At 41.7% G+C, this 72,089-nt stretch overlaps 1 protein-coding gene across 1 annotated transcript; it reads right to left on the bottom strand.

Annotated features, from left to right (window-relative positions):
- Window positions 1-43,461: 43,461 nt before the first annotated feature.
- slc7a11 (solute carrier family 7 member 11) lies at window positions 43,462-69,441 on the bottom strand. Its single transcript, XM_074647817.1, has 12 exons — window positions 69,016-69,441; window positions 66,224-66,350; window positions 57,318-57,433; window positions 55,008-55,133; window positions 52,277-52,376; window positions 52,109-52,153; window positions 51,778-51,901; window positions 46,989-47,092; window positions 45,233-45,329; window positions 44,873-45,022; window positions 44,329-44,506; window positions 43,462-43,726 (listed from the first exon to the last, which is right to left on the bottom strand). Exons 1-12 carry the CDS (start codon window positions 69,302-69,304, stop codon window positions 43,671-43,673), a joined length of 1,512 nt encoding a protein of 503 aa, XP_074503918.1. The 5' UTR covers window positions 69,305-69,441; the 3' UTR covers window positions 43,462-43,670.
- Window positions 69,442-72,089: the final 2,648 nt, after the last annotated feature.

Here is a 72,089-nt window from a genome sequence, read left to right as displayed (position 1 = left end):
CATCACACTACTTCTGCTGATGGCTGTATGTTGGATGTATTCCAACAAATTAGACTCTCTTTCCTCCTACCTCTCTTTCCTTCTCACCACTCTCCCGACACACACACACACACACACACACACACACACACACACACACAGCTACTGTAACTCTAAAAAACTGGCGACAGATGTACCCATGGAGGTTTTTCGAAGCCTTTTATCATGCCAAAGTTCCACTGGGACTCATTCAGATGGACTGCTCTGACAAAAACATGTTGATAATGGCCACGCCACATATAGCTGGAACTGGGGACCAGAGGGAACGGGGGGGCTATTCGGATGACTGGATGGGTGGATTAATAGATGGCTTGATGGAAAAAAATGTACGAGCGGTGTACGGGTGGTGAGGGAGGACGGAGGGGGGCGCTGCTGAGATCCCAAGAGGTGCGGTCAAGAGCAGATGGCATTTTGTCTTTGGATGTGTGATCACGTTGTGACAGCAGGGAAGCACACTTACACAAACACAGTTTTGGTAGGAAAAATAAACAAGTAATACTCAACACAACTATGGCCAAGACACCTTGAACAAGGAATGTTGGAGATGTGGGAATCTCCTCACTTATTGTGAAAAAAGGGTGGAGTATTTAGTGTCTTCACTTTTTCATGTAAAGCCCTTATGGATCTTTTCGTAAAATTATGTTTTTTTAACATGCCTTTATGGGTGGAAAAAAAATTGATTCACCTATCGTGATTTATTTCATTTTTTTAATGATTAATTTAATGCCTGAATTGATATAATCGATTCATTTGAGTTCGAGTTCTGCAGGGATACGACCTGAACCCTCACAATTTAAAGCCAAAGTATGGTAAACACTACACATCCAGTAAAGTATGGAAACATTTTGGATTTCACACATTGTGAGGAAATGCAGAGCTAGACGTCATGGCTAAAAAGCTGCATTCTAACTCTGTCACGGACAGGAAACGTTATCGTATTGCGGTAACGTGCGGTCAAGCCGGCCGTCGCTCTCATCTCTGTGGTCAAATGGGCTGACGCTACAACTGTAGAGCACCCATATACTGACATTTATGTTAAATGCATTCAAACGGCCCCGATGGAGCTGACCATGGATGTATAAAGAGAACGGAGCTGACGGGAGAGCTAGAGACGGACTTTGAGAAGTTACCGGAAACATACACATGTGACTACGTCGGGTTTTCAAAATAAGGTTTCAACAAATACAAAATACATATATGGAAATAAGATTATTTTGAATTATATTCACCAGAAGTATAAAACCTGTGTCCCTTATAAATTAAAAAGAAAATACCACTAATTTGTGAAGGAAATATCTTTCTTCTATGATTTTTTGGGTTGCTGAAAAAAATTAATTCTTGACAATGATTGATATAATTTATTTGACTTCAGGACATCTCTGACTACATACATGCTGGAAGTCGAGACATTTTGTATTGTAACAGTATCGATCCAGAGAGATAAGCATATCGTCTCTATCTGACAGTACAGAGATGAAAAGGTTATTGCTGTAGGACTCTTAATTTGTTTAAAAAAGTACTGTGAATTTGTTGTTATACAGACCGAGCTAAGCCGTAGGGCGTTTGATCTGTAGCCGACTACCGCTGGCTCCTGGCATAGTCAGTATAGGCAAATACTAGGGGTGCCAGTGTGATGTAGGGGAACACAACGGAGAGGGGAGAGAGGTCAAAGAAAGAAACAACCACACAGTAATACATATTCCATGTTATCAATAGATTATGTTCTCTTGCTTTTCATCGGGCCGTTCTGATGTAGTGCAGATGTAAGCCTCTTTGACACATCGTTACCGGTAAAACAGGAGTTTCAGTTTCTCCTCCAATTAATTGTCAGATCTTGCCTATAGAGCTGTCACTGTCTCCACCTTTCACCTGACTAATGACATGACAGCACATGCTTATGCACTGTTCTCCTTTCTACTGAAATATCAGCAACAGTAATGTGTGTTGCTTTTTGCTCTACAATCATCAACAAGCTGTATGGGGTTGTGGCCATACCAACTGGATTAACATATAAATGCTTCAAGGTTGTAGCAATCTCATTTTCTGCCTCCGCCAACTTATTATATTTTGATTCTCGCTGCCCATCTCCCTTGTAGCTGTGAAGGAAACATCTCTGCATGAAATCACGTTGTCTGTCTCCTCATATAGCCTACCTGTGGGAATAGGAAAAAGAAATATACTGGCAAAACAGGCCTTAAAATGCGAGGTACATTACTTACTGTTAGTGTGTCCTCGCTGCTCCTCTGCGCTGCCTCACACACTTTCATGTTATATTCCTGATAAATAAATCAGACACAACCACATTGTCATACTCTCACACACACACACACAGAGAAACATACAAGACACACTGTCAACATCCTGATTCCATTGGCCCCTGGACTGATTTCACTCTCATGCATAATGCAGTAGCTAAATGCTTAAGTTGAATTATTAGGATGTTTTATTCAGGAAAGGGCCGGGGCTGCCTCCTCTCTCTCCGTTAAGGACGACTGGTTCGGGGGGTGGGGGCGAGGCCACCTAAGCGCTCGGGCACTGTGGAACATGATTTGGATTAATTAGTAATGGTGAGTGTAAGGTGCTGGAGATGTACCATTAATGCAGACAGGCTGAGGGCGACGGTGCTTACAGCTGCTTCCTCTTATCTGCGAGAGTGGAAAGGATGCCGGGGTTCAGAGTTTAATCCTCAGATCAGTGGACCGACGTGCAGCAGCTCAGCCTCGTGTCCCTTCAAAGATGCCGTACAAACTGAACAGTAATGACCTTTAATCAAAATGACATTCTATTCCATTTCATTCATTAATGGACTACTTTTGAATGATCATCCTTATCATCCGTCCTTTCTTTGTCAGGGGGAGCTTGACTATCCTGTGGGCTTTACTGCTTCATATGTTTTCCAGACTGCCGAGAAATATTAGAATTATTAATGTCGACCGCTCGGTTGGTCGGCCGGTCCACTACTTTGGTTCAGAGTGAAATGACTTGACGACTAATGGATGGATTGCCATGACGTTTGTTAGAGATATCTTGAAATGGCACACATATGCCTGGTTGAAAGCATTTTATCACTTAACATAACAGCATGGTAGGGCAACTTGAGTGCAAAGAGCAAAAAGCCAGCTCTCCAAGAGTGTTAGTATTGTATTGCTGTACACAGGAAGGGCAGCACGGTGGTGCAGTGGTTAGCACTGATGCATGTTCTCCGTGTGTTAGCGTGGGTTTTCTCCGGGTTCTCCGGATTCTTCCCAGTCCAAAGACATGCAGGTTAGGTTAAATGTTGACTCTAAATTGCCCTCTCTAACACTTGACTTGTATTTCTGAATGAGTAAACTGTTGAAGAGGTATACTTCAGTGTTATCATTATAGGCAGTGTGTGACAATACACTGTTGAAAGAGTCAGTGATGTCATTACCTCACTGCAAATGCAGCTAATGGCTTGTAAGATAGTTATATTCATATGCATAATCATTTCTGTATAGGCCCCAAAGGACATATTACTCAGCAGATAATGATCATTATCTATCATTATTATCACCAAAACACAATCATGGTGTGATGGTCCAGTTTAGTGTGTGTGTGTGTGTGTACTCTATGGCCCAATTCCAAACCCCCGCCCTCCCCTCCCCCCGCCACCCCCTCCCTACACCCTCTCCCTACCCACTTCTACTCGGTTTGCAAGTTCGCGTGGAGGGTCCGTCATATTAAGTGACATCCCACACGCTCCAATTTAAGTTCTGTGCGACTACCGGTACAAACCTTTACTCATAAACTGCTCAAACTAAGAATAGATAAGATAAGATATTCCTGTATTAGTCCCACAGTGGGGAAATTTGCATTGTACAGCAGCAAAGGGGATAGTGCAAAAAACAAGAAGCATCAGTAAAAACAAAAATCTAAATACAACACAGTGCAAAAAGCAAAGACAGACATAAAATATGAACAATTTAAATAAAAGGAAATATAAAAATAGGAACAATATAAACAAGGGGAATATTAAAAATAGGAACAATATATACAGTATTGACAATAAACAGACTATTAACACAGTTGCACAGGTGGAAATATGATATTGCAGTGATTGGAATGAATTTTCACCTGAGAGTACTGCACAGTATGAATTGAAGTTGCACCTGAGTAGTATTGATAGACAGTTGGTGTACAGTATAGTGCAGTTCTTGTCAGTTTTTTGGTGTGTATGTGGTCTGCTGGGAGCAGTGTGCTTGTTGTGGAGTCTGACAGCTGCAGGAAGGAAGGACCTGCGATAGCTCTCCTTCACACACTTCGGGTGGAGCAGCCTGTCGCTGAAGGAGCTCTCCAACTAAGATAGACATTTAATTTATTCTACCTTATTGTCCTACAGACGTTAACACGTTAAAGTAAACACATTGTAATTAAGATGAAATATACCCTTGTCTAGTCTAGAAAACGGTTGACATGTTCATTTGATTGTAAAGTGTTGTATATTTATACCTACATACTGTACACTGTACAGCAGTTGTAACACCATCATTTGTTATTAACTGTGCAATACTGACTTAACAGAAAACTAATTTAATAATTAAATAATTAAATAATCTGCTTTATTCTGGCATTAACACTGCATTCATTTATCCAGAACATTTAAACGAACATTTGTATTTATTTATAATTTTTTTTTGCATTTTTACACACTTAATGATAGATCCTATTTTTCATCACTATTATTTGCAGTGTTGTTATACGTATTTTCTCATGATTTCTCTATGTTTTCATATATTTTTAGATTGGGAGCAAAATGTAACTCAACTTCCCTCCAGGGATCAATAAATTATTTCTGATTCTGATATTTATTTATAGTTTCCTGGCCGGAGAGAGTGAAGCTCGTCCCGAAGCTTGCCTCCACCTTAAAGAAGGGTGCTTCATCCACTCCGTCAAGGAGAGGGAGGGTGTTGGGACCGGATTGGAATTGGTCCTATATGTCTCTGTCACTCACTGACTGAAAGCCCTTCGGGGGTCGGTATGTTCGGCTGCACTCCCATTGCACAATATGTTACAGTTTACAAATGAACATGGAGTCTGACCACACCTGAACACACACACACAATCTGTTGCACCTATGATAACCTGGGAACGATGTGTGTGTGTGTGTGTGTGTGTGTGGGTGTGTGTGTGTGTGTGTGTGTGTGTGGGTGTGTGTGTGTTGCAGTCGTAGGTCCAACAGATGGTCAGATCAGTGTTGCATATGTTCTGTCCGCACTCTTCCAGTAGGGACGATTAAAACATGACTCCATTTACAACTTAATTTACACCCCAGTCACTCTGCTTACGTGGGGGGGGGGGCATCCCATTTCCTCTTTAGCATATGCAGCAGATGCCTAGTCTGAGCATTTTCTAATCACACCAATAATAATCTCTTCCAGGGGGTATTGTTGCAAGACGTTGCATATTAAAGTCATATTACACATGAACTGAGGGGAACTGTTGAGTTCGTTAGGACTCGTTCAGCTGCTAAGACAATCTGGCCTGTGTGACTGCCAGCCACAACTCCACTGGTGGGTCCAGGAAAGTAACACCACAAGACAACACAACAAACCTTAAAAACAAGACAACCATGGATACTGTATAATATTAATATGAATCATAACAATTAATTCAGCACTTTTCCAAGTAAAGTTACACAGTGCTTTGTAAAGGTAAATCAAGATTAAATTATATTTTAATCAAGATTAAAATATGAGACAAAAACAATAGTCAATTAAACATCCAAAATTCAATAAATACACAACAATGAAACTATATAAAACAAGAGTTAGAGGCTCACGCCACATTAGCAACTCTATGATGCTCCACAGGCTGGTCTCTTACACCGTTTGCAGCTATACCTACGAAAAGTAATGCGCTGTTATTCGTGTATATCGCACAAAATATCATGTTTATTTTCGGTTTATATCATGTTTATTTTTGTTTATAGCTTATTTTGTAAATTGTACATTTTTATTCTTATTTTATTCTTACGTTTTATCTATTCTTTTGTTATTATACTGTTTGACTTGCACCAACAAAACCAAAGAAAATTCCTAGTGTATACCTCTTACACCTGGCAATAAACACCATTCTGATTCTGATTCTGATTCTGATTCTGAAATAAATTGGTGTGTGATTCATGTAATCATGAACCAGGAAATATAAAAAGAGGGGAACACAGCCTAAGGAGGAGGTCTGGGTGGTTGTACATATTTTAGGGATATGAAGCATTTGAAGATACTCCAAGAAATGACATCAAAATAAGCAACAGAAATACCAATTTAGGCACTGACGGATCATTTCTATTGCAGAGTTCAAAGGGTTGAATATCAAAGCACACGTTAATACCGACTGTGAATAGAAGCTCAGTGTTCGCCGATGTGCAGAAGAGGGAGAGAAAGCTGTGTGTGCACCGTGGATTCTTATTCTATGGTGGTGTCGGGATCGCACAAGGACTGAAGAAACACACATGCAGAGCTGATCATATTAGTTATGTTTCCAACTAATAGCCACGGTCAACATGTTTCGTTTCACTGATTCGTTGAACAAGTTGGTGACGTGTGATACGGAGAGTTTGGACTTGTCCTGACAGATTTGATGGAGCTCATTTACCACTACCGATCCTGTCTTCCTGATGGGATCATTAAGGATTATGAATAATTAATCGATTTAATGCTGCTGTGCCACCTGCATAAAAATGCCCATTGTTAATTTGTATGCATTGTTCCTGTACCTGTGTGATGACTACTGGTGTTTCATAGTTATTTTAAATAAACAGATCTTTCAGCAAAGTGAAAGAGACTACTACTGTTACTACTACTACTCAACATAAATTTAATATATTTAGTGATTTATGAGAAGTATGTGTGGGAGGTCTGTGTGTGCCTCTACCAACTAAAACTGAAAACTAGGATCACCGAACACAGGAGTGCCATTCGTAATCATGATACAGCGAGTCCAGTAGCGATGCACTTTACTAAAGCCCAACACAACATATCCACCCTCAGATATACTGTATTGGCATTGAGGCTGTAAAATGTCCTCGCAGAGGTGGTGACATCGACTCTCTGCTTCTGAGGAGAGAACTAAACTGGAAAAACAAAGTTTGGAAACTTGTGTTTGGTGGATTATTTCTCTGTTGTTACAATGCTAATTGGCATTATATTTTACATCGTTGGAAATCCTGTTTATTTACCTTCGCAATGATGTCCAAATTGTAAGGATCATGCATTTGTGGGATGAGCAGCACAGCTGATTATGTGGGTAGCGCCCAAGAAATATTTGCCAAAATGCTCCGTCAATGGTAAACAGTGTATTCTCCTGTTGGTGTTGACTCTTGTTTTGAGTTGTTTGGTGGATTGGATGATTGAACTCTCTATCAGTAACAAGGAACAAACAAGACATATTGGTTATTTTACACTTTATTCATTTAATACACCGTCAGGAGTCTCAGTAGCGGTGGAAGATCCATACGCAGCCACAACAGCCTGGCACCTCCTCCTCATGCTGGTCACCAACCTGGTCACACGTTGCTGTGGGATGGCGTTCCATTCCTCAACCAGGATTCGTTGCAGGTCAGCCAGCGTGGTTGTGTCGGTCACTCTAACACGTACAGCACGCCCAAGCTGATCCTACAAGTGTTGAACTGGGTTGAGGTCTGGACTCTTGGCAGGCCGTTCCATTCTCTCTACTCCCACATTGTGGAGGTAGTCTGTGATAACCCTGGCTCTGTGGGGGCGAGGATCTTGGAGGATGAAGTTAGGTCCCAGATTGTGGAGATATGGGATCGCCACTGGCTGCAGAATCTCATCCCGATATCTCACTGCATTGAGATGGCCTTCAATGATGACAAGCCTTGTTTTGCCAGTGAGGGAGATGCCCCCCCACACCATGACACTGCCCGTCTCCATACTTTAACCCTGCCATCCAACTTTCGTAGACAGAACCTGGACTCATCACTGAACATGACATTCCCCCACATGTTCAGGTTCCATTGTCTGTGTTGTTGACACCAGCGCCAACGGGCCAGACGGTGAAGGGCAGTCATTGCAGGCTTCCTGGTAGCCTTATGAGAATACACTGTTTACCATTGGCAGAGCATTTTGGCAAATTTTTCTTGGGCGCTACCCACATAATCAGCTGTGCTGCTCATCCCACAAATGCATGATCCTTACAAGTTGGACATCATTGCGAAGGTAAATAAGCAGGCTTTCCAACGATGTAAAATACAATGCCAATTAGCATTGTAACAACAGAGAAATAATCCACCAAACACAAGTTTCCGAACTTTGTTTTTCCAGTATATTTGGGATATATATGCTGGGTACTCTCACACCAAGCGATCTGAATGAAGATTTCTGTATTTCTGTGATGAGTATTTGTTATGGAATATGTATGGACTTGTTTATATCATCATATATTTTGATGTCATTCTTATGAGCTGAGAGGTACTTACCTATATTATGAAATGATACATGTTGGCAATATACATGAAACATTACCTGTGATTATATGTGGGATATTTGGGTCACTGGCAGTATCATGTCACTATCACGTGACCAGAGCGCTTATCTTTTAAGATGGTGTCTCTGTGCCGATTTATTAAGTCTGAAGAAGAGCTTGTGCTTGAAACGTCGCTAACTAAGATGTGCCAATAAATTGCACTTAAAGGGAGTGACAGTGTGCGGAACTCCTTCTACGTTTTTCATTGCTGTCTCCTACTGGTCCAGCACTGGCCTACTACGGTTTTGGATGTGTGCGACCACTTTACATTGTTTGTCCACCAACTACTGCCATACAAACTGTGGCTTTTTTCTCAGAACTTGTATGTGGGAAAGAAAGCCTGAAGTTCAGATGTTGTCCTCTGTGAGGAGGCAGATGTGAACCTATACAGCTACTGTACCTTTTTTTTCATTAAGGGCTAAGTCAATAAACTATATAATAAGCCAGAATTAAAGGCCACATATTATGCCCATTTTCAGGTTCATACTTGTATTTTGTGTTTCTACTTGAACATGTTTACATGCTGTAATGTTAAAAAAAAACTTATTTTCCTCATACTGTCAGCCTGAATATGCCTGTATTTACCCTCTGTTTGAAACTCTCCGTTTTAGTGCATTTCAACGGAATTGCAATGGAATGCGTTGCTAGGCAACAGTTTGGGTCCATATTTACTTCCTGTCAGCTGATGTCATTCACATACACTGCAACCGGAAATAAACTGGGACACATTTAGAATGTTTACATTTAAAACTGTGAAATCATCTAAATATTGTACATTTGTGACATCACAAAATTACAGAAATCCTGACAACTTTTTTCACACGCACAGTTTCTGAATATGAGCTGTGAGTATATCTCCATGGATTGAGCATTTCGATGTTTTCACAGTATTTATATAGTATTTAAACCTGCTTTTTAATATAAAAGACGTGAAAATCTCCCTTTTTACAATATGGGACCTTTAAGTAATCCATGCATATAAATTATCAAAGCCTAGAGCAAGAATAATTAATTTGATGACACCTCTGGGCTTCATAAATATAGGAACAGACTACACCAAAGACAAGAAAAACTGAATCTAAGTCCTGCCCTTTTCTGAAGTTTTGCCAGATTTTTCCACTGTGATTCAGATAGTTGAAAGCAGCGAGTGACAGATGAAACGGAAACATTACTGCATATTCAACACGCCTCTGATCTCTATTTGTGTGGTGTTGATTATCTTATGTATGTTCCCTCTGTGTGTGTGTGTGTGTGTGTGTGTGTGCGTGTGTGCACGTGTGTGTGTGTGTGTGTGTGTGTGTGTGTGTGTGTGTGTGTGTGTGTGTGTGTTGCATTTGTATATGAATCATTTATTATAATTTCACTTTACGCTTTGTTTCTGTCACCTCCACCACCAGTCTCAAAAATTCCCTTAGTGTACAGTTTTTCACACAGATTTTGTTTCTGGACCGGCTGAGGATGTTACAAATATGGATGTGATAAATTCAACCAATCTACATGTTCATTTAGCAGACGCTTTTTTCCAAAGCGACGTACATCTGAGAGTTTGTACAACACAAGCAGGGATCTAGATAGGAGGGAATAATGCGGGCAAGTGCCAACAACAGCTCGGACACAGGTGCCAACAGGCAGTGCACAGGTTGGATAGAAGCAGATTTTTTTTTGTCATCATCATCGTCATTAGCCACATCAACAACTTCTTCAATATCATCGTCATCAACATCATCAGTAGCATCAGTGTCATTAGGTGCAGAGCTGTTTGTGAAAGAGCTGGGTCTTTAGCTTTTTCTTAAGGTGGAAAGGGATTCTGCGGATCAAATGGAGAGTTCGGTAACTCATTCCACCACCAGGGAACTACAGAGGAAAGAGTCTAGCTAGAGACTTAGGGCCCTGTTGTGACGGGAGTACACTGCGCTTTTCATTGGCAGAGTGTAGTGAGCGAGAGGGAGTGTAGACCTGGATGAGGGAGTTCAGGTAGGAGGGAGGGAGTGTAGACCTGGACAAGGGGGTTCAGGTAGGAGGGAGGGAGTGTAGACCTGGATGAGGGAGTTCAGGTAGGCGGGAGCCGTTTTTGTTGCTGTTTTGTAGGCGAGCAACAGGGTTTGGATGGGTGGAGGGATCATGCTCTGACAGGTAGGGACACGGACGAGCAATTGAGGCCACGCAAACCTTAAATGTTAGCTGGTTTTCAATCCTGACACCCAGATTGCGAGCAGACTTTGTGGGCATGAGTTTGGTTGGTCCAGGCTGGATATTGATCCGTGGTTGTATAGAGGGACTGGCTGGGATGATAAGGAGCTCATAGGTTGAGCTAAAGGTGGCGTTCTTTCATCCATTTAGAGTTTTTAAATTTCACATTTGTGCTTCACTTTTTCGAAGAATGGGAACAGCAAATTCATCATTGTGTTGTTTATTTGAACCAACACTTGCGCTTTTTGTCAGATGTCTAATGTCTTTGATAGGATTGCCTCTCCCCTTTGATTTGAGTTATCCTGCGACTGTCCGATGTGTTTGTGACTTTAACGAGACCATGCAGCAAACTTCCTCATTTTGCTTTCTTATTGACACTGAAAAAGAAACAATTTGAAAAGTAATATGGTCTATGAAGATGGTGCCCCAGATTCAAGCGAGGTTGAAGATCAGGCCTGTAGTCTCTGAGCAGCAACATGAGAGTGGACAAATATGCTGCTTTATGCAAATGTATGTATATATTTATAATTGGAAATCAATTACCAACATAAACAATGACAGATATTGTCCAGAAACCCTCACAGCTACTGCATTTAGCATAAAAAATATGCTGAAATCATAACATGGCAAACTGCAGCCCAACAGGCAACAACAGCTGTCAGTGTATCAGTGTGCTGACTTGACTATGACTTGCCCCAAACTGCATGTGATTATCATAAAGTGGACATGTCTGTAAAGGGGAGACTCGTGGGTACCCATAGAACCCATTTTCATTCACATACCTTGAGGTCAGAGATCATTATTTTCATACATACTTTCACGTTAAATTGTTTGTATACTGTAAGACCTTATAAATATTGTAACCCCTTGTGAAGGAAACTGTCAACCCATCCACACACACACTCACACAGCGATGGTGGCGGAGCCGCCATGCGCGGCGCTGGCCTGGCCATCAGGGGGAACTTGGGGTTCAGCGTCTTGCTCAAGGGCACTTTGGGGATCGAACCATCAACCTTCAACCAGACTTACATCCATTATCTGTAACCGCTTATCCTCGCCAGGTCGCCAGACTATCACAGGGCTGACACATAGAGACAAACAACCATTCACATTCACACCTACGGGCAAATCAGAGTCAACAATGAACCTGCATGTCTTTTGACTGTGGGAGGAAACCGGAGAACCTGGAGAAAACCCACACTAACACGGGGAGAACATGCAAACTCCACACAGAAGGGCCGCGAGCCGGATTCAAATCCGGAAACCTCTTGCTTTGAGCCGACAGTGCTAACCACCACTGGTACATTCCACCAGACTTTTTAGTACCAAACTGTTTTTTCATATGTGACTCCTCCACACTCCCTGGAGCTCTGAACCCAGCAGTCACCCTCCCATCCCTCCATATTAGTCCTTCAACTGGTTTGTTGTGTCCCTCTGTCTGGAACAGAAGCCTCAGGGTGATGGGCGGACAGCTGCCTGGGTGGGTCGGTTGCTGTTTGGGCCACTTTGGGATGATTCCTGCTCTGTCCTAGTTTCCAAATCACTTCAAAAACATGTTGATCGAGAAAAGTTTTCTGTTTTTTCTCTCCGTCCCTTAACTCCCCAATTCTCTTCTTCTTCTTCACTCAGCCCCTCACTATCTCCCTCCCTCACGACCCTCGATAAACAGTGTCTCTTTCAAGTGGGGTAAAATGGCGTGCCATACCAGGGTTTGACAGATTCTAGTCGTCACCGCCACTGTGATTCTAGCCTGGGCTTTTCTTTTAAGTCACTCAGAGATAAACACATTTTTGGCTGCAGGAGGGAGAGAAGGAGGGGGAGGTAAAGGGAGAGAAAAGAGGCAAGAGGAAACAGAGAGAGTGCGGCGTAGGAGGGAGAAAAGGACTGGGGGAAGGAATGATAGAGGAAATGTGAGTTGAGTTGTGAAGTTTGTGCGGAGGGTTCTTCTGATCTGCTGTCTTTACTGATTGGAAGGACAGACGCTTCCTGTCAACTGTCCCACGCACACAGAAAAGTGGAGAAAAGCACCCCTTGTCCATGTGTGTGTGTGTGTGTGTGTGTGTGTGTGTGTGTGTGTGTGTGTGTGTGTGTGTGTGTGTGTGTGTGTGTGTGTGTGTGTGTGTGTGTGTGTGTGTGTGTGTGTGTGTGTATCATCCAGCAGGATTTGAATATTTGAATAACTTAAGTACGGAAGTTAGGCGTCATGGAGAGCGGTCTCCTGGCCGAAAGCAGTGTGAAAAATGTGAAATGCATTTCTATGTACACGAATCAATACATGAAATGTTGTGACTATTTCTACAAACTCCTGTGCTACTGGGCTGGACTGGAAGAATCTCCAAAGCAGTCAAAGTGAGACGAGCGCAGGGATTCAGCCCGTCTGGCTTGGGGGTCCAGTAAAAAAAGGATTTTCCAGCTCCAACAGGCGAGAACACACGTAAACACACAAATGCTAAAGCTGTGCTGCACTTCCACATAGATGATGCAGATACAACTGTAGACATGAGGAAGCAATAGTAGAAAACTGAAACAATAAAAAAGAGAAATGTATCTTTGAGTTTGTCTAGTACTCCTAGATTAGCCTCCTCTACTTTCCTTATAAAACTGCTTCACAGTACACTCGACCATTGACTTGATATAAGAGCTAGTTACTTGTGCCATCTGATCAGCCAATCAGAGGGCAGTAGAACAGTGGTTCTCAAACCTTTTACATCATGTAAAATATTTGGCTCTCCAAGTACCACCATTATGACTGATGTTAAAATACAGTAGCATAGTCATTGCTAAGAACAAGGAAAAGTGTAGGCCGCATCACCACATACCACTGTGTGGTATGTGGTGATGCGGCCTAGGCTCTTCCTCCATCCCACTCTAGCTGAATCCAAATTTGAGGTAACTTGAGTCATATTTCCTTACTGTTTTGCGCCATTTGCAGCTAACAGGTGCTGTGGAGACTTAATTGGTGCTGCTGAAGTAGCCACTAGCACTTGTGCTTGGTTCACTGTTGTCCACTTCAGTTTCTACAGGGCTGCTGGAAATATTCTGCACCTGATCGACACCTTTCCTCCTAATAGTTCCCGTTTGGAGCCACGATTGCAGTGTTTTTGAACCCTTCATCATTTCAGCTACCTCCGCTTAATATCTTGTCATCACAGTTCAGCTTGTAGCTAATCGTGGATGTTTGCACGCACTACTACCCAACTATGTAGCTGCTACGTGGCGGGGTAGTAGCGCTTGTATACGTTTTTTTGTTTCAAAATAAAATTACAGCAAAGCCAAAACTTATTTTAAATCCTATTTCAATGAATAAGGTATTTTCATTTGTAGTAGTATTTTGATAGTATTATATGTTTTTAAATTCATTTTATTTCATTTGTTACAAATATTTCAGAGATTCCTCTGCGTACCACTAGAGGGAGCACGCGTACCACCAATCGTAGTAGGGCATGGTACGAATCAATCGTACCTAATATGAAAACGCCCTGAGATGGGGACACTTCCTGGACCAGAATACATTTCAACACTATACTGACACCATGGCAACAGCATCACTGCTATTAAAAAAAAAAAAAAAAATCAAATTCAGCAGGGACATAATGAATGTCACCAAACTGGAGTTACAGCAGTGTAAAGAGCGACCCTCATCTGCATTTGTCAGTAGTGAGATAAGAGTAATCCCGCTCAGTGTAATCAGTTCCTTCCCGTGCCGCTCGCTGACTGAGGCCAGTCGGAACCATGATGCGCTTGAAGTTCAAGCCTGTGGGAGACGGAGGCGGCTGTTGTTTGGTTCTTGGTGTTGTTGATGGGCGAGAGACGGAGGGGAAAGGGCACAGAGACCCCAGGAGAGGGAGCGAATAAGAAAAGGCTGGAAGATGAAAAACATCATGTGCTGGAAACAGAGAGAGAGAGGGAGGTAATGGAGACCTTTGAACAGCAGCACTCTGGGCCCTTGAAAGGATTCTGGTGTCTCCAAAGTACTCCGTGACACTCGGCTCATGCATGCACACACACAGACACTGTCACACACACCAGCAAATAAACACACACAATAATACGGAAGTCTGACTACTAACAGGAATAATGGAGGTGCAATCAGTAGATGGCAGAGGAACTCAGGCCTCGGAGTGGAATGATTTAAACTGAAGAAACGTTGGTATTTGATTTATATTAAGGTGATCAACAATAAGAAAAAACAAGAAGAAGACTATCAAAGTAATTACAATATTGTCCGTTTAAAATTCACACTCAAACAATAATAATAGTGGCAATATTGTCAGTGTCTAATTCAAAAACATCCCATCTCTATTGCATTGCACAGAAGGTGTGTGAGGAGATGGAGTGATGCTGTTGTGGTTTCTGGCTGTATTGTATCAGTGCAGATGTGTTTTCTGCATATCTCTCTCTCCCCCTCTCTCTCTCTCCCCCTATCTCTTTCTCTCTCTCTCTCTCTCTCTCTCTCTCTCTCTCTCTCTCTCTCTCTCCCAGTCTTCCCACAGGGCTCTCTGGGCTCTCCTGGTATTTCTCTCTGATTTCCATCTTTGCATCATCTGACATTGCAAGCCCTTCTCAGACACTGGGATCAGCCCAGTCCTCCACTTCACAGGCAGCACTGTCGGTGTGTGTGTGTGTGTGTGTGTGTGTGTGTGTGTGTGTGCGTTTGTGTGCGTGCGCATGCGTGAACTACTAAGATACACGCACAAACATATACTGAGCCACCCTCAGGGCCTCACTGTAACTTCCTACACTGTGAACAATAGCCAAACTGCAAAGTTAGCATAGCAACACACACTATTTTTGACACCTCGACCACCCTGAGGAGAGGGCAGAGGGGGTGGTTGAAGTGGCCTTTACATGTGGGTGCAGTAATGACTGTGTGTATGATCAGTACAGACACCAAGCTATCAGAGGAGAGGGAGATATTAAAGGTGCAATGTGTAAGATCCGGCCACGTGCTACAAATAAATAGGGGGTATAGGCCTTCAGTTAGCGGAGCCGTAGCCGTAACTGCTGTAGCATTCAACCAGCGCAAACCCCAGCGCCGTCGGGTCTCAGCAAACTTTCTGTTGGCAGCCGTTCCACAGGTTAGACCCAGCGCTCCACCAGCCTGCTGTGACTCTTGCCGGGTTGCTGGGGTTTGTGCCGGCTGAATTTGGGTTGCTACAGCCGCTAACTGAAGGTCCTACTCCCAGAGCCGACGAAGTAGTCTCCTGGCAGCAGCGAGAACGAAAGGAAAATACAAGTCGTTTGGATTTAAAGTTGTGGCGGGTAGAAATGGCGCAATGGCAAGGAAAACCACCAGTCAGAGCTGATCTGATCTGCCGTCCAGCTTCCGTCTATGAGAGCCGGCTGTCAATCACTCGCAAACTCCGACCAAACGGTCAAACTAGTCAGCGCTGATCAAATATGAATCCATATTCTGTTACTGTAATGCCAGTCTTCTGTCACAGGCTACATTTTTGAAAGCCTGAAAACAGAGCCATGAGGAGGTGCATCAGTCTAGTTTTCTCTCAGAACACTTGAATTACAATATGCTGCACGTTTATTATGGATTTCTTTGAGCAATGATGCCAAAAACGTGTTGCCTACTGAAGCTTTAATCCAATAAACAAACTCAACAAAATCAAAATGTACACGGACCGAGTACCTTCAAGCGTTCTTCGTCTTCTCATGCTGGACTGAGGGCAGACTTGACGCTACAGTGACACTATCACCTCTCGAGGTACAAGTGGTGTTACAAGACAAGATGGGCTGGGGCTAGCTGGTTAGCATGTTCATTTCAGTAGATAAATTATCTCTGCAACACAATACATAGACGTCTTTGACATAACTTCAACACTCATTCTGTGGATAAGTTTATCTTTTAAATGTTTTAAACTAAAATGTTGGCCAGATCTTACAAGATGCAAACCTTTAGGAGCAAGAGGATAGTGTGGAAAAGGAAAAGGGAGCCGTTTAAACTCATATATTCACTCAGCAGTAATGTCTGTCATACCTGTTTGTATCAGTATGTGTGTGTGTTTACTCGCTTTTGTGCAGCCTCCTCTCTTTTGCCACAGTCCTTGAGAATGAAAACAGAAAAGGTGCTCTAGGTGCTGCAGTATCTCAGAACCTGAAGTGTTTTCTTCAAGTGCTTGTTGAAGTGCCAGGTCTGAAACGCTCGTGGTCGAAAGCTTTACAACTTATTACAGTCTTCTTTTTATTGCATATGCTTTGAAAGATGGATTTCTGTTTTTTTCACTTCACAAGTCAGACTGCTTGCAGTTGTCTCGCAGGTAAAATACTCAGTTGAAGTATAGTATGAATTAGGATTGCTAAACATTCATTTCTAAAATAAAAAAAATAAATAAAAAAAATACTGATGAAACTTAGGGCAAGGTAAGTGCAGCAGTGGTGTGGACATACTTTCAAAGCATGCACCCCGTGGTGATTTAATCATGGGTGCAGCCCAGTATCAGCTGCTCTACTCGTGGGGCAACCAGCCTGCAAACAGCGGTTCAAAAAGAGGCTCAATGGTTACAAGTTCCCCGAAAGCCTGAGAAATCTGGAATATCTTGAAGCACCAAAACTGGTGAAGAGTAATATTTGATAAACTATCCATGACTGATGCAGCAGCACATCGGACAGCCTGTTAGGGTTACAACAAGTCCTCTAAAGTCCTCCCCGATGGTTGTATATACAGTATATAGTATGGTAGTGTTGACAGGCCTGAATACTGACTGCTCTGACTGTTGTGAGATCACTTAATCCTTAACTAGTTGGAGAAGGATGTTTGACAGAATGTTTGCTATGTCCTCAAGTTCAGAGGACACGTCTGTAGTTCTCATGACCTGATGTCAGGGTATACCAACTTATGTTTATTGACCTAATTAATTATGTTTGTACATGTTTGTACCCTGAGAGGTGTGTATAAAAGGAGGTATCTGGTGATTGTGACAAATAGACTTTTCTGCAGAGTTGTCTCAGCTTTATTCTGTGTTAATAAAGTCTATCACATCCACAAAGCTTGAGTCCATCAGTGTTTTTGCTTCTTATCTGTCTCCATATCTCCTTTGCAAGCATTTTTTGGTGATGACCTCATTCAATGCTTTTGTTTTCCTGGTGAGGAAATCCGCTGTATTGTGAAGAAGCATTGTCCAAGCTTGTCCAAGTTCAGCACGGGTGTATATTTACCCCTGTGGCATACAGGTGCCACATTACTGCGGGTTTATTTTACAGTGTTACATTTCCTTACCTGACTTTTCATTTTCTCTGCTTCAGTGACCACATTTCCCACCAAACACATGATGAGACTTAAATCTGTAGTCGTCCCAGAGAGAGAGAGAGAGAGAGAGATGCTCCCCCAATCCCAATTGTCCTCCAGGCTACAGTGTCAATCCCTCTAATGAGGGCTGTGTGTGTGTGTGTGTGTGTGTGTGTGTGTGTGTGTGTGTGTGTGTGTGTGTGTGTGTGTGTGTGTGTGTGTGTGTGTGTGTGTGTGTGTGTGTGTGTTGTAAGGAAAGGTCATGTCTCCCTCGAGACCTGTGCAGTAATCAGGCTGTTTCCAACAGCAGTGTGGAACCAAAAAATGCACATCGTCCACCTGGAGGGAAATTTAGAAGATGGACCGGGACATCCGGGCTTCACCCCTGACTGGCAGAATCCTCAGAAATGGTCCTAAATCGATACTAGAATACTTCCTTGTTTTATGAATGAAGAGGTACAGTTGAAGCAGCGGCGCTGTGTGTGTGTGTGTGTGTGTTTGACCAATCAGCGACGGTCATCCCTGCAAACTCCTCCCAAAAGTTACTGTACTTTCAGAAAATTCTACCAGGGCCTTTTAGGGGGGGGTAAAATGCCCCGGAAAATGTCCCCAGAACTTAATTTAGACCCTGGTTCCTGCGGTCGAAACACAATGACTTCCTCAAAAGGATCCTAGTTCTGGGGGAAAGTTCCTGCGGTCGAATCAAGGCTTATGTAACTTCTCGTCCATATTTACTGAGGCCTGGATCAGGTTAAAACAAGCTTCCTGTTTGTCAACACCATTCACATCTGCATTCAGATGGGACGACAATAGTTGAAAGTCACCTCAACTTGAAGATATGAAATACAAGAAATATTAAAATATCACAACTCAGAGTGGTGTGTATCCAGTTTCTATGAGTATGAGGATAGCTTTGTTATCAATACCTTACAAAAGTAGTTTTCATGATGCGATATGGAAGGACACAGGTATTTGTTTAGTAAGTTTGCTTTGTGGACTTAGACATTTTAAATAAATAATGGTCTAAATCCAAGCAGCAAAGGCTGATGTCCTGACTTTTAGTCCCTACTGGCTAAGCTCCAAACACACTGAATCATACACATCCCATAATGTAACTCAACAGGCTGTTCTCATTCACTGTTCATACTTATACCAAAAAGTAATGCACTGTAATTCATATATAACCCATGTAATCGTTAGCCCTCAAGCATTCTTTCTGTGGACTGAATTCCTTAATTTGTTAACACAAGGCTTTTATTCTGAAATATTTACAGGACAGTGCTGTAGAACATGCAGTGATTTGCAATGGGTGAGGACCAAACAAAGTCAACAACAGAAGGTCTTGATTGCTTATGTACTCCCGAGCCATTGCTTCAAGTCTGGGATTCATCCTGACTGATGATCCCGAGAGAAGTGAATGCAACATCATTTCAATCACTGCTGAGGGAGCAGCCGACTGAGCACACTGCAGGTTCACAACCTTGACATGGGATGGAAAGTTGACAGCAAAGAAGACAAGCAATTCCCCAAAATGATTTTGACCTGATTCTGATGAGAGCTAAAACCTTGCTGCCCTTTCTCTCTTTGCCAAAAACCTTTTTTGTAGTCATGGCAACCAGCAGCCTGTCCCCAGTTTTCACTCTAGACTATTTTGATGATTTTACTTTCTATTTCGACTCTGTGGCGCTGCTGGTTAAATGTATATATTTAACCGCATTTTACCTGTTGAGAGCAATAACTTCATCATAAAACATCCAGAGAACATCAATCTGGTGTAAATGTGCACCCATTATGGCACATGGACAGAAATCATTTACTGATTTACTGACCTATCCACAAGAATTGTGTTGAGTTGCAGGGGGGGACTGGGTTTACTTCTACATGTAAATGTTTTGTCATTTCCTTCCATCTGGGTAAATCACAGAGGAACCTGTACTTAAAGCATGATCTTACCTGGCCCAGCCAGTAATGCAAACTGAAGTAAGGCCTTTTGTTTTTGGTTGCTGCCACTTATTCACAGTTTTCCCTGCCACTAGGCCCACCGCCTAAACTGTATAAAAGTAGAAACAATGTGGAGAGCATCTGGACAAGCCGACGCACGGCACAGGGGAGGAGGGGTGAGAATGAGGGCGCTGTAATTTATCTATACAATATTCACCTCCTGCAAAAAAGTACATAATGAAAGTGAAACATCTACCAGTCATTCGTTAGAATGCCAGGTTGGAACTGGTTGGCTGCTAAAGTGTGGTGATAAGCACTGCTAAAACAATGTTCATCACACTTATTGAGTGCCAAAAAGCTAGGTAGTTAGCGAATAAGTACATGAAGTAAAAGAAAACTTAAGTGCTATGCCTATGTTATAAATGTTAATTTTATATACATGAATGAATCCATAAGTGTTTTTGCGGTAGCTCATCTACCGTACGCATCGCTGTCAACGTCATCAGTTTATTGGCCCCGAGCATTGGAAAATAAAACAATAACACAACAATAGTAGTCAGTAACTTACTCATTGCTTTATTTCTTGAGCATACCTAATGTACCTGATGCAACCCAGCAGCCCTTACTGTTGGATCAGGGCTGAGCATCAGCTGGTTCAGGTGTGTTACAGCAGAGAGAAGTGGAGCAGGTAAGGGGTTTGGAGGTCTGGAGCTGGGAACCCAGGGTCTAGGCTATAGGCTATTATTACCTCCGCCACGGCCAAAGGCCTAGGAAGGAGGTTATGTTTTCACCGGCGTTGGTTTGTTTATTTGTTTGTTTGTTTGTCTGTTAGCAGGATTACTCCAATATATATATATATTTGTTGAAATTCTCATTACATCCCGGCAGCACTCAATAAAGCAAATACCTTAAAACTTAAGTGTCTGTACTGTTATAAGCCTGTCCAATCATTTCATTCGGCCCGACCTGCCTGCCTGCACACACTCTGTCCGTGCACTCATTGCGCATCATTGGAGTCTTCCACAAGCTGCTACCTTGACAGCTGTGAGTACTAACAATAGCCATGTCCATTGTTTACCTTCATAATGATCATTTTGGGGGGGTGTCTTTGGAGAGAGGCCTGAAGAGACGGGCTGTCAGTGTTGCCGACTTGGCGACTTTCTCGCTAGATTAAGAGACTTTTGGAGCTAATGCTGCTAGCTACTTTCATTGGAAAAGATTTGTCAACGCTGGGCTGGGTTTTTCTCTTTGTTTAATTTTTTTTAAATTTTGTTTACTCTTGCTAGTTTCTCAACATTACCAACCCTAGCTTTAAAGGGAAACTACGGCCATTTTCAGAATTCATACATGTTATTCCTATGGTCTAAGACAGTCCACAAAATATTCTTAAACATGAACAACTGTCTGCCAGAGAGAGAAGAAGGCACTTCAGGATATTGAAAGTTTTGTAAAAACAAGAAAAGACCTTGGTGCTGTTTTTTTTATCAATATGAACACCTTGTAAATAGATGTGTTGGTATTTTTCTTGCTATAATATAAAATTTGTACATTCATTTATTGTGTTACTAAGATGGATGTTTGATGGTCCTGTATGTGTGTGTGTGTGTGTGTGTGTGTGTCTGTGTGTGTGTGTGTAAAGGTGCGTGATGCTCTTAGATGTTGCCGGTGTCAGCAGCAGAGGAGGATAGAAGTTGACTATGTGACAGGCTGTCAGAAACAAGTCATATCTAAACTCATCAGGTCACATATCTCCTCCTCTGAAGGTGTGATGAACTTTAGATTTGTGTCAAACTGCTTCAACCCCCAAACTTTCACCTGCGCGTTCAAAATGACATTAAATATAGCAGTACTACCACCCCCAATGAAATATCTTCAATGCACTGAGCACATTGTTATTTTAATCAGAACCCCCCCAAAAAAATGGCAGTAAATATTTTGTTTTGAGAGTTGTGAATTTACATGTAATTCCTCATGTTGCATTTCTGTCCCACATAACAAATAACACCGAAAGGTCAAACTTGAAGCAAGCAAATCTAACTCCGGTCTCTGGAGGAGATGCAGACATTCTCATCCTCACTTACGGCGTGTTCAGACCGCCTGTGTGAGCAGCGCGTTGCGACTGCGTTACCTGTTGTTTTTTTTTCATTTCGGAGTCCATGTTAACAGGTTAGAGCAGCCGCACTGCACGCATGAGACGTTCCCAACAACAACAAAGCAATCTATTGACAGTATATTGACATCATATCAGCAACATTACTACAGTTACTACACAAAAGAAGAGAAAAAAAAGGCACTGACGTTGGGGAATCGGTTCGTGGCTCTGCTTCAACTGTGTGAGAACCTGTGGTCGGCCGACCAATATTTCTGACATCCGACGGCCGGTCAGGAGGAGTTAATCGGTCCTCGGTCCCCCCATGTTCACTGCACGGCAAACGACGCCCGAGAAGCTGTAATTCGGTCCAACTCTAAAATGAGTCGTGCGGCTCAAAATTCGGGCCAGAAACGGACTAAAATCGTACAGTGTATGCCCAGCCCAATGTCAATAAACCAGAACTAGAATGGCACTCGGAGAGCGTAGACCTCCGCCAATGTGTACGATTGCCCCCCCCCCTTCCCCTCTCCGTGCAGCTTGCGCCATCATCCACGTGTATTTTTGTTCATGTTGAGATCAGCTGTACGTAGCGGAGCATCGTAAAACACTTCATTCAAACTGGACAGAATCAAAATAAAACTCACCTAAACCGTTGTTGTTAATCTTTCCAACAATCACCAAGTGTGCTTTGGTCGAACTCAACTGTAATTTCACAGAGTTTAATGTGAAAAAAGTCCCCCCCGCTCTCTCTCTGTCTCTCTCTCTGAAGGAAAGAGGCAGGGTCATGCAGCATCAGTTACACTGCGCATGTGTTATACCCAGAGGTCTAAATGTTCTGGCTGATTGGAATCCTTAAAAATGATCTGGATCACCACCAAAATCGTATGGATTGTTCATTGTGCCACACCCCACCCCTCCAAAACATTTCTTTCAAATCAATCGCAGACTTTTTGAGTAATCCTGATAACGGAAAAACAAACAAACCAACAAACCGGTGAAAACATAACTTCCTTCCTAGGCCTTCGGCCTTGGCGGAGGTAATTATCTGTTAAGCATAGATTTAGGATGAACAGGTAAGAAACTACTCCATTCAAAAGTATTGGGTTGTATGAATTATTATATGTATTTTCTATCAGACAGTTGGCTTGGGAGACTGTGAAGATTAGATAAAGAAGAAAAGAAGGAGTCTATATTTAGTGTTATGAAGTATTTCCCTGTGTCATCACTTCTTCTTCAACTAAAAACCCACCAAAGCCGCGTCTGAATTTCTTCCATTCAGACTGACAGAAGTTTGCAATGCATGTCCTGAGCAGCCCTCCCGCAGGCGATCAACCTCCTACATCACACACCATGCAAAACTGAAACGTTCATCACCCGTACCGTGGATATTCTTCGACGAGAGATGAAGAAGGAAAACACAGAGAGACAGGCTGAAATGGACTGAGGCAACAGAACGCTCTGATCTTGATGCCGAGTCCAAATCAGAAAGCGCAAAAGATTTTCCACATCACCTTTGAAATACTTTAGAAGCTCAAACTTTATGAAGCCGCACGGAGGTACGCCGACGTCTCCCAGGCAAGCGTTTCACCGCTGTCAGGTGAAAACCCCATATCTCCAAAACCTTGTTTTAGCTGCAGGCCAACTGCGTTTCTGATGATATCTGATTCCTTTTGAAAGGGTTTCATGATCAGCCTCGCGGAATGGAAAATGCTCTCAACCCCTGGAGGAACATTTAATCCGTTGAGTTAGTTTGAGAGCATGAAATATACAAGGAGATACAAGGCTTTTTACCTGACAGTGATGATTTGACCTCTTTTACAGCACCATTTTTTGGACCTGCCAGTGAAAGGTCTGTGAGTATTCAGGCTTTATTTTAATGAGCAAACTCCTGCAGACCCACAGTGTTGTATTATTTACTCTGTGACACTGAGCTAATGCAGCCGACAAATAACTTAATCTCCCTCCTAATAAAAGATACAGTAGGCAGTGCAAGGTGAAAAAGGTGTGTGTGTGTGTGTGCGTGTGTGTGTGTGTGTGTGTGTGTGTGTGTGTGTGTGCCCTTCCTCCAACTTAGCTGATATTTGGCTATTGATTTATGACCGGAGCATCTATCCTGTTTAAAAGCAGAATGCCGCCTGGACAACGGGCCAATAGAAACAGCCTCCAAATGATTAAGTATCGGCTCCATTATTGTGTGTGTGTGTGTGTGTGTGTGTGTGTGTGTGTGTGTGTGTGTGTGTGTGTGTGTGTGTGTGTGTGTGTGTGTGTGTGTGTGTGTGTGTGTGTGTGCTGGGCATGCATACAGTGTATCCATGTTGGATCTGTTTGGTGTTAGCTAGGCGGCCCCTCGCCTGTGTGTGTGTGTTTCTTCTATCACTATTTCCTTCCCCTCCGCTGCTCCCATGATGCAGCTGATAATAAAGATGGAGGTTACCAGGGTTAGTGCCCCCCCCGTTGTGATCTATTGGGCCCACTGCGTCAAATGAGATAGTACTGTCCCCGTGCTCTGTGTGTGTGTGTGTGTGTGTGTGTGTGTGTGTGTGTGTGTGTGTGTGTGTGTGTGTGTGTGTGTGTGTGTGTGTGTGTGTGTGGTTATCCCTCGCTGCACATGGCAGTGATTTGTTTGCATGTATTCCATGTCAGGTTTGATGTATGTTATTATAGCAGGAGGCCCCTGCAGCCGACAAGGCCATTATGAACACACACACACACATACATATACAACAGATAAGCAAGATTCACAGCGGCACGCACACACTTCATCCCTCCTGGCAATTCAAAAGTGGACACAGCTGACAACTAATATAAACTAATGTATTTGCAGTTCCTGGAGCTGCTCTGACCTGTGAGATCCCCCACTATCTCTCTCTCTCTCTCTCTCTCTCTCTCCTATAATCCCACTGTATCTCAGTGTCTCTCTTTTATTTCTATTGAACTCCACTACTCTTTGTATGCCTGGTGTGTCTGAGGTAAGGGAGTGGTATCTCTTTGTTTATTCCTTTTCCTCCTCCAACTTTGTCTTCAAATCTGCATTCATTGATTTTTTTGTTGTTTTTTGTTGGTCCCTTGGGTTTCCTGTAAGCAAACATTTATAATGTTATTTACACATCGAGCAGACACACACAAATAGAAATAGAATATGGAGTAGACATTCCCATACAAAACCACGTAGCAGGATGGTCAGAGAAGTGGACGTTTTTATGTGTACCGTTGCCATTGCAACCATTGTACTGGGCTAACTCCGTAAGAACTAACCGACTTATGGCAAGTCGGTTAGGACTCACTGAGATGAGGTTTTGCAGTAACGACTAAAACGAGCAGTGGAGTAGTGACGTTACGAAGCGTTGGTCGGGTGCAGTAATTTCCTGGAGTCTCTCCTGGTTGCCTAACAATCTCACAGCAACAAAAAGGCTCAAGGCAGGGTAGCTGTTTCTCCCTGGCTTCGTCCGAAATCGCACACTATGCACTACATACTTAATATGAGTACTATCGTTCAACATAAATAAACAGAATAAACAGTAGTATGTATCTTTTTGGACGCACTGAGCAGTAATTTATGTCGTCACTTCCTGAGAGCCTCCTCACCGGTTAGAGAGACGTGTAACCATGGTAACCTGTGCCAACCTCATGTGACGAAAACTACGGTTTGTGAGAACCAAAGTCTGAATTCATTTAAAATATATATTAAGCCTATAGCAAAGGGAAATCTTACTTACTTACAGTTAAATTGAAGCATGATTGATGTTTCAGAGCTGCCCGCCAACGTCTGTTACGAGCATTGTCCTCACTACCGCATTGCATTTTGGGATATTTATGCCACCGTAGTGTCCAGCGTTGCATACTGTATTATTTCACCGGATATAGTATGTAATTTGCGTACTATTGGTTTCATACTAAGGTTACGGACGTACTAAAATATCCCACATACTATTTTAGCATACTAAATAGCATTTGTATGGAATTTTGGATGCAACCCCTGTGTTTTCAGTCTTTGTGCTAAGCTAAGCTAACAGGCTGCTGGCGGTAGCTTCATATTTAAAGGTCCCATATTGTAAAAAGTGACATTTTCATGTCTTTTATATTATAAAGCAGGTTTAAGTGCTTTATAAACACTGTTAAACTATCAAAATGCTCAATCCAGTGCGTTTGAAACAAGCCGTTAGGATTTCTGTCCATTTGTGATGTCACAAATTTGCAATATTTAGACCATTTCACAGTCTTAAACGTAAACATACTAAATGTGTCACAGTTTATTTCCTGTTGCAGTGTATGTGAATGACATCAGCTGACAGGAAGTACATATGCACCCAAACTGTTGCCTAGTCACGCAACTGCGTTGAAATGCGCTAAATCGGAGCGTTTCAGACAGAGCGTGAATACAGGTATATTCAGACAGACAATATGAGAAAAATAATGTGTTTTTTGAACATTAAAGCATGTAAACATGTTCTAGTAGAAACCCAAAATACAAACATGAACCTGAAAATGAGCATGATGGGACCTTTAATAGAAAGATATACACAGTGGTAGCCTATTGATCTTCTCATCTTCCCAAATTGTCAAACTATTTCTTCGATATATTAAACTTTGATTAGTCTGGCTTTTAAATAAAAGACCACAATATGTTCATTGGGTTAGAATAGTAGGTGTACAGTAAATGTAATTTGTTACTTTGTGACAGTTTTCTTGTTCCAACTTCCTCTTATGGTTCATCCGTATTTGTAACAGACTTGCAAACTTTTAAACCCATGTATCATCATAAAGTGTGGAGTCAGTTGCCCTCAAGCTGACAGGCTCTTGAGATTTCCCCGCTCAACATCCATCTTTTGATTGCACTTCAATGACAAAAAAATGAATGTCAGAAAAAGAAAAATTGTAAAGTAATGTGGGGTGATGATTCTGAAATGTCATCCAGAACCCTCTCGAGTTTCACGCTTTTTCTTATGTAAATGAGACATTCTGGTGATTTCCTTGTCCTCTAATGTTAGCAGGACATCTTCTCTTTAGCCTCGGGTAAGCAAAGACACAATGATGTATTGTCTTTTCCTGGTTCGGCCTCATCAACTCTCCCAGTGCCTTGTGGGAATTGGTGTCCAAACAACACTTATCACTGTCATGTGTGAGTTATACTGTATGGATGACTGATGGGTTGGAGGCCGACTTATTTGTGTGCGATCTTTACTACAAGGCATGACTGCAGCGTGTTGGAAGTCATTAGTTAGAATAACAGATGGAGGTAATGTACAGTGAGAGTATTATGGAGGCCTTCATTATTCACAAAAAAACAGATTAATGCCACTGTGCTGGTAGGCCTAATGAACAGTGGGTGGAGACGCATTCAAATCCTAAAACAACGAGATTTGGCCTGAGGAGCTAGAATGAATTAACAAAAGGGAGGGAGGGAGAAAGATGCCCCAAGAAACTCGATCACCCGCCCTCTCTGATTTCCCCGAAACACATCATTGAAGGTACGAGGGCCTCCTCCGATTTCTCAGCCGACAAGTCAGAAACAATTGCAGACCCAGGATCAGAGGCAGAGCGTTCCTCAAAGCTTTTTTACTTTCAACTCATCCCATTCTCTGTGCCTGCTTTGATTTTTGAACCAATTAAATTGAGACAAGAGCGAGCTTTGCGGAGCACCGTTCAGGGGGGAGAGAAACGACGGCAGTCATTGGGCAAATATTGAAATCGCAGATCACATCAAAACTTGATCAAACTTGTCTGATGTCTTGGCGGCAGTGCATTAGTCACTGGGGGAATCCAATCAGCCAAACAAAATGAGCCTGGTGTGTGAGTGTGTGTTTTTTTTTTTTCTTTCGCGTTAAGATTGCCTCAGAGCAGCACACTTGTTCTACAAGCACCAAGCCCACACAGTGAAACTGATACAGACTGAGAAAACATCTGCACATTGTTCATCATAACACAACAAATTCCCCACGCAATATGTTGAAAGCAAAGCAGGCCTTATTCCCTCCTGCTCGCTCAAATAATTGTCTCCCATTTCCGCCTGCAGTTGCCATGGTGACACAAATGTACTTTTATGAGAAGAGAAATATCAAATGATTTGATGAGTTTCACCTCGAAAGCTTTTATTTATTTATTCATTTTTTTTTCCTCATCAGATTTTATTTACACACAGGACAAAATATTACAAACAAAAGAAAACAAACACAAACACAATAGGGAGGAGGGTTAGGGGAGCTACAACTGATGGGATAATACAGTAAAGGATATGTTACATGGTGTGTTTTTACATGAAGTTCCTAACCACATCCCAGTGGCCGCTCAGGCCTTTATCAAACTCTTTAAGAAGGGCGGCTGCTCTCTCCATGTTTAACACATCAAGACAGCCCTCCAACCACTTACTTATCTCAAGGCAGGATGGTTTTGCCTACTTTCCAGTTCATCAAGATTTTTCTTCTTGCCTAGAGACACCCCAGTGTGAAAAGGTGGTTCCTAGGAAATGTGCAAACCACTTCATATTTCTGGTCCAGTAAACATAGAGATACTACCACTAAGTTCTTAAACGTGGGGACAAATGCTGCACCTTTTTTTAAAAATATTTGGACATCATTCAAACTGTTTTAGGCTTGTGTTTAGGGGTGGCTGTGACAGGTCGTCCACCAATCGGAAGGTCGGTAGTTCGATCCCTGGCTCCTACGGTCACATATCAAAGTGTCCTTAAGCAAGATACTTAACCCCAAATTGCTCCTGAATGAGTATTTAGATTAGATTCCTGCAGGTTGGCACCTTGCATGGTAGCCTCTGCCACCAGTGTGTGAATGCTGACATGTAGTGTAAAGCACTTTGAGTGGTCGGAAGACTAGAAAAGCGCTATATAAGTCCATTTACCATTTGTTTAATTCATTAAGTGTCCAAAAACAGTGATATTGCAATGCATTGGGGGAGCCTACAAATTGCTTGTTTTGTCCAGTCAATGACCTAAAACCCAAAGAGATTCTGTTTATTATGATAGACATGGTGTAATGGATATGTGATGATGTCACTTCCTCAACCAATAGGGATGGCAGACACTTCCAATCATCCAATCACATTGATTTGGTGGTGTTTAAAAGAACACACACCACCATTGTATCTTCTTAATGTCCTGGTGAAGGTCCTTGTTGACCGAAACGTTGACTAATAAAGCAGAGAAAAGTGTGTGCGGGAGCAGGTCATTTTTCTGAAAAAGATAGACAGAGGAAAGCCACACATTTTCAAACAGAACCAGGCTCTAGGTGGACGGCCATCTGCCTTGACCGGTTGGTTTTGGGAGAGTTTAAAACTTTTTTGCCTGAAATCCCAAAATGTCCTCCTGTTTCACTGTTGATGTTTTGAAACTATACCTTGCTAAAGCTTATGAATAATTGAATGGACACTCGTGAATCTATCCGTGTGATCTCCTTCAGAACCACAGCAAATGTGACAGCCACATAGTCACATGAGTTTTTTTGCTGCGCTGTGGTGGACTGGGCTAAGCGGGAGGAGCCAAGAAGATATTTGGTCTTTTGAGTGGGAGCTTTGGGACTGATCCACAGAGGAAGAGCTGGATTGCAGGGATCATCCACCCTCAGGCGAGGTGAAGATCCCCGCTGAGCCACCCAGAGCTCTGCCTCATCACACACACAAACCAAGAGCCTGATGTGGATATTATGCACAATCACAGGCAATGTAAAAACACTCAAAAAGAAAAACAAAGTCTCAGAATGAAACAGACAAACATAGATCAAAGAGCAGTTTGATTCATGTGGCACCTTAAAATAAACCACATTTATAAAGTACATTAAAGGCAAAATGACTTTTTCAGTCTCCTCTTGTGTATTTTTAGTGCCCGCCCAAACAGATACTGCATGGGTTTTTACAACACCAACATAAGGTACTATCATTGCAGACTAATACAATGTATTTATTATACCCCTGCGACAACGTAGTCGGGGGTATATAGCGCTCCGTGTGTCCGTCCTTCCGTCCGTCCTTCCGTCCATCCGTCCATTTTTGAAACTTTGGCCAAAAACTGTGACTTTCTCCACTTCAAATTTGGTATGATGGTTGACAGTGTGGTCTAGTTGTGCCCTTTGGGGGTTAGAAGTCCAGGGACTTGAGGAAGATGAGCTGATAACAAGCTACATTGTGCTCAATAGACTAATTTCATTAGTTCCTAAAGGGCAAAACCTTTGGCCCTACTTTAGTAGAGGTCAAGCAGTGAGCGGGGGTATGTGAGCCATGCTCACTTTTGCCTTGTTTATTTTTTTGGTAGTTACAATTTTGACTAAAATAAGTACAGAAGCCGAAACAAACACCAAGAGTATACTTTATATACTAATTTCTTAGCCAAATAAAATGTTTGTTTCAATGACTGCAGTAACACTGGTGTGATGCGTGTGTGAAAGGCAGAGTCATTTGTTTGACGTGAAGGTGTGTGTGCTTGTTTGTGCGTGAGGCGTATTGATATTCTACTTCATAGTTGTAGTTTAGCAATTAAAATGCAAGTACCAGCAAAAAAAAGTCACAAAAGAAACTTTACTACACACCCGTGGCTACACCATATACAGTCTATGGGTTAAACACTTAACCACTCGTGCATGAGAGAAACTTTCATTCACTGACTGCTCGGGCTGCCCTTTGTTAATTTTCTTTGTAAATGTGATCATGTAAGTGTAAAAGTACACTTAATACATGAATACTTTGTACTTTCTTTTGCTCAATTATGTTAGCTTATGACCAGCACCAAAGTTATCCTAAAAGTAATTAGAAATTTGGGCTTTCTTCTTCCTAGAAGGAAGAAGAAAGTTTGGATTTCTGATTGTATTTAGTATCCCATTAAAAAAAAGAAAAAATCTCCGTGGGAGCAAACCCCCTGACCCCCCTGGCTGGTCTGTGTTTTTCTCTGCTCATACATCCTTCTCACCTTGTTTCACCCCTGACCAGTTTGCATGCCCGAGTAAAAGATATCCTGAATTTTAATCCCTTATACAGTATGCTTTAAGCTCCCAGAACACTGGATCCTACAGTTTGCATCTGTCACTAGACCCTCCCTGCTAGGTAAATGCCTGTCTTTCAAACTCCATGCCCCCAATTTGTAAAACAAGCCCTCTGACAAAAAAAAAAAAAAGAGGTGTCAAACCTATTCTGCTGTAACCTTGGTGACCCCTGATCACCGGGGGCTGTTTTTAAGACTTGACAAAGCTCTTCCAGAGCCACAGAAGACATTATACAACTGTTGTTGACAGGGTGAATAGTAGGCCTACTCATCATGATTAGAAACTGACCCCCAAGTGTCAAATTAGTGAAGTTATCACACTAATTTATATCTTTTTTTTTTCAGCCATTTTTAAATATTTAAAAAAAATCTTAAATACAAACCAAATGTAGTGATCCACATACAGTTCTTCCTGTTAGAAGAATCAAATTATACTGACGTTTTGTGTATTATTGCTGAGTGGATATTTATTATAATTTTCTGTTTTTCTGTGCGCGCGTGTTTATCGAGCAGTAATGATGGCAATTTCTCTGGAGCCGGGCTGTGGTCACTTTGAATTAGGGGCTTTGTCTCAACAGCCATCCTCACTACCTAACTCCTGTATTGCTCACTAGACCTGAGTCACATATACACTAACACACACTAACAGCGCTGTGTGTGTGTGTGTGTCAGTCAGCCTATCTGACAGCAGCAGCCTCAGGCCAATCAGCCTCTTCTCCTGCACAATTACATGCAGATACAAACTACTTCCAAAGATCTTCAGAGCGTACATCCATTCATCATCTCCGCTCAGAAGAAGGTAACAACACACACACACACACACACCCAAACACACACATTCTTGTCACATCCATTTGGGCCATGAGTAACCCTGTGGGTAGACCTTTCTTACCTGGGGGGGTCTGCTGCTTCCTGTTAATGGGGACGACCCTGGAACCTCAAGGTCCACCACACACACACACACACACACACACATGCCACATTAGTCACAGTTTGCCAGAGGAATAACCACCCTCCTCTCACTGTGTTGAGTCACAGCCCTAGTGTAGCAAAGTCACACATACACACACACGCTCATGAAAACCATGATTTGTTTATGGTTTTGACCTCCTCGCTAACCTTTAACCAACTTCCTGTTAGAGGTGACCTTTGACCCTGCCCTCAGGCATTCTTTGCACAATGAATACCTCACTCTTAGGCCACGATCCCAATGTCCATGCTCGTGGAATCACAGACTTTGAGGCACATTCCCGCTGAGTCTGCGAGGGCTTCGGGCTGTCCCACTGTCAAATGGTTGAGTGTTTGAGTGCTCTCTCGCGCATTTTGAGCTCTTTATGCACAATTTCTGTAAGTTCGCATTTCTGCAGACTTTGCCTGAGGGAATTATTGTTATTTCAATCATGTGCCTCCGGTGTCCTCCGGTGCTCCTAATGTTATCTGCAAGATTTCACAGACCGGAGGAAAACAACCATCTACCATCAACCATCCGTCTATGAGCCAGCTGTCAATCACTCGCGAACTCTGACTAAACGGTCAAACTAGGCAGCGCTGATCAAATATGAATCAATATTCTGTTACTGTAATGTTTATTTCTTTCCTCAAATGTTTTCAGAAACAGGCTAGATTTTCCAAAGCCTGAAAACAGAGCCATGAGGAGGTGCAGAAGTCTAGTTTTCTCTCAGAACACTTGAATTACAAAATGCTGAAAGGTTATTATGGAACTTTTGCCCAATGATGCCAAACATATTCTGCCTACTGCACATTTAAAAAGGCATGGAAGAACAACCACAACCACTTAAAGGTGCAACCCTTAATCTCTGGTCAGAATTTTTGTTTAAAACATACAAAATTGAACTAACATTATCAACAGAATGTGATGAGGTTACAGTGTTGGTGTTATGTCAAAGACGTCTTGTGAAGATGTATTGTGTTGCAGAGATATCTACTGAAATGAGCACACTAACCAGCTAGCCCCGGCCCATCCTGTCTTGTAATACCACTGTGTGTGTAGCAGCTCACATTCAGCCAGCGCTAACCTGTGTAACGGCAGCAACAGAAAGTTTGCTGATCCGGCGGGGATTCTGGGCAGTCCCCCCCCCTCCGGGATCAGACCCCCTGGCGCTGGGGTTTGCACTGGCTAAATTTTAATTGCTACCCACAATTGTGCGTAACATGTTTTGGCATCGTCAAAGTAACCCAAGCACTTACCAGGTGACGTCAATTAAGTCACTGAGGGTTTAGGCCTTAGGGGACTTTGGGATTGGGCTTTAGCATCAGGTCAGCTGTTTTCTCCTCCGAGCACTTCCTTCTTCCCCTTAAGGTCTCATTGCTCTAACACACAACACAAAAACACACTCACATAAACACACATGTACGCATACACACATACTGGACATGCAGAGTAACATGAACTGAATGCAGAAAACAAATCTTCAGCGATGATAGAGTCAACATTTATCAAATACAAAAAAAAAAAACTTGTTCCAAGATTTATTGTATGATGACATATAGTAATAGCATAGTAATAGCATAGTAATTTCATTATTACATCATCATTAAGACCACTAAAAATTGCAAACATGCATAAATCCTTACTATTGTATATCTAAGACTGAAATAAAAAGCATCTATTTTCATCATAAATTTACCAGGACATGACCTATATGCTCTCACTCTATTTATAATATCTAATATCTCCACCAATCTGTATATGACTAGAAAGGAATTTGGATTGTTTTGATTGTTTTCAGAGGACTCATGCCTTCAATAAGAAGTGAAAAGTTGAATCATACACTTCTAGGGACTTTTCCTTTGGAAAATATCTAAATTGATACAGTGAAAATGTTTGTATGTAGTCAGAGACATCCTGAAGTCAAATATATCAGTCATTATCAGGATTTTTTTTTTTTTTTCACCAATCCAAAAATCAAAGACTAAAGACATTTCCCTCACAAATTTGTACACAAAATAATTTAAGTATTTTCTTTTTAATTTATAAGGGACATGTAATGTTTTATACTTTTGGTGAATATAATCCAATCAATCTTATTTCTATATATGTATTTTGTATATTACAGTTCCCTTTGTTAACACCTTATTTTTGAAAACCGGACATAGTCACACGTGTATACTTCCTCTAACTTCTCCAAGTCCGTCTCTAGCTCTCCCGTCAGCTCCGTTCTCTTTATCCATCCATGGTCAGCTCCATCGGGGCCGTTTGAATGTATTTAACATAAATGTCAGTATATGGGTGCTCTACAGTTGTGGCGTCGGCCCATTTGACCACGGAGATGAGAGTGACGGCCGGCTCGGCCGCACGTTACCGTGATACGATAACGTTTCCTGTCCATGACAGAGTTAGCATGCAGCTTTAGCCGTGATGTCTAGCTCTGCTTTTCCTGCAATGTGTGAAACCCAAAGTGTTTCCGTACTTTACTGGATGTGTAGTGTTTACCACGCTGGATTTAAAATGTGAGGATGCAGGTCGTATCCACGTGGACACTCTGCCATTTCCTGCTTTCTTGTGGTTTGTTTTGGTTTTTGACAGATATGATGTCACGTTACTCAGACTACAACAATAAAAGCCGAATATGAAGCAAAGATATCAATTCGTAAAAAAACACATACAATATCAATGTTCAATTTTCAATCAATCTTTTTCCCACCCCCTCTTCACAGAGCCAGCCACTATGTTTCTACAGTAGCCCAGAACCGATAAACCAACACTGGCTCTAGATAGGGCCATTTGTGTTCTTCAACACGCTTGGCACACCAGAGAAGTTTCAGTTGGTTGCAATCTGCAATCTCACCACTAGATGCTAGACGATTCTCGCTGCGAAGACACGAAAAACCTCTGTTGGTCTGGAGGAGCTGCAGCATTTATTTCTGCACAAACTTCCACTGTACATTCACTAGATATTCTCAGAGCTACAAAGTCTTCTGCAGTGTGTAGTGTGCGCGCATGCGGAGCAGGTGGAGCAAGCTGAGTGAAGGCAAGCAGGCAGATGAGCAGAGGAGCAGAGTACAGCAGAGACTCCGGCACTGGAGACCAAAGCTACGGTCTCCCCCACGTCCTCCGACCGTGGCCAACACTGTTTAACAGACGGGCTTCACTAAATATAACTTTGAGGTTTTGGTGCTTCCGTGTAGTTTGTGTTGGAGTCTTGTCTGAACAGCGTAGCCACACACGAGCGCGCATATGCGAGCGTGCATATGCGAGCGCGCATGGGACACCGACCCGGGTGATTTATATGCGTAAGAAGTTACAAACAGTCCCTTTAAGAGAGCTTTCAACTTAGTTTAGAATGGAAATGACGAGTTTTGTATAAATAGTCTGCCTTTCTCAAAACTATTTGTTTTTCAGGCTCCACTGTGGAGTTTTCTCGTAAACAAAGTTTCTGTTTACATTCATTGTTTCTCGCAAAAACACATTGTGTTTATCCTTGAGGTCAAACAAACCCATAAAACATTTCCAAACTTTTCAACTCTGTGTCCTCAGCAGCATCTACGGCCCTGGCTGAAACAACATGGTTAAGGATTTATTCATGATACTGTCAGACAGTGTGAATTAAGATGATTTTTACAACCTTAGAGCTACTTAAGAATATATAGAACGGTGAAACTGTATCCTGCAGGGTTAATAATTAAATGTAATTGAGTTGGTAAAGATTCTGTCTGTACTCTACTGTATCTTAATCATCACAAAGACACCTGACTTGGATAAAATGTGTCCTGCAAGAGATAGGAAGAGACTTAGGATGAACTAGAAAAGAAAGACAAGTAATACATGAATCCAGCCTTTCTCCCTCTCTCTCTCTCTCTCTCTCTCTCTCTCTCTCTTCCTCTCAGTATTTTCATCCTTGATTTGAAAAGAATCCATCTCTGGAACATTTACTAACCTGGGTTTGCTAAAAGAATGGGAGCGGTTTCTGTCAGTTTAAAAACCTGCACTATTGAATTTATAAAACCTTCTTCAATTGTCTGATGGAGTGAAGCTTCCTGTTTGAAACCTCTTTCTAAAGTGCTGCAGGTCTCTCTGTGAGTTTGAGCAAGGAAAAATCTTTTCTTTTTCTTTTTTTTATTCTACTGCTGATTTGATAACACGTACGTGAGGTTTCAATGAACAAAAGTCAATTTTTTAATGTGAACATTTTCTCATTCCTTCCTCCTCGTTGTTACATTCAAATAAAAGCGTGCCTCCTCTAAATTATTTACAATAACTCAATAATATCTCTTCCTAGAGTGTTCATGTATCATTGTATGTGTCTGAGTGTGTTTGAGGTGGTGTTTCTCATTGTTTAGTGGTGCTCGGTGCTTTTAACGGTCATTTAAATAGGACATGTCCAGCGGAGTTATGAAGCACTGCAGCACCCCCATGTGTCTGCCCAGGGAACTGCATCCCAACTTGCAGGAAAATGGATGAAACTACATGTGTTGTTGGATAATACAGTGAAAGGTTATGGAGAGGAGAGGATGAAATACTAAGGCTGATTCTTGAATGAATGAATGCAATGAAAAAAATACTAACTCATGGATAGGACAGTTTGGTTGAGGGCATCCTAGATCACTATATACAGATCATTTTTTTAACATTTCCCATCATCAGCAGATGGATTTGAGCAGTTTATGGGTTAACTTTTATAGTCATATATCTATTATCAAAAAATCCTGTGGTTTCACACCACAAAATGAACCTTACCAGAGTTCACTTGGAACCGGACCGAGACCCCCCCCTTTTCAAGCATTTTCGATCTGGTTGTCGAGTTGTTTGACTGACACCAACCTAAACAAACTTTGACAAACAAAATATGAGATAGTACACACCACACTAAAATTAATATCTCAGAAAATGTTCATTTTGAAGAATCTCAGAAAATAGACGGCACCTATGTTCTCATACAGAATCTTCCGAAACAAATGACAGCCAGCCAGCGGCTATTGACTTACATGTACTATGCATTGAATGAATGAAAGACTTTATTTCGAACATATAATAAATAAAAACAGATACAAAATAATAACAAACAAAACAAGAGTTATAGTGTCCGAAAAGGAGTAGGTAGAAGAAAAACTTATATTACCCTACCCCTTTCTCACTTCTCCTCTATTAACTCATATATCATAGAATGATAATATAATATAAAAACTATCCCAGATTTATTTACATCCTAAGTTGAATATATGAACAGCATCCCAAGTTTATTTACAACCCACAAATACATCCGGAGTTAAAAAGTATATAACCAACCTTTAACACAACTCTTCCTCAACCATATACCTCCCAAAAATATCTTTCTTGTATAGCTTTTTAAATTGATTTATAATTAATTAAAAGATTTGATTGCAAAATATAGAAAAATATATATGTTTCCTTATCAATAACTGATGCAGTATAGGGAATCGCTTTAGTCTGGGCTGACAGGCTGGTTCATTTACTGCCGAGAGGCCACTTAATGGACCACAGAGGCAGCATCAGGGGCTTGGGAAGCAAGTGAGCCATGCTTAATGCACTGTGAGCGGGGCTCAGGAGAGGCTTCTACTGCTGTGTAGCCTGGTCAGTTTGGAGATTGGGAGCACCTGGCTGGCATTTAGAATGCTCGTTGTTCTTTACATGGTGCAGTCCCTCACTTGGCCGCAGTGTCTCATGGCCCGTCCACACAGGGAACATCAGAAGCGTTGCGGAACCTGTTGTTTTTTTATTTCGGCCTGCGTGAGCAGCGCGGCTTGGTTGCGTGTCAGCTGCGTCTCCTCTAGAGATTCGAGGTCTCGCCTATTTTTAGCGCAAGCCGCGCGGTTCACAGCAACAACAGACATTGAAACTGTAGTAATGTTGCTGGTATGATGTCAATATACTGTCAAACGACCATTTTCACTGTCTGTATCTGTAGAATATGTCAGAGAAAGCCCAGCAGCAGCAGTTCAGCGAAGCAGCCGTCACGCACTGCTCACGAAGGCAGTCTGGCCCAAGCGTAACGTCCTGTCAAGACTGATTTTCATTATGGCCATTTCATATCATTATAAATGCCATTTATATTTATTTTGGACAAAAAAAAGGTTAAGAAACGTGTGGTAATTTGTGAATAATAGTAATAATCCACAATTAAAACCCTGTACTGTATTCATTCATGGAGCTATGCAAGTAACTGTATGTTCTACAACACTGTCCTGCAAATATTTCAGAATAAAAGCCTTGTGTATACAAATTTAGGAGTTCTGTCCACAGAAAAAAAAAATGCTTGAGGGCTTTTATTTTGAAATGAAAGCAGGAAGAGTTGATTTAAAAATAAATCTTTATTTTTTTTCATGTCTGTGACATATTTTACAGACACAGACATTGAAACGGTAGTAATGTAGCTGGTATGATGTCAATATACAGTCAAAAGATCTGCGCCGTTCACACGAGCAGTGTGGCTGCTCTAACCTGTTAACATGGACGCCGAAATAAGTAAACAACCGGTTCCGCACCCGCCACACGCTGCTGACGTTCCCAATGTGGACGAGGCGTTACAGTGCTGCTGTTGCGCTGTGCTGTGTATGACTAGCCTATTCTTCTAACTTGACCAAAATCGTTCCCTAATCTTATTCAATTGGTTGTTTTAGCCATGATGATGAGGGTTCCCCAACCTTAACAAAGTTAGTCAAATACCGCCGCTTGGTCAGTGCCCCTCTGCATCGGAGACCAACGCACGGGGTACCCCTCTTACGTCACTTTTGGACGAACTAGGGACAGTATGTCAACATACTCTCATTAGATGCATAGTGTCCTTTCAAAATAAACTTCCATTTTCACAGGAGGTCAGGTTTAGGCAACACAGCCACTTAGGTAGGGTTAGGAAACAGTCGTGGTTGACGTTAGCTACTTACAACTCACGTGACTAACGACTGACGTGACGAAATAAGTCAACGTTACTTTTAGTTTCACACGGGACACGAACACCGGTCTCCTGGTTGAAAGTCCTGTGTTTGTTTGACCCATCCCTCCCTCCCGCTATGAATGGACTCTCATGCTATTAATACTGCGTCACTTGCTCCGACCGTTGAATAACGCCGCGGGTGGGTTTACATCGGAGTTGGTTGAAAGCCCGGTTCATCACATACTGTTGCTAAAGGGTGTGCGCTGGTTTCCAATACCGAGGGGCACTGACTAAATGGCGTTATTTAACGAGTTGGGAGTTAGAAGGGGTTGCACAATTATGAAAATAAGCTCCAAGTTGTATGAAAACAGAATTATCCTTTAAACAGTTTTTTGAATTGGTGATCAAATGCTGTTTTTTCTGCTCTTTGATGCTTTGTGAGTATCAGCTGGGTGTGTGTGGTGTCTCAGTTAGACACCTCAGTCACACCACAGGCTGTATACTGTCCCGACTTTCACTGTGAATGCAGGTCGGTGTGCTTCCTCGGATGCCTCCTCAGAATGCAATCCAGCTCTTTTTTCTTTTTCTGCCTCTCTCTCTTTCTCTCTGTCTCTGCCTCTCCTGGCCTGCGAGAGAGAGAGCTTTAGCCTTTGGTACTGTGCCAACTCCTGGCATTTTCTCTGTATCAGTGCTAGTGTGTGTACGTGTGTGTGTGTTATCTCTTAGCTTGCAGCATGAATGTTGCTCTAGCTGACACAGTGTGGTAATAAGGCCATTTCATCACACACACACACACACACACACACACACACACACACACATTAATGAAAAGACACATGGGTAACACAGGTGCTCTTGGGCAAAAAATCCTTAATAACCTTTCAGCATATTGTAATTCAAGTGTTTTGAGAGAAAACTAGACTTCTGCTCCTCCTCATGGTTCTGTTGTCAGGCTTTTAAAAAATGTAGCCCGTGACGGAAGACTTTGACCAATCACAGGTCATTTCAGAGAGAGAGAGAGCGTTCCTATTGGCTGTGCTCCGGCTGGTGGGCGGTGCTTGGTATTTCTTCAACAGATCTCAACGTGGCTGCCGGGTCACAAACTTTCTCATTTTACAGCTAAACAGTACACTACAAGATGATTCTGAAAACATTTGAGGAGAGAAATACACATTACAGTTACGGCATATTGATTCATATTTGATCAGCGCTGCCTAGTTTGACCGTTTGATCGGAGTTCGCGAGTGATTGACAGCCAGCTCTCATAGACGGCAGCTGGACGATAGACTCCAGATCAGTTCTGATTGGTTGCTTTCCTCCGGTCTGTGAAATCTTGCAGATGCCATTAGGAGCACCGGAGGACACAGAGGAACATGATTTTTCCAGATTACCTGTCTCATGCACCGTCCGGTCGGAGTCAAACCGAGGACGCTGAAGGTACATACGCCCCGGCTCCTTTTATTCCTATTTGTTGGTCTTCCTGATGGAGTGGACATCTGGAAACAGCAGCACATCTGCCATTTTTTATATTTCTGCTTTTCTTTCCTGCATATCTATCATTTCCACTCACTCCACTTTGACGTGCATTTGAAAATGCACATGAAAACAGGTACATAGAAACATGTGATTCTGTTATCTATGTGTTAAATGCCTAGCTGAAATTATTTTAAGATAATCTATCCAAGTAAGTAACATATATCTGACTGTGAAGTCTATGTTAAGCATTACCCTTCATGTGTTAATTAAGGCTCATGTGAAGTCATTTCATTAAATACGTGTTAAAGTAACACTCCTAGAAACCTGAGCAGTGACAGCCTGTGGACCAGCAGCAGTGTGGTAAAAGGTTCATATGCTTGCAGTGTGAGCACAGCTAGCTTTTCTCTCACAAAGGCTAATGCTAGCTGAGTTTAACCCAGCTTTTCTGTGGCTCAGCGCTAAAGTGGAAGCTCCGGGGCATTTTGTCTCCATCCTGCCATCCTCTCATCAGCAGTAAAAGCCCTCCATTTACAGTGCTGAGAGGGAATGCAGTATGCCACAGGGCAGCGGTTACACAGACAGATTACCTGCAAATCCCACCCAGGAGGAATAGAGCAGCCACATCAGCAGACTGCAAGCCACACACACACACACACACTCACACCCCTCGGAGTAAGACTATAACCACACCAGGCCGCGTAGGGCCATGCCACTTCATTCCTGATGCTAATGTGAAATGTAGGTGGACTAACAGGGGACCAGAGAGTCCACATAAAGCTGGGAGGTGATGGAGAGCCGTAATAACAATTGAAGCTAATGACAAAGGTCGTGATGTAATGGCTGGACCATCTGCATGTTACGACCTGGCTGGATGAGAGACACACCAATCTGAAATAAAACACATGTAATCTTCTTACTGAGCTCAGAAAGAAATCGGAAATATATATTTATGCTAATGTAATTATTGTCTCATATTTAAGCGCTTGTGTGGCCCTCTAATGTTCATGTTACATCCGAAAACAGCCTTTATTGAATATCTTTATATTACAAATGGATGAAATGACTATATGTGATGTGAAAAAAATTTTTCTGGTGGTGACAAACTCATGGAGAATTATCACAATCTATGCAGTTTCCCTCAGTTTGATTGAGCGTTTTAGCACCTTTCAGCTCATTGTTTTGGTTTTGTGGCCTGTGAGGTCATTTCTGGCCTTTTGGCAAGTACTCACAGCATTAACGTTAATTAGCCAAAGCTGTAAAGGGGACAGGTCAGCCAAAACTCCACCTGCTGACAGCAAAATGTGAGGTGTGATAGGGGTACTGAGTAGTTTAAGTAAGGGATAATGTACAGCGTACAGGGTGTTGCCGCAACCCAACGAAGAACGGAGGGTTCTTTCATCGCCCTGAGGGGATTTATTTCACAACAATGACCCGCTAGCTGTACATTATCTGGTTTATTACACGGCTACTTACTTAAAACGCAATAATTTGACACAATAACGGTTCGCCATAGCAACAGTCTGTTATACATAGCAACAGTCTGTTATACATAGCAACAGTCTGCTGAAGAAATAACAGGCAGTAGAACGCTGTGATTGACCAATCAGAACAATCTGGAACACATGACATTGTCACAGTCTGGCTCTGTGTCCAGATGCCCACCGACTTTAAGAAAAGAAGATGTTCCACCTTTTACGTGGATGTCCAATCAGTGCTGATAGTAAATGTAGTCCACCTCTTTCTGCAGCTGTGGAGATGTGCTGGCTGTGCCTACATGTACCAGGATGCATTGCGTGCGAGCGGTGAGTTTGCTACTGGTCTGATAAATAAATGAAATAAACTCACATGCCTTGTTAACTCATCAGAAAACACACTTCATTCTGGGCTGAAACAAAAGGAAACTCACCAAACCTTTAGTCCGTTAGTGTTTCCACTGTTCCAACAATCAGCAACTCTGGTTTGGTCAAAATAAATACATAATTCACAGAATAAAATGTGAAAATATGCCGACTCTACATGCCGTCTTCCCCCCGCTGTGTCTGCCTGTGGAGCAGCTGCCCCGCTGCAACAGTTCGGCGGTGGATCTCACTCCTTCTTCTTCGGAGGCAGACCATTAAATTAGCAAAATCTACTGATAAAAATTGCCCCAAATTCACCCTGCTGGTCTTGGTTGTCTTTTTATCTTCACGATGCTGATGAAGGTCTCCAGCACACCGCTGTCCCAGTGAGGAGGAAAACATTCATGCATAGTAACGCACAAAATCTCTGTGTTGTCGTCGGCGACAGCATCCAACAAAAACTGCCAACACTGACATTCATTACAGCAGAATGGTTCTGTTTCTGTTGGCGCCCCAGAGACGCAGAGAACATTGGCAAGAACTGAAGGCATTTTTCACACTATATCCCTTACTCAGATAGGAAGAGATAAGGTAGAAAATCAGCAAATGTTCCCTTTAAAGACTATCGAGCATTATGTCCTCTTAAGTTCTGTGATTTGTTTCGAGGATTTTGGTTTCTAGGTTGTTGTTTTTTTTGTTATGTTCTTTGTTTCATTCATCTGTTTAGTCACGTTTAGTGTTTCCTGTTTTATTTTGATATACTCACCATATGTGTCATGTCTGGTTTCACTTCCTGCCTTTGTGTGTTTTCCCGCCTTTGCGACTGTCTGCCCCGCCCTGCTTTGTTCCACCTGTATCTAATCACTGCTTTATTAAATCATTGTACTCTGCCTGCTGCCTCCTCATCCTGATCTGCGTTTGGGTCCAAACCTGTTATTCCTGAAACGTGACAGACACAAAACATCCACGGTTGCTGCTGTTATTTATCATCATTCTACAGTTTGTGGCTGATAGTTTTAAAATGGTGTTTTAATTATACATGGCTCAGAGGCCGCTATGTTTGGATAGCCCTACGCTTACAATGTCAAGTGCCCCGAGTGTGGGAAAACAACAATACGCGTGCCCAAATGGTATAAATTTAGTGGGGCTGATTGACCATTTCCTCGCTGCAATTTCATTGGCTATTTGCCAAGTACGGTTGCTGCAACTGGATCCAAATCAGAACCAGCTACATGATGCTCATTTCACAATATTTGATATGATATAAAAAAAATTAACAAAGCTACATAAATAACAAATTTGAGTCTGTGGTTGCTTAGACTTTACTCAGACCTTTTTCTACAAACAATCAGATACTAATAAAATCACAATACAAATCTGTATCCTTTAATAAAACACATATAAAACTTTAAACCTTTGTACTAAATGCGTTTTGGAGAATACAACACCAGTTTCACGCTCTGACTTAGAGTTCAGCTCAGTATATACATGTACGTGTGCGAGGTGTTGTCGTGGGCTGTTATTGCTCAGCAGGGACGACAAACAGGATGATCTGCAAGGTTCTGTTGAAGGAATCTGTGGACACAAAGAAAAATCATACTATGACTTCATGTTATATGTAAGGTCAATATTTGACTCGTATTAATCTAATGAGAATGTGTGGTGGAAAAATGAGTGGTGTTTTAAATTCACAAAGAACATTACAAGGTTATAACTCAAGATAGTAATGCACCAACAATGTGCTACTTACACAACGTGGGCGCTGGACTTGAAAATGACAACTGCGTCAGTCAGTATGAAACTAGCTGAAAGGGCAGGGCCCTTAGTGCCTATTATGAATCAAACTACAGACATGCACTAGACTTTCCCTGCCTGTTAAATACCTTTTAAAGTCTATGCCCCCAATATGGAACATAAGTTTTCTATCTATCAAATCTTTGAACTCAAGATAACCCTGATTTCTCAGACATTAAAACCACAGAAGATATTCTACAGCTGTGTGGTACTCTCCATGATGAGTGAACTGACTTTTATGTGAAAAACGAGTAGAGTGCTCCTTTAAATCTGGGCTACGTGACATAAAGGTTCAACATGACCATGTATCCAAAAAATCATCCATCTCTTCTAGTCGTATGTGCGGTTGAATGTGAAGTTCCATTGTATTAGCAACAACTTACCCAAAGCTCTCTGAAGCCACTTTGGTCTTTGGTTGAAGTAAATGAAGATATAGTAGGCGGGGATGCCAGTGAGGGAAATGGCAAATCCAATCCCTGTGTTGACCGGGTCCGAGTACAAAGACAGGAAGACCATGAAGAAACATACGAAGCAGAACACTATTGGGATGAAGAGCGGGACCTGTGGACAAGTCAGAAAAGACATCTGTTATTACTATCCATATACTGTCTGGAAGCAGACATGCCCCCTTGTGTAAGGCACTGAGCACAAGTATTTCATTGTATTTTTTATTTAATAATAAACTTAAACTTGAACTACAAATATATGCATGCATAGTAGTCGTCGACTATTTTGTGGAATTAACTAATTCACATGTTGCTTTAAAACATCACTAAAGATTTTCTCAGCAAAGTGAAACATAGCAGGCAACATGAGTTACTGTGGAATACAATGAAGGTGAGTAGCCTGTAAATGTGGCACAGATTTCGGTAGGATTCAGTACAGCTACAGGTGTGTACAGGTGTGTACAGGTGTGGAAGCGCTCACCTTAAAGGGGCGGGGGAGGTCGGGTTTTGTATATCGGAGGTAAATTAAACCCAGCACCACCACACCGATGAACAGCCACCGCAGGAAGCTCATGAAGTTCAACAGGCTGTAGATGTCTCCTACAAACAGCTGGAGCATGGTCATAGGGTACTGCACACACAAACACACACAGAGACACACACACACACACACACACACACACACGCACATTTAAGATGTTTAAATAAGATTTGTAGCCAATATGGTAGTTGCAGTGGTTTGTATAGACAGTCTTATTTCTACCACAGCCATAGAAAATGTTCTCATTTGTGATTGGCTGGCAGTGTGTCCAATAAAATGTTCATATTGCTGTAAACTGACCAGTATGAGGACAGCAGCCATTGGAGTGTGTCTTTGGACGTGGATCATAGACAAAACCTCAGGGAGATGTCCTTCACGGGATGCCACGTAGAACATTCTGGTGAACACATGGGCAAAATATACACATCTAGAAAATTTGAACAAGAATGACATTTGACATGCACAAATAAAACAAAAAGAAACCGTGTAATTCTCTATTCACCCTTATCTGCGCTGCCAAGCAAATATTGTGTCGGTGCTCCTCAGCTATGTATTTAAATGAGGAAATATGCAGACATTTAGTGCAAAATCGGCCCCTTTCTATGCAAATGAGTTTTATTGCAAAAAACAGTCCAATTCACAAAGATCAGCACTAATAGCCACACGCAGAGAGTTGGTGGTAACTAATAGAGTGCTCAAGGGATGATGTATTTTTGTAGGCCAACCAGGAAGTTAGTATCTCCCTGGGTTCCCTCGACAAAAAGTGGGATTTTTCCATTGGCTTTTGAATTACTGCAGAAAATAAGATCACACGTTTATGATACTTACACGTTTGGTTCAGCAAGAGAATCTTCACAAAATGAACATTACTTTTATGATTTTTGAAGTGTGAATGCAATCGCCAGAAGTAAGAGGATAGCGTTAGGCTGTAAACGAGCTACACCACGGCCGCGGAACGCGAGTAGACACAACGAGGCTGTAGAGGAGGACGAATCAACGTGATGACGTTTAGTAGTCTTATTTAGCCACTTGTTAGCAACCACCTTTTTTAAGACACATAAAGGCTTCAAAATTCACGAGTGTGGTATTTATTGATGCATTTTATGTCGTAGAACAAAACGTTAAAATCTCTTCAGCTTGTGTTAACCACAGACCTTATTTCAGATCTAACTAAAAACCCATTAAAAAAAAACCATTGACTTCCAGACGAGGGAACCACAATTTTTCATTTCTGGTTTTAGGACTCTTTCCTGTAGCACTCTATTCCACAGGAAGTTTGCATAACATGATAACTTCCTGTGGCACACAGTGCATACGGTCTGTCCATAATCTGCCGCAAAAAAGAAAAATGTTCTACGCGCTCGAAGCAAATTACGGACCGAAAATAAAGAGAAGGAGGAGTTTCGCAAAGATATAGGAGATCACGGAGGTTACCATAGGAATGAATGAACTTCCGATTGACCCGCATACATACATAGAGCTTTGTGGAAACGAGGGGTTAAGCTCGATGAACCTCAACACAGATATTTCACAATAACAGCCTTAATGTGGTTTAAATGGCATAATCCCTCCGTTTCCTGGTAGGCTTTCAAAATTAAGAATCTGCATGAAATTTTCATTGACAGCGTTCGTAAAAAAATCGTCAAGTGACGTTCATTTCCACAGTGCAGTAGATTTTTATAACTCTGCTGTTGTGCTGATTGAATTAGTGATGTCTGTGGAAATGTACATTTCACCATGTGGGCTACTAGAGTGCAGATAATTTCTCCCCTTCAGTGGGTGTTTACTACTGACTCACTTTATTTGTTCCCTCGGGCCACATACACAGAGATTCCTCAATTATTTCAATACCAACTTTTGTTTGGGGAATTTACAGCATACTAATTAACATAAACTGTCAATATTCGTTCTATAGCTCTCGACAGCTGAACAAATCATCAGTGCTATGTAGCACTTTACTGACTATTTATGTAAAATAATGATGTAGTGTGTTGTCATTGTTAAGTGACTGTACATAGGTGTGAGACAACGGCCAGTAATGAGGAAGCATCTGTACCTTGACAAGGCAAAGACGCTGCCGTTCATGGAGCCGAAGCAGGACAAGGCCACGAACACCGGCACCGCTATCGAGAACTTCCCCAACAGCTTCTCTGCAAAAGTCTGACAGGTAGAAACAGAGAGGAAGCAAAGTGAGCAAGAGTATAGTTGCTTTAAGGATGTAATAAGTGAACAAGTGACTCATTACATATTGTAATTCAAGTGTTCTGAGAGAAAACTAGACTTCTGCACCTCCTCATGGCTCTGTTTTCAGGCTTTAAGAAAATCTAGCACGTGACGGGAGACTTTGACCAATCACAGGTCATTTCAGAGAGAGAGCATTCCTATTAGCTGTGCTCCGGTCATGTGACCGGAACTTGGCGTTCCTTCACCAGATTTTACAATGGCGGCGGCGTCACAAACTTTCTCATTTTACAACTAAACCGTGCACTACAAGATGATTCTGAAAACATTTGAGGAGAGTAATAGGCATTAACGTAACATAATATTGATTCATATTTGATCAGCGCTGCCTAGTTTGACCGTTTGATCAGAGTTCACGTGTGATTGACAGCCGGGGATTGACAGCCGGCAGCTGGACAGCGGACCTCAGTTCAGCTCTTACTGCTTGGACACAGAGGCACATGATTTTTTTCATGTTACCTGTTTCAAGTACTAATGTGACCGTTTTATAAAAATATCTTTTTTAATCATGTTTGCTCCAATATGGCCTACTTCAGCTTTAAAGGAGGAGTTCAACACTTGAGAAATACACTTCTTTGCTTCCTCTTATAGAGTCAGATAAAAAGTAGTTAGCTTGTTGCTAGTAGGTTCGTCCAAGATGAAACTCCCAGTAAAACCACAAATTGTCATTTTTACATTTCTGTTTATATGCAGATCAACATTAGTGAGCTTTATTGGTTTTGGTAGGAGTATTTCTGAACTTTTCACAGAGCCAGGCTACCTGTTTCTCTCTTCTTCCACAAACACTTTTGGAAAGAAAGCAAACAAGTGTTTTTTGTTTCTTTCCCAAAACGTTCGATTTTCCGTTAAAAGGGGGAAGCAGGGTTCTGCTGTGAATATATCTTCAGCTATCAATTTATTGAATGGCTTTTTTTCTTCTTTTATTAACCGTAGCTGGTTAGATGAAATTAGAGCAGTTGACAGGGTTGCTGGCAGTAATTGTCATAAATGGGTCATGCAGAAGTGGGAGCAAAAGCTGCTTATTATTCATGAAGCCATTCAGCGCTGATTAATCACAGTCCACACTTGTATGGACAAGCACAGGCTATAAGGGGACAAAAAAAAAATCTGAATTTGTCTTGTGTATTTCCAGTTTCGCACAAATGGACACTGAAATGATGTTATGCTCATTTCTAAGCAACCACTCTATCATGATGCAATACTGTTTAGTTTGATTGACTTCTATTTAAAAAATGACTAATACTCCCTAACAGAGCAGTGAGGCATTGAAAGCATTAAAGAAAAATGGACATATAATTTGTCATCAACCCAAGATTCATGCATTCCACCTACAGCACTGAAATAGGATTATTCCTGAAACATTATGTGTTTTAATATGTACAAAGATAACAATGTGTGCAGTTATGATTAGGGATTTATACACTGAAACAGGTCTCCACCATGAGACTGAGGAAGATGTTTGTTTTTGTTTTGTTTTGTCTCCGTCTTTTACAATGCGCAACACAGAAGTGGAACACATGATCTGGATTGGTGATGGAAAAGGCTGAAGTGGTTATTATCTTATTATTAGTACACGTATACTGTAGCCTACAGGCAGTGTGCAATCCCACCTGATACCAACAGAGGTCAGTAGGCACATAATAGACTCATTTAGGGTACCCACAATTGTGAATTGGAAGTGCATCACTTCCTTTATGGCCACAAAAGAATAAAAATAAATACTTTCACAATGATTTCAACTCCTTTCTGCTCAGGTTGAGAAGATAACAGTACACTAACTTCTGTCTAAAAAAATATGCTATAAATTCAATAACACCCCATCTGTAAGGAAGCCACATGGAAAGTGTGACGTCCTATACTGGGCAAATATAACTGAGAAAACGTTTGGAAAGATACAACACCTACTGCATGTCAGGATGCTCTTTCTTTGACTACAGCTTGGCCTTTAATACCAACATACCCAACAAGCTGGTTGACAAACTCCCTCCAGAAGCAACTGGATACTAGATTTCCTCATCAACCATCCCCAGACTGTCAGACTGGACAAGCACACATCCTACCCCGCACCCTGATTACCGGCGTCCCACATGGCTGTGTGCTGAGCCACCACTCCGCCAGAAGTAGGGGGCCATTGCCCCCCCCCACACACACACACACACACACACACACACACACACACACATACTGCAGCCCTGTCTCACTTTCATTCTAAGGTTGTGAATCACTGTATCCCTGCAAATGCCCCTATATTGCAGTACGGTAAAAAAGACAATCATTCCCGTCCACCCCGTGCATGTCCAGACTGGAAGGAGTCAGCAGTGTTTTTTACTCTACAGATCCGCTCTCATTTTAATCTGGTCAGCAGCTGTCTGCACGGCTCCACCTCAGCTGTGTCTCACGTAACCGCAACCTGAACTGAAGCCTTTATTTACGCTTCACGTCTATTTTTTTTTTTTCAACAATACGTGCATAAATGCAAGGTTGATGCTCAATAAAAACGCACTTTCACCAGAAAGTCCTTCAGCTCAGATTCTAGCGGGGCCTCTGGCAGCGACCAGCCCGCAGACTGAGCCAGATCCAGCTTCGCTGCTGCCTTCGACCTGAAGTTGAACCCCAGGCGAGAGGTGGAGAGCTCCGTGCCTGGCGGCGGCAGCGGCTCCTCCTCCGGTCAGGAGCAAAGCTATGCGTCGCTGCTCCATTGGGAGCCAACACCACGCTGCTGGAGGCCCAGGCCATAGGCTGGGCTATATTTTCCATTCGAATACTTATTTGGTACTCATCATTCAAAATCTTCAAAATGCCTCAAACTTAGGTGATGACTAACTTGTGATGACTTGAGATACACACAAAATGACAATTATCTGTATGTAATTCTTCAAACTCTTCAACTCTTTCCACCCCTTCACTCATTTACATTTCTTGAACATACCTCTAATTTGTGCAGTCTAAAATGACTAATTGTGCCTTGAGGCCGGCCTCCTCAAGACAACTTCGAGACAAATTAAGTTTGAGATGTAAACTTTTGCCAGCTGTCTGCGAGGAAGGAAGAACAGAGTGTAATTATTCTATCACATCACAGCCTTCTAAGTACAGACAAATGCTCTTAACACCTTTCTTAAAGCTCTCCTATCACTCATCCTACAGAGGGCAATAAAACTAACTGCATTAGAAAAGATCAGAGATCTCTTAGTGAATGAGTCTTCCACAGCTATAGGCTTACAACAGCACTGATAGCAGTCCTTGGTCTAATAAGCAATGGCGGCTGTTATTATGGGATGTCCGTGATGCGATTAGCATTAACAGGGCTGGGCTGGAACAATCACATTACCAGCTGGTAGGAAGCCGAGCTGTCAGAGGCCCTGTTCAGACCTGGCATTAGCATGCTTCTTGGGTGAGCCGATCGCAAGAGAACAGCTCTTAGTAAGTCACTTCACACCTTAGAATTAGAATGCGTCTCCACATGTGCCTTGAGTGACCACTAATCGGATCATAAACATGTAGTAAAACACATGGCTAATACAGCAGATGTTGCAATACAAGAATACAGGAATGTCTGTAGTAATATCCTACATATTTGTGAATTTGGGTACATTTTATGGACCTAAAAATCTAAGATTTCTGTCGAATAGCGGTCCCTGTGCACCGCCGCACGATGCACAGAGCTTTAGAGAGCCGGGGATGAGAGCGGACGGGCAGGCAGGCAGGTGTCATATCTGTGCAGAGCACCGGAACAAAAACACTGACACATAATAACATCCAAAACACAAGAATCTCTCTCAGTGGTTTATGTGACATGAGAAATACATTTGCAGCAGCAGTCGGCATCTGTATATGGACGAAACTCAGTTGTAGTAGACAAACCGCCGTCACTGCGGTGGCACCTCTCTAGTAAATCTGCACTGTAATGTATGTAAAGGATCTATGAATAAAATCTATGTTAAAAATATGGTCATCAAATGACATTAAAATTACATTAATTATTATAATCTACAAAAATTACCATAAACATTTCAGCAAAATTTTGTCTCATTTAAACAGACAACTGCACTCCTTTGCTGTTCTTTGCCGTTATCAGCTGCTCCAACAACATACAGAGACTTTGAAAAAAAAAAAACAGAAAGTAAAAGCCACAAGCTTCTGCTCCATGAAATGTATTTTACCCTACTTTTATAAAGGCCACATACTTTTCTAAATCTCCATTAAATTTTCATGCATTCTGAGCGGCTTACCGACAAAGAATTGACCAGGGAGCTCTGAAAGCCGCTACTGTATGTGCTTGATGGTGAATCGTCACACAGCCAATCTCTTGCTATCTTGGTACTACGTATCCTGGTCGAAATTCTACTCTTACAGTGTCACGTCTTTCCGATATTTATTAAATGGTGCATTTCTTCTGATTACATCATAGAGTTTAATGATTTAAATCCTGCGTTTAACTGGAACATCTTAGATTTCCCCCAGTAAATATAGGAGATATTTAGAAATACAATACTGCAATAGATGAAATAGAAGTTAGACAGTAAATAATATTTGAATTTAGGGCAATATTCTTTAGCGCTTTTTATTTTAGTTAGTTAAAAAGTAAAATTAGTACAATTACTCACCACAGCAACTGCCTCCGAGGCCAGGAGCTCCTCTGCTGACATCACAGTGTAGTATGCCACATTGGTCAGCACATAGCAGGAAGTCACAATCGCCATGGAGATACAGATAGCTAATGGCACAGTCCTGATGGCGAGAAGGATAATAACAGAAGCAGTACACTGTCATTCACTTGTGTGTCTCACTCTCCTTCATTTCACCTCTATTATGACCCAGTGATATGGAGTAATTTACCTTAGTGCAACTACTCAAGAAAATATTCTCCTTTAGGTTTTAAATTCAGCAAATAGAGATCAACTCTACTGATACAGCCAACACATGGACTAAACTTACCGCTCAGGGTTTTCCACCTCCTCTGTCACAAAGTTCAAATAGAACCTGAAGAAGGAAACAGTTATTGTATTACCTCCAACCTCCAATGATTAAGGAAATGATGTTTGACGACTGGTATTGTAAGCATATATGCATGTGCATGCGTGTGTGCGTGTGGACCATACCTACCACCCAGCGTATGCATACATCCCAGAGTAGAAGGCCAGTGGCATACCAGACAGCTTCACATTGTTCAAATCAAAGGCGTTATCAAAGTTCTTGGTCTCCCCTGCAAACACACATACACACATTTCTTCTTGGTGACATTCTGAAGCACCGTAATTGCTCCTAAATGAAGAGGGGGTTTGTTGCAGCAATTGAATGATCTGCGCAAATAGTTCTTACACAAGACCAGGAGTGATATAGCCATAACAATAACAATGATAATAGTCATAATAGTAGTTTCAACAATAAAACAGATGAATGGAGCAGTTCCCTGCCTTATTAGCTTGGATTCTTCTGTACAACACAGGTACTTCAGACAGGTTAAATCACTCTCCATGTAATCAGTGTTCGGTTTTATACAGGAGCTCATAATTATGGGGGAAACTGCTCATACAAACACATAAAACAATCTAATAGGACAATAGTGTTGCACTGAATTGTCGAAAGCCGTGAATTGTGTGTAATAATTACTGTGTGAAGACATGCAGAGGTGAATACAGATATTACCAGGGGCGTATTAATCAGATAGGGAGGACCCCGGGGCAAAAATTGGATAAGGGGCCCCCCATTAGCCCTCAATTTGTGGTAATTTGGGTAAACGCAAATTTATTTAAGAATATGCACCATGTACTTCACAACACCAGTAACCATGCAAGATTCTCCATAATGGCCTTATCATTTGAGATGATATTGTTTTTTTATGCTGCATATTCCCAATCAAATTTGCAATCAATCAAATGATCACAAACCAAAACAATAACGTACAACACATATAATTACAAAACTGAACATTATTCCTAATCAGTGTTATGAATGTAGTTTTCTTAAGTTGTGTTAAAAAGAGCTGGCTGTTTCAATAGTAAAATGAGACTGGAGTCTGTCAGGAGTACAATTATTTGATAAGTCAAATTAATAATTCATACACACAAGTTAATGCTATGTTTTATAGTGTATATATATATATGGTTTATTACCTCCACCAAGGCTGACGGCCTAGGAAGGAGGTTATGTTTTCACTGGCGTTGGTTTGTTTGTTTGTTTGTTTGTTTTTTTCTGTTTGTCTGTTAGTAGAATTAATCCAAAAGTCTGTGATGGATTTGAATGAAATGTTTTGGAGGGATGTAGTGTGGCACAATGAACAATCCAATCGATTTTGGTGGCGATTCGGGGGGGACAACTGTAGATTCTGTGTTTTTTCACATTAAACTCAGTGAAATACTTGGTGATTGTTGGAAAGAGTAACGACGACAGTTTAGGTGAGTTTTATTTTGTTTCTGTCCAGTTTGAATGAAGTGTTTTATGATGCTACGTACAGCTGATCTCAACATAAACACAAATACACGTGGATGATGACGCAAGCTGAACGGAGAGGGGGGGCAATCGTGCTCTGGCATCTTGGTGCAGTTCTGCGCTCTCCGAGTGCCATTCTAGTTTGTTTAGTGGTCTAAATATCTGATTGTAAGAGAGATCCAACTCTTTTATGCCAAGTGTTCCCAACATGGGTCTGATCCATGTAGGATTCTGTATGGGGATAAAATCTAATTAAATGCCAAGCAACTTCCCAAAACAGAGACGGGGTTTACTTTTAGATGCAGAATTGAAATAACCCATTTTGCACTATAATCCTTCCTACATTGGAGGGTCAGAAGATGTAATCATCAGGATCTGGTAGTGTTATTGTCTCTAACTGGTCTGCAGTTCAAGAAATGTGAATGTTAAGCAAGGTCATTTTGGGTAACATTATATTAGTTATGTAATAATAATTTCAACATTCACCAATAATGCATGAGTAGTAATGCTTTATGCACACATGGCCACATTTTAAAGTGAGGTCCTTAGCTGAGGGGGAGACTGTCTCCATCACATCGGTGTGCTGCAGGGCCTCTTATAACAACAGCTGTGAGGACATTGTGAAATGCCTGAGTTGTTGCTTGCTGTAAGCAGCTGTGTATCACGGCCTGCAAGGCTTCAAGGTTATATTTACAGAGCATGTTGTTGTGTGAGACAAAGGAGGCCATGTTAATTGTTACAGCTGAACATTCTGTGTGAAGTCGGAGAATGTTAGTGAACAGCAGTAACAAGGATGAAACACTGATGCCTCATTTCCACTGCATGGTTCGGCTCGACTCGACTCACTTTTGGTACTGGGTTCTATTCTCTATTTCGTTTTCCCCTGCAGATAGTACTCCCCAGTGTAGACGGGATTCTCAGTTGATCGCCATAGCGACGTAGCGTGAAGAAAGAGCGCCCCTTCTTGAATCCTCTCATCGTTAACCTAACAAAGGAACGTCTGTACTTTGCTAATTTTTTTAAAATCTGGGTTAAATAAATAAAAACAAAGTGGTTGCTATTGGTGGCTATAATGGCGGGGTTGTGCAGGATGTCCCCTGTCACACTAGTGAAGATTCTCTCTTACCAATCTGTGGTCTGTGGTGTTTTAACTCCACCTTCTAGTATGGGCTCAGCACGCTTGGAACCTCGACCAAGGTGGTACCAGAAAACATAGTAGGTACTATGCAAAACTTTTGCTAATGGAAAACCAAAAAAGAGCAAATTGAGTTGAGTAGAGCCGTGCCGTACCATGCATTAGAAATGCAGCATATATGTCCAACAGACTCTTGGGGGTATTTGGACTCTAGTATAGTACTAATAGAGGCTATTAGAGGTGATGATTGTGAAGATGAAGGGGTCTTACCTTTAAAAAGCTGGTACATTCCAGGCACTATGATGATGCCGATGGCCAGCAGCTTGCTGCAGGTGAGGAAGATTTGAAGCCTATTTGTCCATGTCACGCTCATACTGTTCAGGTACATAACAGAAGCTACAGAGACAGAGAAAGAGGGACAGGAATTAGGTTGCTATTGAACAATTTTATAGCACACAATGTACAGTATGTCCTTTGACAACATTCAGCCCCAATGCAGCAAGTAGTGTGTCCCTCATGGAGCAAATCAGAGAGTTAGGACGTGGAGATCAGGATGGTGGATGGACATGGGGCACATTTGACTTAAATGTGTAGACCAGAGTTTGTGTCTCATCACAGTTCAACAGTTAATGTTTGCATCTTTTTAACCGTAACCGTTATCTTTGCCTCAATTTAACCAGTTGCTTTAGTTGCCTCACCTTACACATACCTTAACCGCCATAAGAATGCTCTTTCCATAATGTTAACAATAGTGTAGCTGCATGCGCAGATATTGTAGAAAAAAATAATGTTAAGAAACATTGACACTGACGATAAAAAATTGTCACTATACAGAATTTTGTATTGATTTCTTATCCAGCGATAGGGTTGAGATTTGAGCAAATATAACCACTGAAAACCTAAAGACCTGATCAAACCACAACCAGTACTTGGGTCCACATGTTCTTGTCTTTCTTGTTTTGGGTCTGACTGTAACAGCTTGCCAGGTTGTCAGTGCTACAGATCTCAGATCTGTTAAAAAATTAAATTGGCCAGACCGCTGGAATCAAGAGGAGCTTAGAAAATGTGAACATTGAAGGAATAAAATGTATCCATTCATGGGATTAAATCTCCCACACCAGTGGGTCTGTCATGTCACTCTTTTGAAAAATATCTGTATTCAAATACGTTGTATAATCTTTGTGATTTCTGTAACTTTTTTTGCAACCAATTCAGTTTTGGAAAATGTGTCTGGAGGGCTGTATTTTAAGGGTTGTTGAGGACGTCAGCAGGATGTAATCAGTCTTGTGCCTGTTTAAAATGATAACTTGTCTTTTGCCATGTTGGCCATTTGCCTTGATGAAGTTCTGGTAGGCTATAAACATTGCCTTTATTCAGTCCCATAAAGTTTCGGGAGCTTTAATCCAGTGTGAGAATACTGTCCATATGAAGTTCTTATCCTGCACCTGACCTAACTGTAGGACAGAATGTGCACATACCTATACCTCTCTGAAGCATGTGACACTGGTACATACTACATCATTATTGAGCCAAATAAAACATAAAAAATACACATGAATGTGGCTTTATTATGCTAGAAATTACTATAGGACTTTATTATACTATACTATACTATAGGACTATACTATACTATACTACCAACACTGCCATTCATACTGCCACAGCCACAACAAGCCCCCTTTTGGACCTCCTATTTTTCCGCTTGTTGTATCCCGTTCCGTTCCCTCCCATTCCCTCTCCAACCATCCCACCATTTTTTTCTCCTCCCATCATTAACCCCACGACCACCAGCAATTACACTGGCACATGGCCTCCGCCATTCCCCCATCCGTCCCCTTCCAGCCGCATGACCTCCAACATCATCCCACCGTTTTTTTTCTGTCCCTACAGCGCCCCCTGCCACCGGTTTTCTCGCTCCCCCCATCATTAACCGTACGACCTCCAGCAGTGACCCATAGCCTCATCCATTCCCCCCAATCGTCCCCTTCCAGCCGCATGACCTCCCACATCCCACCTTCCCTCAGACAGAAAATACTGGCAGGTAATTATATCGATCTCGTTCTTCCAGCTATCCGTCCGCACCACCGCCAGTCCTAGGCAGCCTTTGACATCCCATGGGGCAGCCCAGCTTGGGCAACCATCGCCCCCACGTTCCACGGTACTCACGGCATTGCAATATGCCTTCGCTTTTTTCCCAATCTCGTGGAACAGTTTGTGCCACCTTCCCCGAGCGCAGGGCTGATCCAGATGGTTGCCTATCCACATTCTTGGATTTGGCCCTATTTCTATAAGTACCACATCCTCTTTGCATCCCAGGCTGCAGGCCGCCTCCAGCAGTTCAACCAGGGTACCTACTGGGGTGCCCTCGACGCGGCAAATTTCTGCGATTCACCTTAACGCCCAGCCACCCGTTGAGTTTCCACTGCCCGGTTACCCCACCCTTTCACCCCACCTGCACATGCAAGGTCCAAGTATCAAAGTCTGAACTAATTTAATGTACATCTCCTGTCATTTACAGACCACGTTACAACAAATTGTCACACTGATGTATTAATGTAATGGCAGTCTACGTATACGTACTTATGCCGATGGCGGAGGCCAGTTTAACAGCAATTTGGGGGACACCACAGGGCATGAAGAGAGGCTCCAGGACGTACTGACCGAAGGCCAGAGAGATGACTGCCATCGCTGCAGGCCTGGAGGACAGACACATACATACACACTATATCAATACTAGCATACCACAAGTTTAGTGCAAACATATAAAATATTACATTAAATGGAATGGTAGAGATCCTGTAATCAATAGTTTAACTTTAACATTGAAAATAATGACTGCATGTGCGCAGCATAAATATAAAGTATACTGTGTAAATACAATCGTTTTTGTACACTTTTCCATGTTTAATTAAACATTTTAATTCTGCATTAAATAATTCAGTTTGTATAATATACATTGTACATGCATATAGAAATTTAAATATGTTGTACTATATTAATCAAATACATGGACAATACAGAAATCAACTTATATTAAACTGTCAAGCATAATAAAGATAATGCTGAAACATATTTGATCTGATTTCTGAATTGTTGATATTGATAAAACATTCTACATTTTAAAAAAAAAGTAACTCAACGTTTACTTTTTACAGAGTAAAGTAAATGTGGAAAATACTAGGCTATGGAATAGTAAACAGTATTTAATATGTGACCACTTGTTATCACATGATCTAAGAAGGGGAATTTGGTCAACTCAGCTATCTCCATGATAACGGAGCAATCTCCACTGAAAGACTGTGACATGTGGTCAAACTTTGGTCAAACGTTTTGTTTTGGATCTGTGTGGTACCGTCCACTGCCCATTTCAACACCCTGTTGCTACATATGAAACAAATTGGCACGCAACACAGCCGTCTGCAGCCATGGAAGCAAGCAAACAAGCCGGATCAACAGAGACAACATAACATTAGATTCTACCCGAACTGAAAAGCCTCAGCACATCTCTCTGTGGTCCATGTGCAGCTGGTTGTCAAGGCAGCCAGTATTTGAGACACACAGCCGTTGAATTATGGAGTCAGATCAGTCTCAATATTAATGAACGCAAACAGAAGGATTCACAAATGTATTTTGTAATTTATATATAAATGTCTCTCTTCACAAAAAATATTTTCACTGCACACAAAAAATAGTTATCATTGTATGTAAATGTAAAAAAAAAAATAAGGTTTCTTGTTTTAAATAAATGTAATAGAAATCCACAAATATATGTATTTAAAAGCATTTTCAATTTTTGTCAAAAACATATTTGGATGTTGTTACATTTATATACAAACTGTTGAACCTGCATTTACAAACTGCTTGTCATGTGTGAACTTCACCGCATTTGTATGTGTGTTTTTTGAGACTCCCCTGATGTTGCTCGATCCACAAATGCAATTATTTTTCAAAACCGGTTGAGAATGTAAACATTATGGTGCTTTTTCTCAAGTGGCAGTTGACAATTCAAACTATAAAAATATAATGGAATATAGTCCAGTAATCGGATGGAATTTTCTATTAATTCCTCTCTTCTTGGGCGGGAGGTCAGAGTGTTTCTCAGAGTGTCCCTCTGTTGACATTATTGGGTTGGAGTCCTGTCTAGGGGAGCCGCCGTTGTCTGTACAGCTGTGTCTGCAGTAGGGGCCGTAGAGCCAGTTGCTGGGGCAACCAGGGTCAGAGATGCCAGAGGAACGGAGTAAGTCAAAACATGATGAGGGTAAAACACTGAGCACCAGGGAGGAAGGGCAGAGCTGTGAGGCCTTCACGCGGAGAGCACCTCAATGGTTGAGACCTGACAATGGCTCCTTGATCAAGCTTCAATAAACCTTCTGTGTAAGACATCAACAGCTTCGGGGGGCTCTTCCTTAGTTAACTTGTGTATCAGAAATACCATCACAGTAAGGCTCTCCGGCATTTTGTATTGCTTTAAAATAAGTAGGCTATTCTCCTGTAGAATCAATTTTTCTCATTTAATGTTATCTCAGCTGAGTCAACACACGTGTAGGCATGATTTACTCTTCCCTCATCTTTTGTTTGAGGAAGTAACCTCTTTAAATGTGCATGTGGCACCTATTCACCTCAATTTCAGTTTCAAGCGGTTTCATGTCATTCAGATGAAGAGAGACGTGTTTTTTTTAGGAAATATTTACCAAGGTCCAGACCTCGGTGACCTCAAAGCTGGCTATGGCCATGGCTAACGTTCTGAAGGAGCACTGAGGGGAGAGGTGTATTTCTTTGGGTATTGAGTTCAAATATCAACTATCTTTCTCCAGAATCGCAGACTCCACCTTTAATTATTATGAGTTATACTGTGTTGTGTGTAAAGGGTGCTGGTGTAGCTACAGTATGAGCGGCGCTGTCCCGGGTACTGAAACAGAGCGTAGAAGATCGATAGACAGACACGTTCCCTCTGAGAATAACCCATAATAATTAAAGGTGTCAGTGCTCCCTCAGAACATTAGCATGTGCCAGATTTCCACTGCCTTTCTCTCTCTTTATACATCCATTGCCTTTCCCCTGTCCTGGCTGGAATAGTGTTGTGTCATAGGGCAGTAGGCTAACGAATAGTTCAAAGCTTTATTTATAACGTTGACATAAGAATTGTAAATCAACATTAGAATGCTGCACAGCTTTTCTTTTCTTTTTTTTGCATGTCTATTCATTAAGTTTGAATCCAGTATCCAATCCAGCGGTTGTTCTCACGACTTAACCACTTGAACGCCAAGCATATTGTGTACACAACTTCCCATGTGGTAAACACGAGCTCACGACTTTCATTTGACGGCACCACGTTTCCGACTCGTGTGATCCGAACATTCCAATAACTCCAGAGTGTTGTAAAGTCCTAAAGTCAAAATATATTGAAACAAGACCTATGTAATCATTTCCAGTTGCAGGTTGCACACACAAGACGTATATACACACGCACAAGCCAGTGTGTTGGAGTTACACATGCACACGCACTGGTTCTGCATGGCTGAGTTGTACTAATGACACACAGACACACACATGTGGGACTTTTAGTAAATAATCACACTCACATACGTATGTGCGTCTTGTCCTATGTGTCCCTTTACATCCCCCATAGTATCTGTGTGTGTGTTGGTGTGTAATATCTGATGGGCAGCTATAGGCTTGGCTTCAATAAGAATCAAATAAGGTTGGCTGGTCCCACAGGCTAATCTTATGGCTCATCAGTTTCCCTCTTCATTTCCCACAGCAGCCACTGAGCTGCTAAAGCCAGGGAAATCTCTCTTTGTCTCCCTCGTTCTTGTTTTCATTCTCTGCCTCTGTCTCTGTTCATTTCCCATGGTTTCCATCGAGTCCCGCTAGCCCGAGGCCAGCATAAAATTGGGCAGCTCAGGATAGCCACTAGACTGTTTATACTATTTGCCTTGGCTGTGTACATAGACAGCTGCATACAGAGCATTTCTCACCTCACCAGCCCATACTGAACTGAGTATCTCACCTCAAGAGGTCACAGCCAGATAGGGCTTTTATTTTGTCACCCAACACTAGTCTAAAAATGTTCTGAAACACAGATCATGTGTTAGCGAAACAAATAATCTTCCATCATTAATTGCATTCTGTGTAAATTGCTTAGATTGGACTGAAACTCTCTCTCTCTACCTGTAGGCTTGAGAGGTGGCTCTGAAAAGGTTGCAGCTTGCTCCTTCATGGAGAATGGCAACTGTAGTCAACTTGGATTGACAGCACGTGCAATGGGTTTCAATGGAGACCGACAATATCGGCACGAGAACATGTCAAAATGTATCGAAATGCCAAACCCCTCCTGCATTATAATCCACTTCTCTGTTGTCGAACTGTATGTTCAAAACAATCACCAATTAGTAACTACATGTGCTATTTATAGCAGCGCTTCGGAGCTATGAGCAGGCAAGAGTGACACAGATAGTGTATTCAGCTACCGGTGTAGAGAAACTGTGTTCGCAAAATATATTTAGAAATGAATTACGCTGCAGGCTTTGAGAAGTTTCTGTGAACATTTTAAAACGTATCTACTCAATGTCTTTGGGCTGCCATTAGAATCCATTGTTAACTGCCGCGAATCCAAACCATGCACATGTGCCGGCGGTTCTTCATAAAATCTGTTCTTCAAACTTTCAGAGCTACCTTTCAGGCCTACAGCCAGAGAGTGTTTAAGACTTAAATAATAGATTTCCGATGGAGTATTCCTACAACCAGAGTTAGTGCCCAGTCAGATCAGAAAGTGGATCATTTGCACATCCTTGGGATAGCTTTGGAAGCCTGGTGATGTAGTACTGCTCAGTCACTGGACAGAAAGTTAACACACTTAAAGGCAGGGTCGGTGATCTTGAGAAACTAGCACTAGATTTTTTTTAAATAATGGTAAATGGATTTATATATCGCCTTTTGAGTCTTCCGACCACTCAAAGCACTTTACGCTACATGTCAGCATTCGTCCATTCACACACACACATTGATACGCTGATGGTAGAGACTGCCAACCCGCCCATTAAGATCTAATTTAAATACTCATTCACACACCGATGGCTCAGCCTTCGGGAGCAATTTGGGGTTAAATAACTTGCTCAAGGATGCTACAACATGTGACTGGAGGAGCCGGGGATCGAACCGCCGACCTTCCGATTGGTGGGCGACCCGCTCTATCTGTAAATCACATAATCCAACCAAAAAACCAAGCTCAGTGTTGCCAACTCTTTTCCAATGATAATAGCTAGCAACTCTAGCCCTAAATCTAGTGAGAAAGTCGGCAAGTCAGCAACATTGACAGTCCGTCCCTTCAGGCCTCCTTCCAAAGTTAAGTGGTGGACACACTGCCCGCATGAGGCTCGCGTGCCGGCTGTGTGGCGTGTTGTTTTTTATTTCGGTGTCCATGTTAACAGGTTAGAGTGGACACACTGCCCGCATGAGACACGCGTACGCGCGTCTATTTTATAGAATAGAAGGCTCGCCTATTTTACACGGGAGCCGCTCGCGTCTCGGCTGCGTGTCCCAGCAGCAACAGACAGTGAAGGTGATCTATTGACAGTATATGGACATCATATCAGCTATATAATACAGTTTACATGTCTAGACATCTGTAGAATATGTCACAGACAGTGAAAGTGATCTATTGACTGTATATTAACTTCATACCTGCAAGACTTTACTACAGTTTCGAGGTTTATCTGTAGAATATGTTACGGAGATGAAAAAAAGTAAAGTTAAATAAACTTATTTTTAAATCAACACTTCCTGCTTTCATTTCAAAATAAAAGCCCTTAGGCGTTTTTTCTATAGACAGAATCCCTTCATTTGTTAACACGAGGCTTTTATTCTGAAATATGAGCAGTCAGTGCTCTGGAACACGCAGTCACTTTGAGACCTCCAAGAATTGATAAAGTTTGGGGTTTAAATCAACACTTCCTGCTTTCATTTCGAAATAAAAGCCCTAAAGCGGGTTTTCTTTGCACAGAATTCCTTCATTTGTTAACACGAGGCTTTTATTCTGAAATATGTGCCAGACAGTGATGTGGAACAAGCAGTGACTTGGAAAGCATCATAAATGAATACAATACGGAGTTTTAATTGTGGACTATTACTATTATTTACTAATTACCACACGTTTCTGAACCTTTCTCTGTCTAAAATAAATCTAAATTATATTTATCATGAAGTTAAATGGCCATTAAAAGGTAAACTCTATGCAGAAAGAAAGGGCTGTCAGCAGCAGCAGAAACACAGCTGACAGGTAGCTGACGCAGCCAACCCATCTAGTGTGAACACCAGACTCCTGCATCACGCAGCCACCACGCAACGCAGAAGCCACGCAACGCAGACGCCACGCGAGCCTCATGCGGGCAGTGTGCCCACGGCTTTACTCCCCTACAATTAGCGTTACGGATATGAACATATAATTTACGTGACAACAATTGTTAGTACTCACATTTGTCAAACTAGCAGCTTGTGGAAGACTGCTCTGACGTGCGCGCAGGCAAGTAGGTAAACAGGCAGGTAGGCCGTCCAATCAATACATTCGGGCCAGCCACAGAGACCAGATTTGATTTAATGATTAATGTGGGGATGTAATGACAATTTAGGGGGAGGTAGCAGGTCAACAATAGATGTCATATAGAAAATGGTGTACGTCATCGGAAAGCATTTCTGTAATAGGGAGACTCGTGGGTACCCGTAGAACCCATTGCCATTCACATTTCTTGAGGTCAGAGGTCAAGGACCCTTTTCAAAATCACCTTGCAAGTTTTCCCTTGCCAAAATTGAACCCAATTTTGGAGCATTATTTAGCCTCCTTCCCGACAAGCTAGCATGACATGGTTGGTACAAATGGATTCTTTGGGTTTTCTAGTTTCATATGATATCAGCATCTTCACTCGAGTCCCAGAGGGAGAGAATTTATGTGTATCATTGACTCCTGTCTCACGATTGACTGCACACCTTTGTGGAGCAAGGTTGTATAAAATTGCATGGCGTGACATAGCTTATAGAATAGCCTCTTCCATTTTGGACTCTCAAGGTTTCTATTCTCTCCGAAGGTCAATACTGTCGAGACAGTTTGCAATTTGGTAAATTCCTGTGATTTGTGTGACTTTACCAAAGTTGAAACTGTACAAGAAAGCTTTGTACTGATTCACTTCACCATGAGCCATCCACTGTTCATGCAAAAGTTGGTATAGTGAACGTTTTAGCAAACAGTTGTCTATTCATGCATCCTGTATGCATGCATCCGATTTGGAGTTGTGCTAATGGCCACCTGACAAATATATATCCAATATTCACTCTTTTAGCTCTGGTTTGGTCTTCACCAACTCCTGAGAAAAATATAATGTTAACATGCTCCATAGAACTGAGAAGTAATAATAATAATACATTTTATTTAGTGGCGCCTTTCTGGACACCCAAGGACACCTTACAAAAATCTGTTAAAACATAGACAGATAAAAAACAATATAAAAACAACAGGACATGACAGAGACATATTTGTACAAACACATAGGATGGGTGATGATGAGTTCTAGAGAGAGTAGGCCAGTTTAAACAGGTGGGTTTTGAGGAGGGATTTGAATGATGTGATATTTTCAGACTGCCGGATGTGTGGGGGGAGTGAGTTCCATAACCTGGGAGCAGAGCAGCTGAATGCCCTGGCTTCCATGGTGCTGAGGCGTGAGGTGGGGGTGGTCAGAAGTCCGGCTGATGATGAACGGAGGGAACGGGAGGGAGTGTACTCCTGGAGGAGGTCTGTGAGGTAGGTGGGGGCGAGGTTATGGAGGGCTTTGTAGGTGAGCAGAAGGTTTTTGTAGTCGATCCGGGATTTAACAGGGAGCCAGTGCAGCTGGATGAGGATGGGGGTGATGTGGTCGGAGGATTTGGTGCGGGTGATGATCCGGGCGGCAGAGTTCTGAATGATTTGGAGTCTGTTGAGTAGTTTGATGGGAATGCCAGAGAGGACAGCGTTGCAATAGTCGATCCGGGATGTAACAAAAGCGTGAACCAGGATTTCAGTGCTGGAGTGGGATAGTGATGGACGGAGTCTAGAGATGTTGCGGAGGTGGAAGAAGGCAGTCCGGGTGATGTTTTTTATGTGAGATGAAAAAGAGAGTGTGCTGTCCAGGGTGACCCCAAGACTCTTGACATGGGTGGAGAACGGTACTGGGAAACCATCAATGGTGATGTTTTGAGCAGTGGGTGCAGAATTGACTGATAATTCTCTGTGAAGACATCACTATAATGGACCCCTTTCACATGACACACAATGATTAGACCAACACGTTCTCACTCCCAACTCGTCAAACTATGATGCTACACGTACCCCTCTAGCATAAAGTTTTGCAGACCAAGTCCATATTTTTCATATGCGTTTTTTTTAATCCATTATCTGATAAAAATTGTTACACATAGAAACCTTGCACCATGAGTCTGATGCGTTTTATTATTCTATTTGTTGTGAAAATTCACTAATGAATGAATGACATTAGCAAGAAGCTATCGTTTAGCTGCCTAGAGCACAATCCCTACTGTCTAATCTTTCCTACATCCTTTGTTTTCCAATCAGTACCTAGCATCCCAGATTCCAAGCTGTTCTGCAATCACTTGCCACATCTTTAAATTATGCATCTCTGTTTTCTTTACTTTGTTTGTCGTGAAGTGTTTTGTGCTGGCGACGCATGAATGAAGTGAATTAGCGTATCAGATGTCATATTGGATGAGGACGTTAGCATTTACAAACAACTCTGACGGATGTGAAAAAAACGCAGAAAATCAAACCTGTTCTGAAAACTTTAATGACGGATGAAAGTTTCGGAGTCGGTGTATAAACTTGATTGATGCAACGTGAGGACGTAAACGTTCAACAATTTTGTACGAAAAATATGGACGTGGTGTGCAAAAGCCTTCAGTTTTGCATGTGCAGGGCTGCCTCTAGTGGCTGTTGTAATTATGACAGGAGTAAAAGGAGGAAGTCAGGTGACCTAGTATAACGAGTACAAAGACCACGTAGGGAGGAGGTCGAGTTGGATGGATGGGTCAAACAAACACAGGACTTCCACCCAGGAGACTGGTGTTAGTGTCCCATGTGAAACAAAAAGTCAAAGTTGACTTACTTTAACTTATGTATGTAGGTTAACTTACGTAATGTTACTTCACTTATGTACATAACTTAAAAGTTACATAACAAATGTTAAACCATGATCTTTTCCTAAACCTAACCATGTAGTTTTGTTTGAATATTACAACGTTCGGACAACCCTGCACGTTAAAAAGTTATGCTAAAGTGGTAGCCAGTGCGTTAAAAGGGACAGGAAGAGGTACTGATCAGGCATCCGTATGTGATGAGTTGGGAGTGAGAACGGATTGATTGGATCCATTGTTGATATAAAAAAATATTGATTAATGCAGTTTTAAGGTAAGGTTCAGTAAAGTTGAGGTAAGGAGGCAGACATTACCTTATAGCAATGAGATCAGCCCATAGCCTTATGAAAGCCATCTGAGGTCCAAAGGCTTCCAGTATATATGTGTAGTGTCCACCAGACTTCTTAATACAAGTCCCCAGTTCAGCATAGGACAGGGCTCCTGCAGTGACAGAGGTGACAGATTAGCTCCGGCTCTGAAACAAGAACATAGGCACACAACAGTCCCAGGGCTGTTAAAGTGTCTCAGCCACAACTATAGAAATGGACAGCCCTTCACTGGGCCCCATGATCAGCCGGATATATGACTGTGGGAGCCTTTCAGGACCTCCAACCCTTAACTTAAGAAAAACAGATTTAGGTGGACAAATTGTATTACAAGTTTAGGGAATGCAAATTAAGGGAACCAGGAAAGGGGTTAAGGGAGAGTATTCAGGGATAATGTGCTTGGACCTTTCATTACTGCACAGCAACTGAAGGATTTAAGGATACTGCAACAATATAGGCTAGAATACACAAATGTGCAAAGCATTACTTCAGCACTGCCTCCTGCAGCGCTGGTATTTCAACCCTGACTCCTCGAAATTACATATATAGTTCTATACTTTGTTTCCCAATTACGCTGTGGTGAAAAACCTAATTGCTGCCTGTCTTCTGTTTTATTGATTGAATAAAAATTATACATTCATGTACCAAGCAGGGAGGAGGTTGGGGTGGATGGAGGTTTTAAAATGACACCAGAGACCACGGTTCACATCCACACTCCTGTCTGTGGTTAGGTTTAGGCATAGACTGTATATAAGAAATGGGTGTAGTCACCAGGACGTCACCCATTGGTTTGTGGACTGCCGTTTTGAAGCCTGGAGTTCGCTATTTTGGCCGTCGTCATCTTGGTATTTGGCCGTCACCATATCAGTTTTTATAATGCAGTTAGTTTTAATCCCCTGTGTACGATGAGTGATAGGAGAGCTTTAAGAAAGGTGTTAAGAGCATTTATCTGTTCTTAGAAGGCTGTGATGTGATAAAATAATTACACTCTGTTCTTCCTTCCTCAGACAGCTAGCTAAAGTTTACATCTCAAGCTTAATTTGTCTAGACGTTGTCTTAAGGAAGCTGGACTCAAGGCACAATTAGTAATATTAGACCACATAAATTAGGGTAATAGGTGGTCGCGGAACCTGTTGTTTTTTATTTCGGCGTCCATGTTAACAGGTTAGAGCAGCCTACACAGCATCACGCGCGGTTTTACAGCAACAACAGACAGTGAAAGTGATCTTTTGACAGTATATTGACATCATAACAGCAACATTACTACACTTTCAATGTCTGTATCTATAGAATATGTCACCGACGTGAAAAAAAGTAATATTTTATTTTAAATCAACACTACCTGCTTCCATTTCAAAGTAAAAGCCCTCAAGCATTTTTCTGTGGACAGAATCCCTTCATTTGTTAACACGAGAATTTTATTCTGAAATATTTGCAGGACAATGTTGTAGGAAATGCAGTGACCAAGTACCGGGTTTTAATTGTGGATTATTACTATTATTTACAAATGATCACACGCTTCTTAACCTTTTTCTGTCTGAAATAAATATAAATGATATTTATAATTAAATTAAATGGCCATTATGAAAGGCAAAGGCAATGTAGAAAGAAGTGTTGCGGTACAAACGCTGCTGGTGTGGACACCACACGCGTGGGAGACGCAGCGGTTTAAATTCATATACTTATAAATGTTGGTTCAAAAAAGACATTTTTACCCTGATGGTATACAGCTTTTATGAAAATATAAAAAAAGGGGGCAGTGATTCACTTTCTTATAACATATAAATTAATCTGTTCTACCAAGCAGGGTATCATGTTTTTAACGTAAGATTTGTAACTACACTGACTGACGTGATACTGAAACTGAGAATCTTATCTTACTATAAAGATGTACAGTAAAAGGACACAAATAGTATATTTAGGCTACAACACTATTGCTCAAAATATAAAAAAAACAACTAAAAAGCAACTCCCCAGAATGAACTACAACAATTCATTTACAAAGATTGCACTTTAAAATACAAAACAAAAAAAAACTTGCTCTATAGAAATAAGTATTTTTTGTGCACATAAACTGAACTTGACTTTGGTTTCTCTTATATAAGAGCATCTTTGCACTCAAGATGGACATAAAAAACAAACTTGTTTTTTTGTGTGCATTAGTTGCAGATTTGTTTGTTTTTACTAAATAAATATTGTTGTGCATCATAAAACCAAACTTAATCCGGGTTTTTGACAGCCAAGGAGCAACATAAGCTGCACATATAAATCAAGCTTCAAAATAAAATAACTTTGGTTTATAGTTATAAAAGAGTAGTTTCTGCTCATGAGTTGTACATAAAAAACATGCTTAACCTCTGCTTCTAGTATTAAAAAATCATATTTTGTGCATAGGTTGCACGTAAAAACCAAGTTCTGTTTTTATGCATAAGTTGGACACTAAGACAAGACCAGTATTATTTGCACATACATTGCTCATAAAGATGAAGTTTAACCTTGGTTTTAGTAATAATTGAGTACTTTAGTCCATAAATAGCACATAAAAGCACCTTAACGTATGTTTTAAGTAATAAAAATGCACCCTCTCCTGGTTTGTCACATTGGTATAAATATGAACTTCTGTTGCTATCATTTTCTTCATTTGTTCTCAGGAGTTATTTAATTTGTGTACAGACAGTAAACATATTTTGTAACTTCCACCAGCACCTACTCAATGAAGCTACTCTCAAAGTAGGAAAGACATATTTTTCATCTGCTGATCCACATGTGAACCCACTCACCGAAGAGTGACAGCACACCGCAGGCGATCCACACTATCAGGGACATTCCTATGCTGCCCGAGTGCTGCAGGATTCCCTTAGGAGCGATGAAGATCCCGGCTCCGATGATGATGCCGATGATCATGGAGATCCCTCTGAGCAGGGTCACCTTCTTCCCCAGTGCCACCTTCTTGTCGTCCTCATCCTGCAGTTTCCCATCAGGATCTGACTGAGTCCCAATTTGGGAAACTTTGTGTCCACTTGCTGCGACTTTTCCATCTTCTTGGGTAGATGCAGACCTTTTGGTCATTTTTTTAAACACTGTCTAACACTCAACAACACACTGTCTCTCTTTTTTCTGAATGAACTACTATTTCACCAGGGATCTGTCTCTCTGGTGTTGCCTGGACCTACTCAGGCTGTGTGACTTGTGCAGGCAAAGTTACAAAACTCTCTCTCTCTCTCTCTCTCTCTCTCTCTCTCTCTCTCTCTCTCTTTCTCTCTCTCTCTCTCTTTCTCTCTCTCTCTCTCTCTCTCTCTCTCTCTCTCTCTCTCTCTCTCTCTCTTTGTCATTCATGTTCCACTCACTAATCTATCCAGTTTTAGCCCCAGCTCAGTTCTGATGTGTTAACAGTAACAAAAGCTGTATAACTTCTGTCCTGGGATATAGTTTCATCCATGGCAACTAATACGAATAAGTTGGAATAGGACACCAGCCACTTTAACAGGTTTCTCTACTTTGTATTGTCGTGGGGTGTGGTGGTACAGTAAAAGCAACAGACAGTGTTGGCAAACCCTCCTGACTTGATTTTTTGGAGCAGATCCCCTCCAGCCACACACGCTCATACATGCTTATATTGCGTGTCAGCTGTCTCTTCTAGAGATTTAAGATCTCGCCTATTTTTGATGCGAGCCGCACACGATTCACAGCAGCAACAGACAGTGAAAGTGATCTATTGACTTTTGACATCACACCAGCAACATTACTACAGTTTCACTATCTGTATCTGTAGAAAATGTTACGGAGATGAAAAAAAGTAAAGACTTATTTTTAAATAAACACTTCCTGCTTTCATTTCAAAATAAAAGCCCTCAAGCTTTTTTTTTTCTGTTGACAGAATTCCTTGATTTGTTAACACAAGGCTTTTATTCTGAAATAAACTCAGAAAAAAAAGTTTGGAAATGTGTGTTTGATTGATTATTTCTCTGTTGTTACAATGCTAATGGTCATTGTATTTTAGATCGTTGGAGAGCCTGTTTATTTACCTTCACAATGATGTCCAACTTGTAAGGATCATGCATTTGTGGGATGAGCAGCACAGCTGATTATGTGGGTAGCGCCCAAGAAATATTTGCCAAAATTCTCTGCCAATGGTAAACAGTGTTTTCTCCGGTTGGTAATGACTCTTGTTTTGAGTTGTTTGGTGGATTGGATGATTGAACTCTCTATCAGTAACAAGGAACAAACAAGACATATTGGCAATTTTACACTTTATTCATTTAATACACCGTCGGGAGCCTCAGTAGCGGTGGATGATCCATACACAGCCACAACAGCCTGGCACCTCCTCCTCATGCTGGTCACCAACCTGGTCACACGTTGCTGTGGGATGGCGTGCCATTCCTCAACCAGGATTCGTTGCAGGGAGGCTCTAAAAACACCTCACAAAAATATAGCTTAAAAGTGACATATTATGCTAGATGCACTTTTTCAACATAAATATGTTTCCATTGTTTGAAATAAACATTTTAGATTTAATAATCAATGTATAGATTTGGGAATGCCTGTGTGATTCTCTGTGTTAAAATTGTAAGGTAGTCAGATGTGAATCAGCTGACAGTCAACTGTACTGAGGAAGTCCTAAGGTGAATGACTGATTGAATCAACCTTGTTATGAGGTCAGCAACTGTTGTTTTGCTCACGTAAGGCAAAGCACTCCACATGTAGTATGGAGTGCTGCATGAAGTAAAGAGATTTGATTCATCATACCGAGTCTGTGGTTTCTAAGAGAACTAGCAACTCTCAATAATTTAGAAGTGTTGTATCCACAATTTTGGCGACGAGGATGCGATGTACGTTCCACTGATCAACGCCTGAGTCTTGACTGAAGGTAACTGCCGGTAGGAAAAGTTCCACCTGATGTCAGGCACAGGTGGTGGACAGCGGACGCTCCATCTATTTAAGTGACTACGGTGTTATGAATAATTTTCTTTATAGTAGTTGTAAAACCTAGATATCGGTAGACAGCTCATGTAAATCCATTGTGGTATGACGGTCAGATAGTCATTTTACACTCAGTGTTAATCACCAGAGGCCTGTTTCACAAAACCTCGATAGGGGATTAACTGGGGTTTTCCCATTATCCTGTCTCAGTTTAGCCTTGACTCGGTTTCATGAAAGCAGTGGCACAAAAGTTACCATGGAGATTTATTCTGATTTATAATCCACATCAGGCTAACAGCCAGGCTTAATTTATCCTGGTGTCTTATCTGTTCAGTCAGCAGTCACTCCGATCGGATAAAAGTGGGTTTTTTTACAGTAAGTCCATGACCTTAAGTATGTATTTTGCCTTATTTTTATTAACCTGCATTAAAATACTGTATTTTAGCTTTAGCTTTTGTGAAACAGGTTACCTTCTTCAGAAAACATAGAAGAGCAGATTTTTTTATATATCTTATATTGTCTAATGTTTACATCCATGTTTGCTTTTTCCATGTTCGTTAAGAGGATAATAGATCAAGATGAGGGATTGTAAGACTAAAGACTAAAAAAATATATTTCTATTTCTTAATCACGGAATTACATTTTTTTTCCCCTCCTCTACCTCTGTGTGCATAGTTGAAGTTGCATCTGCTGATGTGGTTTTGATATTTCGCATGTGATGCCTCTGTCCCCAACCAAATAAAATGGAAAAGGGAAGTATTTTTGAAATTGTTTACAGGAAGGCATTTGATACAGTGTGGGGTGACGCACTCACTCTGGCACAAACTGCTGACAGCATGTATTTATTATATAAATACAGATGTAGATTTTTTCTAACTGGTGTTAGACGGGCTCAAAATGTATAAGCACAGTTATCGTCATTACATAAGGG

This window comes from Sebastes fasciatus, chromosome 10 (assembly GCF_043250625.1).
Source record: "Sebastes fasciatus isolate fSebFas1 chromosome 10, fSebFas1.pri, whole genome shotgun sequence".
Classification (NCBI taxonomy): domain Eukaryota; kingdom Metazoa; phylum Chordata; class Actinopteri; order Perciformes; family Sebastidae; genus Sebastes; species Sebastes fasciatus.
The sequence above is the reverse complement of the archived record's forward strand: the minus strand, read 5'-3'. Positions and strand labels throughout refer to the sequence as shown.

Coding starts and splice junctions, on each gene's coding strand:
- slc7a11 (XM_074647817.1), bottom strand. CDS start 69,304: ATGACCAAAAGGTCTGCATCTACCCAAGAAGATGGAAAAGTCGCAGCA. Junction 52,377..55,007: donor AATGTACCAGCTTTTTAAAG/GTAAGACCCCTT, acceptor GTGTGTTTGCAG/GGGAGACCAAGAACTTTGAT. Junction 44,507..44,872: donor ACCTCCCCCGCCCCTTTAAG/GTGAGCGCTTCC, acceptor ACTTGTCCACAG/GTCCCGCTCTTCATCCCAAT.